Source organism: Lepisma saccharinum, chromosome 28 (assembly GCF_977018435.1).
Source record: "Lepisma saccharinum chromosome 28, izLepSacc3.1, whole genome shotgun sequence".
Classification (NCBI taxonomy): Eukaryota; Metazoa; Arthropoda; class Insecta; order Zygentoma; family Lepismatidae; genus Lepisma; species Lepisma saccharinum.
Genome location: NC_139256.1, coordinates 17,310,852 through 17,363,618, shown reverse-complemented (window position 1 = coordinate 17,363,618; position 52,767 = coordinate 17,310,852). Strand labels below are relative to the sequence as shown.

Below are 52,767 nucleotides of genomic sequence, written 5' to 3'. Positions count from 1 at the left end.
CACCGCCAGTTGGACAATAGACGTGGATAGACAAGGGTCGTGATGTATGGAGGATGCTTTGTTTTGGACTCGTTAGCAACGGCAGTGGGTGGATGCAGTTTAATGCACTGTTATTGTAACCTATAGCTGCAAAATTAGTTATTTCGCTCATGCTTTCATTGAAGAGAAGATGATATTAACAGTAGGATATTTAAAAGGTAAAAAGGAGAAACAGAAAAATATTTAAAATATATTTGTTGGTACAACCCCCTCCCCTCCCTCTCCTCTACATAGCCTGCCATCTAGCGTGCCCACAGAGAAGCAAATCGGCAACGTAGTTGGGTGCACTGCCAATAGGTGTCGCTAGTTTCGCCCGTGACGTATTAAGGCCACAGATTTTAACATTGAGTTAACAAGTCTCTCCTAGTAGTTTGTCTATGGATACTACACACTTCTCTATCACCTTCATAGACAAACTAATCACCTTTCCACCCAAGCGGCCAAATTGAGAAATGTATCACCTACTTACAATTTCCACCACCAGAGGGCAGTTTAACGTTTCGAGTGTTGCTTTCCTTCCGATAATGTTCAGTACTTGATTTAATCAATCGTTAGACAAAACACAAGGCAATATTTTAACTGTATTTGTATCGTTCTTGCCGTAGGTGTAACTCGGAGTTCAACTTGGGGGTGCCCAATTGAAATATCAGTGTGAATGCATTGCATGGGTGTGCGCGCACTTGCCTGTCTGAAGTTGTAGCATATCTATGGTTGTAGTAATAAATACAGATATAATATGACTTAAAATAAATTATGACACTGCCAGCGAAGCGAGCAAGAACATTTTTAGAACTATTACTTTGCAAACTGGTTATGCATATTATTAGTTAAACATAGCGACAGTATCCCATGATGCTTACTCTTTACAATCTTGCTTTGCTCGTTCGTTGAAGACTTCAATATGAAATTCCTTGACCGATTTCGTTCAAAACCAATATCAGGTATCTATCAAACGTGCATCCCAACTTCCCACTATATTTTAACGTATTCATGGCCATATTCTAAATATATCGAGTTTCATTACTTTATTTCAGTTTGTGAATCATCGTTTAAACAGAGATTTGAAAACACCAGCATAATTTGGAACTAGCTCGCTACATAGAACTATTAAAATTATACATGCATATTTTCTAACTGTTAGAACAGGGGGGCAGGAGGCATGTGGTGAGGTAAAGAGGACGCCGAACGAGCAAAGCAAGATTGTAAAGAGTAAACATCATGGGATACTGTCCTTATGTTTAATTAATAATATGCATATGCATTATACCCTTACAAAACTTTGGAAAATACGCTTGGTGCTTTTCAGAGTTTATCTAATCTGTGGTTTATCTTTCAAATACTAAATGAGAGACTCTAGGGAATTAGGAGTCACGTGTCTCTTTCCCTTAAAAGAAAACGAAATAACATGTGCAAATAAACGCATGGCATGTTAACTGCGAGAGGAAGGCAAGGAATTTTCATTTCTAAATTGAGGCAATGCTTTATTTTCAATTATTTGAAAATTGATTAGCATTTATTTCACTATCTAACACAAAGAGCACAATGAACCAAACTAATTTTCTCCCTCTACGTTTTCCAGCAGGCAGTGGCAAGCGCCGTCGTGCCCTCACTGGTGCGCCTATGGTCAGATATAAATTTGGGACTGAATGTAAATTAAATTTCTTTTATGTTTAATTCCTTACACAGTCAGGCCCGTAGCCAGGAATTCTTTGTAGGGGGGGGGGGGCAAAGTCAATCCTAGAGGGGCAAATTTTTAATACGAGGCGCATCCAGAAAGTAAGTTTCCATATTTTTTTCCCGTGAAAGTAAACATAATGAGCCGTGTAAATTGCGCACGCGCAGCAGAGCTAAGACGTATCAATCATATGCCAGGCGGACAGATCCCGCCCGGTGCCAGTAGCGAGGCAGCAGTGGTCCGAAGTGGAAGCTCGTATTCCTTCTCCCGCCGCATGCGAGGTTCGGTCGGTGATAAAGTTCCTGAATGCACAAAGCATTGCGCCAATTGACATTCATCGTCAGCTCTGTGAGGTCTATGGGCCGAACATTATGAGTAAGCAGATTGTGCGTCGCTGGTGTCGGCAGTTTTCGGAAGGTCGTCAAAGTGTCCATGGTGAAGAGCGCAGTGGGTGTCCGTCCCTCATCACTATTGATCTGGTTGAGCTGGTGCGGCAGCGCATCGTAGAGAACCGTCGCTTCACGATTACGGAGTTGAGTAGCCTTTTTCCGCAGAATTCGCGATCCGTGTTGCATGAGATTGTCACGCAGCGCCTGCTGTTCAAAAAATTGTGTGCCATGTGGGTGCCGAAAAGCCTGACACCCGAACACAAAATGAAACGTTCAGGAGCAGCACTGACATTCCTGCAACGCGGTACCATGATGACGGCGATGATATCCTCGACAGGATAGTCACGGGCGATGAGACGTGAATTTCGCACTTCACCCCGGAAACCAAGCAGCAGTCAATGCATTGGCGGCATAGTGGATCTCCGGTCAAGAAGAAATTCAGACGCTGTCGGTACAGAAAGTGATGTGCACCCTGTTTTGGGACAGGAAGGACATTTTGCTCACTGACTTCCTCCCCAGAGGTGAAACGGTGAACGCTGACCATTACTGTGAAACACTAAGGAAATTGCGACGTGCCATTCAAAACAAGAGGCGTGGAATGCTTACTGCAGATGTTGTGCTCCTCCATGACAATGCTCGTCCACATACGGCTCGGCGCACAGCAGCTGTTTTGACGGAATTTGGCTGGGAGTTGTTTGATCATCCACCTTACAGTCCTGATCTGGCTCCCAGCGATTTTCACGTTTTCTTGCACCTCAAGAAATTCCTGTCCTCCGGTGAGCGTTTTGGCAACGACGAAGAGCTGAAGACGTCTGTCACACGCTGGTTCCATTCACAGGCGGCAGAGTTCTACGACAGTGGGATCCAAAAGTTGATACCACGATGCGACAAGTGTCTCAATTCTGGTGGTTGCTATGTTGAAAAATAGCTGAACCTTTGCTGTACCTGTTGCCAATAAATGGTCTCCTGAAACTGTGTTGTTGTTTTTTTTAAAAAAATAGGGAAACTTACTTTCTGGATGCGCCTCGTATATTGTGTCCCATTGGCAGATATAGCAGGGTACACAGAGGCACTTGACGCCTCCCCCAAAAGAGATAAGTAACAGAAAAGGGATGATATCTTGAAACTGCAAGGGACAAAAAAACTTCGAGCAACATCATATGGCAATTTTTCGATAATGACCTTTCCAGATTGCCAAAGAATATAAAGTTTAACATAAATAGGCTAATAGGGGCTGTATCTACTTTATATTTGCAGGTTGATAATGTTAATAGACGATTAATGGGCCTCTCTGCAGAACTAATTAAGGGAGCCCTTTGTAAATCATGCTTCATGATGATTCCCTCTAGTTTCCCGTATGCAAGATTTTTCCGCAGAAAGGAATCTAACGAGAATCCAATAACACCATTGTGTTGTGTTATGCAAGAAAAATCGAATTAATTAAATAATAATGGTTACATATTATCTACACTTTGATGAATTGTGTAAAAATTTGTAATACATTTTTTTTGTACTTGCACTAAACCTGGGTCCCTTAGTCCACCATATTTCCTTCAAAGGGGAGACTCTTGCATCACTGCAGATAATGTTTGCCTACTGGTTACGTTAACCATCTTGCAAAATATTGTGTGAATTGTATTATATTATAGTTGAAATACATGTTTTGACACTTGACAAACAAATAGGAATACCTTGATTGATCAATGACTTCTTGGATTACAGTGTCATCAGTATAATATTTCATATTAAGTTTCATAGAAAGAAATTGTTTTAATAGGGTACAAATATTTTTACGGGGCACCATGGCATTCTCTTTAACATTTTTTTTTTCATATAGATTGTTTGGCTCCCACCGCTTCTCTCTGAACTTGGACTATAAGAATAGAAAACACTGTGAGCGAAGCGAGCAAGAAAATTTTATGAAATGTATTTTTATTTGTATAAAATTTGAAATCGAGAGGGGGAAAATTGCCCCTTGCTAGTGCCCTTGGCCGTCTCGAAGAAAAATGCAAGGTACACATAAAAACTAATTCCATCATGAGTATCCAATTGTCCTGCTATTCTTAGATTCTCCTAGTCTTGTTTTTTTTTTACTTCAATGTTTGCTTCCCCTAGAATGGACTTCCGTCCAAGGTCGGGAGGGTGGGGGGAGGACGATGCCCCCTGCCGCCCTGTGGTTGAGGCACGGGCACTGTTTATGAGTGTCTCTTCATCAATTCACGTCATCATTCATTGTTGCGATTAGCTGTAAGTGGCAGAAAAGCAATGCTAAGTAACAAAAATCAAATATCTACTCCCTTTCTCCACCACATGAATCACTATTACCAAAAAGGAAATTCCCCCCCCCCCCCCATTCTGATATGACATTATACTGAATCCCACACACCTTCATAAATCACAAAATCAATAAGTGTCTTTGTAATCTTTTGCTAGAGTAATTCTAAAGATTAGTGACAATTCCAAGTGTTCTGTATTTTTCACTGGGGGGAAAAAAGCAGGCTCTCAGGGGGGCAGTTGCCCCCTGGCCCCCTCTAGCTACGGGCCTGCTTACACTTCTTGAATAAAATGAAACATGTCATTATGTCAGGGAACCGACTAGATACAAAGAGAAAGACAATTTTTACTAAAGCTATATCTTTGCAAACTTACAATAACTTTAATTTAATAGGGTGCCAGTAATTTCACAGGGCACCACGACGTTAACGCTTTTTAATTTTTATCTGTTTTGCTTGTTAGGCACCCCATTTGTACTTAGCGCCCAGGCAAGCACCACACGTGGACCCTCCCCCTTTTACAACTCTGTTTCTAATAGTATATAACTCTTGGAGCCACAAAAATGGTCATCAACTATAGACGTGAATGAATCACTTAGGTTCGTCATGAAATACTTGCCATTTTATATCGAATACTCGGTCAGTAAATTTTATATTGGTACTTTATGAATATCGGTTGGAAGAAATTATACCTACATATAGTGTCACTGATTTTCTACTCACCACTTTCGGTTTCTTTCTGTCTGGTTTTTCACTTTCTCTATCTTCTTCAGACAGTTTTGCAGTAAAGTTTCAGACATTGTTATACACTAAACAGAACAACAACACACGAACGGAGATGCTACACTGAGACTGACCTAAGGCCAAGGGCATTTGACTGTTCTTTTCTCTACCACTCAAAAATCACTCATCTCGCCAAGTTACAGAAAATAGTGTTGCTAACCATAGTAACAGAATTCACTACAAGGAGTCAAACCTGTATCTTTGAATTTCTTCCCTTACTTTTATCGTACATTTTTCACATGAAAGAATCGAAAGGAAAATGCAACAAAATGTAAAATTCATTGACTCAGGGGTTGAATAATTGAATTTATGAATCTGTAACATATTTAAGAAATATATAAGGTATTCAAAAGCTGAACTGTCAACACTGTGCGCGGAATGTGCTCCCTGGAAGGAGGGCAAGAGGACAGTTTGACATTTTCCAGATGGCAGTGTCCCTTCCCTACCCTTTAGAGCTGACCGAAGCCTTGTCAAGGGAGCTACTGTTTGCAGGAATTGACCATGCTGCACATTCCACCCTCCTTCCTTGATACTTTGGTTTCAGTTGATCGAAAGGTCCATTGGACTACGCTTCTTCAGCTACAAATGATTCTTTTCTGTTAATGTAGGGGGGTGTTCCAATTTTCTGCTTGGGGGAGTGTTCACCAAAATTTGGGGGGTGTTAGGGGTGTGTGGATAAATCACTGAATTACAGAATACCAGGAGTATCTCCGATTGCTTTCAAATTCGGCATACTAATTTTGGCATCCTAATCACGAATCTGCAGTTAAAAATTGGCGGTCACATCTAGAAAATGCGAAATAAGTAGAAATAAGGGGGTCCGTGAACGAAGTAAACATCGGTGATTTATGAAGGAAACGACAATTTTTTGCAATGATTAGCGTTCAAAAACTATGTTTATGAATACCCTGAAATTTAACTATGCTTGCCTTCCCTAACCTAACCTTACGTGAATGGTTCATGCGCCAAGTATGTTTTCCACATTAACTGAAGATGCCATATTGTCACGTAAAGTAACGCTCCATGGAAAGCATAGCGAACTTTACTTGTTCATGTCATCAAACATGGCGACCATTAGTATCGACAATCATAGCGGTAATGTATGCACGGTATTTTGCATTTTCTAGACATGACCGCCAATTTTTAACTGCAGATTCGTGATTTTGAGGTCAAAATTAGTGAGTATACCAAATTTGAAAGCAACCGGAGATACTCCCGCTATTCTGTAATTATACCGTGCAGGCTATCACTTGTCATGTTTCTAGTACCAATTGACTCACAAATATTAATTTTATTTCGGTGTATTGTGATTCTTGGGTAACAGTTCGTTATATCGGAGACACATTTCTTCATTTTTACAGAAGAAACTACTTACTGAAATGAGTTTCTCCAAGCTTTCCAACGTTCGTGGAGGTATTTTCTTTTATCGTGGAATCTATTTGACCGGCAAATCATATATTTTTCAAGAGAAATATCCCACCGATGCAAAATTGACATGCTTCCCATACGTGAACTGCATGCTCCGCACTTTCGATGACGTAACCCACTGTCAGTGTTTCAAACTCCTTTTATTTTATTACTATGCTTCCCTAACCTAACCCAACCTTATGGAAATGGTTCGTGGGGCTATTCGTGATTGGTCTGTGGGGCTATCCGTGAATGGTTTGTGGGGTTATCTGTCAATGGTTCGTGGGACTGTCCGTCAGCTACCCATGCATAATGTATAATTTCTACCGGTGACGAACACGATAGTAGGTATTTTTCGGTGAAGAAGGTTGAAACACTGCATACCCACAACGTGAGTCAAGATGTACCTACTATGGTGTTCGTCACGTGTGTAAATTGTAAATTATGCACAGGTAGCTGATGGATAGTGCCACGAACCGTTATGCACTGCAGCTGACGGATAGTCCCACGAACCATTTCCGATAAGGTCAGGTTTAGTTTGGTTAGGCAAACATAGTGAAAAGGGGGGGGGGGGGGGTTGGAAACACTGACAGGGGATTACATCATCAAACGTATGCAGCATGCAGTTCACGTAGGCGAAGCAAATGAAAGCAATCGCAATTGTGCGTCAGTGAGATATTTCTCTTGAAAAATACATGATTTTCCGGTCAAATATATTCCATGATGAAAGAAAACACCTCGACAAACATTGGAAACCTTGTAGAAACTCATTTCCGTAAGTAGTTTCTTCTGTAAAATTGAAGAAACGTGTCTCTGATATACCAAACCTTTACCAATTATTTTCTTTCAATGTCATATTTACTTTGCAAGAAAATTAAACTCTTGAAAAAACATTTTATGTCATTTATGTAATTATTTTATAACTTGAATATTTAAATCACTAGCTTCATCTGAACAAAGATGATAAATTATAAATAATTAATGAAAAAACCTTTTTAACCATTTACTCAATAGTGGAAAAAGCAGCTAGAAACAATGCAACATAGGACAGATGTCACGAATTAAAAGAGCTAAATGTGAATAAATGTTATATCTTGTTTCTGTTTTCAGGCATTTAAAACAGTGTAAGGCTGCGTTAATACACTTTGCAGGCTGCAGCATACATGTATGGTGTTCAAGTAATGTACACTAACTAACTCTCTAGCCTTCTTAAACCCGAAGATTCATGGCTGCAGCAACACAGGCCTTCCATCTGTACCCTACTTCTGCCAATTGTGGGACACTCATAGATCCGTGACAGGACTTTACACTAGATAACAAAAAATTGTTTATGTTCCTTTGAAAGTGAAATGAAATCAACATACTGAACACGAATATACCATTAGTTTTTCCTAAATGTCGATACTCTTTATATTTTATGGATTTTTGAAAATTTTGGAATTTACAGCTATTTCTGGGTATCATAGTAGTTCATGGCAATTAGCAGTACTGGCAGTCATGTACAGTTTCAATTTCGTTAATAACAACACTAGAAGGCCTCAATACATCGAAATATATAAGAAGCCATGAATATATATTGATATTTCCTCACAAAATGGCTTCCTGTTGTTTGTGAATGTACCTGGAGTTCTGTGATTTTAAATACAGTTGATTTTTGTATTTTCAGTGAAAATGGCAATATTCAGAGGTTGTAAATTGCCAGCAGACACATTTTGTTATGTTTGTGGACTTCAGAGTACCGGTTGGAGATCAAAGTGTTGCATGGGCTCCTCATCTGTCTTGTGGTAGCTGTCGGTCTACTTTAGAGGGTTGGCTACGTGGAACAAGAAATTGTATGCCATTTGCAATTCCCCGAATATGGAGAGAGCCTACAAACCATCATGATAATTGCTACTTTTGTATGGTGGACATTACACATTATAAAAGTACAAACAGAAAAAATATTCCATATCCTAGCATACCATCATCCATTGCTCCAGTAACTCATACCGAGGACCTGCCAATTCCATCGCCACCTAAATGTGCTACTTCTGTAGAGGAAGGAAAAAAATCAAGTAACGACAGTGATTTCAGCATTAATGATGAGAGCATTTCAAAGGAACCACATTTATTCAATGAACAGGAATTGGATGACCTTATAAGGGATTTACAACTAACCAAATCAAAGGCTGAACTACTGGCTTCCAGTCTTAAGGAATATAATTTGCTTGATAAATCCTGCAAAATAACAGAATACAGGGGAAGGCATACGGATTTTGCATGCTTCTACCAAATGGAAGAAAACCGTTGTTATTGTAGTGATATTAATGGTCTCTTTGAGCACATAAAGATTCCTCATGAACCAGATCAGTGGGGTCTATTTATAGATAGCTCAAGTAAAAGTCTCAAAGCTGTCCTGTACAATGGGAACAAGTTTCCTTCCATTCCAGTAGCTCATTCTGTTCATCTCAAAGAAACTTATGAAAATGTCAAGTTGCTCTTGGAAAAACTCAATTACGAGTGCTACAAACGGGATGTTTATGGCAATTTTAAAATGTTTGGATTTCTTCTGGGGCTTCAAGGTGGCTACACGAAGTATTCGTGCTTCCTCTGTCTATGGGACAGCAGGTCACATGACCAGCATTACACCAGGAAAGAATGGCCAACAAGGAATGAATTGGTTCCAGGTGCACGCAATGTAATGCACGCCTTGTTTCCAGAGAAGATTCTTTTACCCCAACTCCATATCAAACTTGGACTTGTTAAACAGTTCATCAAAGGTTTGGATAGTACCTCTGAAGCTTTAAATTTCATGTCAAATGTTTCCCAAGTTATCTGAAGCAAAATAAAAAGGTGGATTTTTTACCGGGCCTCAAATTAGAGTGATGCTACAATTTAAAGAACTTGTAAATGTAATGCCACTTGATGAACGTAATGCATGGGAAGCCTTAGAATGCTGGTGCAATGGTTTTTGTGCAACAAAAGAAGTGATAACTATATAGAACTGGTTGAGAATTTGATACGGAGTTACCATGTGCTTTGGTGTAGAATGTCAGTCAAAATGCACTACTTATTCTCTCATATTGATTTCTTCAGACAAAATTTAGTGAGGAACGTGGTGAACGCTTCCATCAGGATATTCAGCTTATGGAAGGAACGTATCAGGGACGTTGGGATTGTGCTATGATGGGGGATTATCTATGGGGTATAGTGCGTGAAGAGGGGGGTGAAGCTCATAAAAGGTAAAGCCGTTCTCATGTACATCCTTGAAAAATGACATTGTTGTATTGAACATGTATGTTTGTAATTGAACATTCAATATTATTCAGTATTTTTGTAATTATTTAAACCATTAAAGAGTGTATTGTATTTTAGGTTTCTCTGTATGTCTCTAGTTACATTCAATTAAATGTGTTATTTGGCTTATTCTTAAGATAAAATTGATAATTCATTATTATATCTGAAGAAAGACCACTTTTGTAATCATAATCAGGATCATGTAATTAATAAACACTAAAAAAATAAGATAAACAGAAACCTTGGTGAAATTTTGTTGCCTAGTGTTATTTTATCACCTCCCTTCTGCCTCGGTCACTTTCCTCTAGCACTGTCGCTGATATTACACACTACACAGGACAGGAGAGAGAGAGAGAGAGAGGCAAAAGCGGCTGCATTAATAGCAGTTGCTTTAACAACTATAGCAGAAAGCATCAACAGAATGGCTGGCATTGGTGTAATTTCATCGATGAAGCAATATTGCAACTTCCGAATCAATGAAGAAGCTTCACCTGCCGATACAATAAGTTTGTTTTTACACGAAATGCACTGTATAGAAATGTAAAAGCCAGCATTTATTCACTAACACAGAAGAGTTACATATGCTAGGACACATTATATTATTAACAACCCTCAAAGAGCAAACAATTGCTATAACTTGTTAAACATGTTTGTCATGTATCTTTTCAACCAACAGCATGTTAAGCATTCTAAAGGAGCTTCAATAGGGTATTAAATTTAACAGAGATGACCATAACTAAACTGACAACTCTCACAACTAATTTGCAAAGTAGCTGAACTCTTACATTCTTTGCTTGTGCTCAAAGAATAGGGACAGCAGCACCTGACAAAGGGGATAAAAAATATCTCAGGAGACAACCATGACGTCTTGTGCGCGGGTACACACAGATCAGCACATCCTGTATTTTTTCACTTCAGGAAGTTGAAACATTATATGTTGTTTGACTTCATGTCATTTGTAAAATACATGCAGATACATTAAGTGAATATATATATTGAATGAAGAATGGTTGGCAGCAATAAATTCAAACAAGACAAAAAAACATTTAAATCATTTTTATTTAATTCTTGCAGATTTATGTATTTCCATTTTATCTTTCACACTTGTGGATTAGAATGAACAAAGCAAACTTTCATTTCAACTGTAAACAAATCAATTTTAAAAAGTCCATGCAGTACAAGTAAAATGTAACGAAAATAAAAGGAACTTTTCAGGACATGAACATTTAAAAATAAATCCACTTTAAGAAAACTGTAAGCACTATGATTGCCAAGAAAATTATAATTGTCAAAAAGTAAATGTCACTAAAAGATCAGTTCCTAAAGAATGTGGAATGTGTGTGTTCTGTTTATTGAGCAACAATGGAGTTAAATTTGTTCTCGGAGGCAAAATAATAAGTAAAATATTTACTCTGTTTTAAGGACGACCTTTCTAAATTGTTGATTACATTTTAATTTGCCTTGTTACATGTATGTACTATGAACTTGATGTAATTTCTGAGTGGAAATTATGTTCATGTGACGTATGGGCATTTCTATCCAATTACAAGTTACTGTTTTCTTAATGTATTTGAATAAGAAAAATATTCTTAGTAACTTCATAGAAGTACAAAAGTTCCTTGTTATTATCTGACAACATGCGCTAATCCTGTTGTCATCATTTAGTGTCACAGATAAAATTTCGAGTTTAATTAATAACATCTGTACTTTTATTCCTTCAAGGTATAAGACAAAAAAAATACAGACTGCAAAAAAAGAAAAAGAAAATACTGTACAACGAGTCAAAAGATAAAAACAGTCAACAATCTTTGCATTTAAAGAAATGCACTGGAACCCAAACAATAAGGATTGTTTACATTCAGCATATTATCTTGAATTTCCCTTTCACTCTCTACACTTCTCATGGTATCCAATAAAACTGACACCTGTCATTTCACTCCATATTCCCACAGCCAGTTATCACGATGCTGCAGTTCCTAGCAATGCTGCTTTCTGTACAATTCACATCACTGTTTCAAACAGCTGAAGTCCACCATTTGGTCACACATTTTATTTAAATGCCTCCACCGGGACAGAACTTTGTTTATAAAGGTCTCTAAATGTTACCAAGGCATCTTTCAAGTTCCAATTAGTTTCAACCAAACATCTGCAAAAATGCAAAGGGAGAAATTAAGTTGACAATATGTTCACACTAAAGGTAAAGGTAAAAAAGGCAAAGTTTCCCGTGCCATATAGGCACATTTACGGGATGTAGGAGTCCACACTATATGAATATTTGTAAGAGATGAAACAAGGGAGCGGGGTCAGAGTCTGCTACAGATTGGAAGAAGACAGTGGCCTAAGGTACTAAAGCCATGTCTTTTGTTCTTTAGACTACATCAGACTATAGCCTAATGTAAGTCATCATCATCATCCTTCGCCATTTTCTGCCTCTGGCTTCTAATGTGTAAGTATTACATTGCAACTACTATATACAAGAATTTTGCTTTTGGACACAGGTATTTGCAGTGAAATTGAAAATACTTCACAGACACACAATAAACAATTAACGGCCAGATTGGATATATTAGAAATAATGAAACATTTTCAGGGTTCTCACAACATTTAATTCAATGCTTGTTGGCACCAGAGGTCAGCCAGAATGAAATGAAACACAAATGAGAATGACCACGTAACACTTGTACCACCTGAGAGTTTGTTACTTAACTATATCGATATTATAAAAACTGAATACATTCTATATATTTGTCTGGATATTGAATTAAGTTTTATAGCATTCCAGTCGTAAACTTTAATAACTGAAAAATTCTCTCTGGGGATCACAAGAGTAACATGGACATGGCAAGCATGACCAAAGAAACAAAAACCTGTGACATCAGCCCTTTTTTTCTGGACAGAAGGTTCTGGTACTTTTCAGGTTGGTTTGTGTGTTCACCATAATAACATACACACAGACTTTTCATTAAAATAAAATGTTGTTAGTTTTATTCTCACATATAAAAAGCTGCTGGTATTGCTTACCGACAGAAAAAAGCACTGCCTTTTCCTTTTATCTGATATTATTCACATTGTGTTTCCATCCTTGACAAAATGGGTGGAAAGAATCTATTTTTTAATGTGTTATTGTGTGGCACGTTTTACATTTTTCCCTCATGTTTAACATGTACAAGGGGTAGTCATAAAGTTTTAATTATCACCTCGAAAAAATAAAGTTATGTAATTATTTTTTTTGTGTGTTTGCAGGTACATGTCTGCAGTCCTGGTACACATTGAAATCCCCACACCACAGTACGGTAGCATGCCGCTAGAGGAGCCAAAACAAAATGACGCAGCTCATTGATAAAGTGGAGTACCGTGCGGTAATTCATTTTCTGCATTTGAAGGGAAACAACGCTGCAACAATCCATGCTGAGTTGGTGGAAGTGTACGGCTGCAATGCACCATCATATGACACAGTGGTTACGTGGCGCAGACGCTCCAGTGTGGTCAAACAAGTCTGAATGATGAACGAAGTGGCAGACCATCTCTCTGTGAAGAATCGGGAATCGCAAGAGAAGTGGAGGCCCTGGTGCTTGAAGACCGGCGTATCACAATCGAGGCGATAGTGGAGATAGTGTAAGTCATGGATCAGTTTTCAACATTTTGCATGACATTTTGAACATGACAAAATCGCCGCACGCTGGGTCCCGCGACTGCTCACACCCATTCACAAAGCCCGTTGAACCGAGGCAGCAGCGGAAATGTTGCAGCTGTGTCAGGCCAATCCAGATGACTTCTTCAGCTGCCTAATCACCATAGACGAGTGCTGGGTGTATCACTATGACCCCGAGACAAAGGAGCAAAGCAAGCAATGGAAACATGTGGATTCACCACTGCCGAAAAAGGCAAAGACCCAACCATGTGGATTCACCACTGCCGAAAAAGGTGAAGACCCAACCATCATCGGGCAAGGTGATGCTGAGTGTTTTTTTGGGACTGCCATGGTGTGGTGCTAACAGATTATGCTCGTAAAGGGCAAACCATCACAGGAGCATACTACCGAAATCTCCTGACGAGGTTATGGGAGGCTGTCAAGACGAAGCATCGCGGGAAGCTGTCCAAGGGGGTCTTTTTGCTCCACGACACCACCCCAGCTCATTCTGCACAGGACACAGTCACACATGCTGCTTCTTTGGGCTATCAAATTTTGCCTCACCCCCCATATTCTCCTGAGATGGCACCCAGTGACTTCTTCCTCTTTCCTCGGATGAAGAAACCATTGCGTGGCAGGCATTTCCAGAATGACGACATGGTGATTTTCAAGGTGGAACGTTTCCTGAACAGCCAAAATGCAGACTTCTACAACCAAGGTCTCTGCCAAATCATCCATCATTGGGAAAAATGCGTCGCATTAAAGGGTGAATATGTAGAGAAGGACTAACACCATCACCAAGTTTCATGGTTGCAGCTTGATTTTTTCGAGGTGATAATTAAAACTTTATGACTACCCCTCGTAAGAGCATGAACTATCCTGAACATGGTGTGAGAAGATATTCAAATTAATTCTTTTGTACATCTTATTACTACTTAGTAAGTGAAACTTACTTTTTGGCCCATTCTGGTTTCATAGTTGTTATTTCAGATAACACAGCCACCATCTTGTCCTCACTATCTATTGACTCCAGTGATTCTTCATCCGTCATATCCAGAGGTGGGAATGACATCTTAAAAGATATCATATTTCATAGGACTACATTTGAAAAATTACACATAAGTTACATACTTTCTATCTTCAATGCAATACATGTTAACTATAAGATAGTAAAAAATACTTGGAATAATCAAACCTTGTCCACAAATTATAAAAATTTTCTCATATGTCAAATGGAGAATATGTAAAACAAAATTTTACAAATTTTACAAATAAGTAAATTATGCCTTAACTAATACACTAACCTACCCCTTACCTGTATTTGTTGTTTACTAGCATTGGTCACGTGCAGTTCTTCATTAACAATGCAAAATTTTTTGCGAAATGGAACCACAGCAAACAGTCGGCTGAATGACCTAAGGGGACCATCCTTCTTCTCGTCATTGGAATCTCTCTCTCTGAACACGCCGCATGTAGACAGAACCATAACTTTGGGCTGCAAAAATAATTAGAAAGCACTCATTTAAACATTTACAATCAATCAACTGCTGGCAGTACCATATACATTAAGTATAGGACAGTACTATGTTACTATTGAGTGATATACGCAATTTCATGTTCTTGTGAAAAAAAGACAGATACAAATCATTATACTGAATTGAAGTACTCACTTATCTGTGAAACTGGTAATTATTATATTAATTTCAGTGACCATTGCCACCATCCTCTTGGGAACTTATTGTAGTGTTGCTTCGCAAGTTTGTGCTTACAATTATAACTCACAATTTCTACTTTCTCTTGGTAACTCATGTAATAACTTAATCTAGAATAATTTATCCATCTTCATACTCCCCTTTCAAGACAAAAACAAAGCAGTCATTGTCTGGTATAACAGATAAATGAAAATTTGCATACTTACTGTGAAGTGTATTAAATCAACAGAAAATGACGATGCATCATGTTCAGTCTTTGGCAGTGTTGCTAAAAAAGACACTATTTCACTTTTTCCTTGGCGAAGCAGTTTGTGGCATTTGGAATAATCTGAGGTCCTCAGGATGTTCCGGCTCTCCAACATGTAAGGTGTTAATTTGACGCTGAATGAAAAAATTAACAATTCAGTGTTCATCTAAATATGGTGAAACACAAATATTCTTATAAACGATTTTCAGACTAGGGCTATATTTTAAATTTGAGAGAAGATCATGTCTATTATTTATGAGCATGCACAGTATGTAAACAAAACTGTCATACTCTGTATCATCAGACCTAATGAAGTGGTGAGAAGGAACCAACATTCAAATTACTCACTTCATTCAATCACATCCACAATACTGCAATTAAACTAAAAAGTTGTTATATGCGGTAACTTTCTATTACAGTGGAACCTTGATAACTCGAACTTGAGGGGAAAAAGAAAAAATTGAGGTATCAAGGATTTCGACTTACCAAGGTTCGAGTTATTGAGGGCCAAAATCACTGACTTAGAGTTATATAGGTCTAAAGTTTACTGATCCTTCTGAACGTCAGCACTATTTTACCTGGCAAAATATCAGCATCATTTCAGAGTGGGAAAGTTCAAGTCCCGTCACAATTGTTGATCACCTGTCATTGCACATATGCACCCTACATTTCGAGGTCCGTGTGAGTAAAACTTCAAGTTATAGAAGTGATTAGAAGTTATTGAGCTCGAACGGCATCCCATAAACTACAAAAATTCATCTCATCAAGGTTTTATTCGAGTTGTTGAGGTAATATTAGTATTGAGTGTTATGGACAATTCAAGGGGATTACAAAAAATCGACTTATCTAGGAATTCGAGATGTTGAGGTTCAAGTTATCAAAGTTCCACTGTATTACCACAATTTCTCTCTATATTAATAATTTTTACACTAATGTGCGCCCCCAATAAGAAAAAGAGGATGCCTCTTTTTGAATATATTTTTATCTTTTTAAATCTGTGTTACATAGCATTGTCAAACCTTTCTGAAGAAACGGTAAGATGTGAAAGCTTCAGGAACAACAGTAAACATGTTCAACATTATTAGTTTTTATGCTGAAATATTGCATGTGACATTAGATACTAGAGTACTGCATTGGACCACTTTTACTCGCTCAAACTCAATCTAATCTCCCATGCTCGAGCGTGATTCGATCGAATATATAGAATATCAAATATAATAATCGTACAAATATGTGTAAAATTCGTGCTGGTAGTTTCAGCCCATAATCATCTATTCATTTTCATATATTGCTATGTTTTGGTAAGATAGGATAAATTACATTTTAACTTGAATGTGATGACTGTGTTCACTTTAGTTTCAATTTCACTGCTTCTTCACTTCATGAAGCATATTTGAAGGCCCAGTACCACAGACAAATTACGGTTATACGTGTACTAATGGGCTTCGAGCATACACCGATCATTTGCCTGTTCAAGCATTATTCGCTCAAGCGAAGAAACAGTTGATTCCCTAAGCCATCTAGCGTCATCCGTGCGAACTATTAGATGATCGAGCAAAAAAGCCTTGATGCAGCACACTATTAGACACGCTTTATTTATTTATTTATTTGTAATGATGATAATTTGAAAGACAAGAGCAAAGGCAAATGAATTGCCAAACCTGGAGCTAGCCAAATCCTGTCCTGCCAAGTATGTGGACGTTAACGAAAACATCGCTTCATCGTGATATGTGTCCAGCAAGTTTTTCCTATCGTCAGAGTCATATCTGTTGTAATAACCTTCCAGGAACTGTTCAACAATCTTCTTCCCCTTGTTTGACAACAGGAAGTGACTTTTGGATGGAGGAATTCCATTAGCTTCCACTGGAGGCAGACTGATCCCATCCTGGGCAAACAAAAACAGTGTATTCTACAAATGCATACATTTTTATGTACCAAATTAACAACATCTGGATTACACTCAAATAAGGAATGTTTCAGCATTATTTTCTGACAAAGTCTATAGTCGTTTTCACGTTCAGAAGACACAATGGCCTCTTATGGACAATGCTTTTCTTATGGGAAATACGAGCGCGCTGTTGTGAAATTTCTTGATTTACAAATTTAGCTTACGTAAAATCAGTACCTGCAGTTTTGCAGGAAATTTTGTAGAGAATACGATGGTGAGCACAAAAAAGTGGTAACTTGTTTACATATTTTTAGATAAATTAAAAATGCAAATTTTCTGTGAAAACAAAATTTTTACATTGTTTTCATTCCTAACGTTGAAAAATGCCGTAAAATTGAAGCATTCATTATGAAAAAAATTGACACGGTTTTCTTGTCATAGGTGATGGTGGTGCTCAGAATTTATCAATAATTTAAAGCATATTCACATTAAAAAATATTCAAATAAAGTATGTGGAGATTTTTTATATTTGTGCAGTAGAAAATGTCGTCGCTGGCAATTTTTTGTTCTGTAATTCCAAGTAAAAACTTCCAGCGACAAAGTTGTGAAGAAAATAATGAAATTATTTTTTATAACCACTCAAAGGTTCCCAGAAATATTACTTCCATGCATTTGGAGTTTCTTTTTAACCTGAACCGTGCACGAAGTAAGGGGACGTTGTCTGGCCATCTTGAGCCGACTCACCGCAGCATTCCGGCTAATCACCACTAAGTTTTCGAGTTGTTATTTTATTTCCATTCAGTAAAAATATTAACTTCATTCAGTTTGTTATAATAGAATTGCAATTACTTTAATTTAATAATTGACAATTATTTCCAATACTGATGTTGTGAACAACATTAGTGCTGTCGCAAATACACGTTGTTTTTGTTTACATTACTGTCGACATTAATACTGAAATGAAGATCACCTTTCAGTTTCCAACGTACACATAAATTCATAGACAATAATGAATTTATATATATATATATGTAACACATTACCATATCTCAATGTTATTCTATGAAATAATTACAGAGAAAGGCGAATGAATATTAAATGTGCCTGTGTATTAAATTAAATCTAATGGGAAAATGACATGCTAATGAACTGTAATGTTCACAGTATAATATTAATATTAATAATTACATATAATTATCATTTTATATAAAATACGTAACACCTACATTGTGAAGGAAGCTCATCATTTCCCAGCGACATGAGCTAGCGCTGTATTGGCAACACTGTACGGTTTCTCCATAAGCGCCGTTGTGTCTTCTGAACGTGAAAACGACACTAGTATTTTGTATCAACTAAAAGCTGCTCAGAATATGCTTTTACCTGTTAAAGCTTGGCTGGACCTTTGGCACTCGAAAGGGCGAATTTTTTCAAAATATCGTCTTCATTCGAAAAACCTCTTGGATATTTCAAAATATGAAAATTCTAAGGAATTCTAAGCATATGTAATTTTTCATATTTTGAAATATCCAAGAGGTTTTTCGAATGGAGAGGAAATTTGTAAAAATTGCCCATTCAGCTGTCAAAGGTCCATTCAAGCCTTAAAGTTCAGTAACAGACTAACAAACACAGTATGCAATAAAATATTAATTATTATTATTAAAGATAAAATACAAGATTCTATTGGTAAGATTTGAAATCTTAGTCTGCCCCCTCCCCTCTCGCTGATAAAATACTGTGGGCACCTTGATTCTATCCATACAAAATGTTACATCATACTAGCATGTGATGAACCTTTTACACATCAAAAGTTGTACCATATATAGTGGTGATCAACACTGACAGTGCATTACTATCCAACATAGCAGACTGCTTACCACCACTTAAAGTTTCAAACGATACTACTAATTACTTACCAATGACTTTATCCTAGGGAACCGCTGCCTCACTTCTCTGAAAAATAAATTAAGAGATCACACTTCAACAATTTCAAGTTGATTAATCATAGAACACTACCGTACGTAAAATTTATGAGTGGTGTGCCCTTCATTCCCTTTCCTACCTTCCACCTCTCACCTACACACCCCTCCACCTAGCAGTGCCTCAAGCAGTCTGTCGGAGTAAGGCAGCACTGTGGTAAGGAGGGTGCAAGCACTGATCGTCTTCACTTGGTTTGTTATGTAGTGCACTGTATGTCAATTTACGTAGCTCTAGTAAAACGATAAAAATCTTTCACGTAATTTTGACATTTGTAAATTCGATTTAGATAGATAGATTTTGAAAACAAAAGTTTAGAAGCATGCACTACTTTCTTGTAAGACTTTAAAATTACATTTGTTCCTTACAGCATTATGAATATTATTATTATTGTTTGAATTTTTGCCTTCATTCTTAATGTACGTATGGGCTCGTCAATCAAGACATTCTCTTAAAATATTCTATGTTTCATAAAACCATGTTTATACATTTTAAAATGAAGGATAAAACTCCAATATAAGGAAAATAAACAAAATAATGTTCACAAAGAATCATCATTTTTATTTCATGATGTAGAGGTTGTTTTGAAAATAGATTCCTTAATGTGCGTAAAATTTGCGTAGTGCTAGTTACACTGTAATATTGGAACACGGTAGTGTTCTAGGGTTAACTAACAAGTTATTCATGGTTTGCACAGTAAACACAGTTTAAGTATTGCATAGGTAAAGTTCCATATTTCCACGTTGCAGTGTTTATTCGTTGTTGTTCTGATTTCTGTTGTCTAGTGGGTGATGACTAGCTGTCTGCTGTGTTGACTGCTCTGTGCGGTATAGTTTGCATTCCATGGGTCAGTGATTGGAAGGGGGGAGGGGTTTGGTCAGGTCTGCAGTTATTCTTCCTATCTGGGATCTTGAGAAGAACAGAAGAGGGGCAGGTGGGGTGTGCATGTCTGTCTAAAAGTACTGTTGTTTTCTCCTGGAAAAAAGGTAAAGTCCCCACAGCGTAATCTTTCTTGAGAGATCATATCGATAGGAGGGGTTGCGACCTCTATAGCATGATACCATGAAGGCATATTTAGGGTATGTGGGGGTAAGGATTTCAACCACAGAGCACCCACCCTCGGAATCGAACCTGGGTCTCCCACATGGCAGTCAGATGCTCTACCGTCTACACCACCATGGAAAATAATGTAATGATCAAAGAAACACACTTAATCATCCAGTAGAAATCAACATTAAACTTAGCCAATGGAAAAGCACACCTCACCTGGAACTATGTACTTTGAAAGATGAAATGGGAAATGAAAAATAACCAAGGAACGCAAACCATACTGCAGGGAGCAGCACAACACTGCAGACACACCCTACTAATCATCACCCACCAGTGTTGCCAGATGACAGCAATCAGATCAACTGCCTGCCAAAAGTACAGCAGATGACTCAATCCGAGTGCTACCACCTCAAGTAGTAACCTTTATTAATGAAGGCAATGCACTCGAAATTCATCAGAAAACCCAGAAAAACTTCAACATGGAAATACAGAACTTAAACTATGGAATAAAACAAGTTAAGTTGTTCACTGTTCCACAAGTTCATTGTATTACCACAACTGACTTCTCCTATCTCATGGCTTCGTCGAGCATTTTCTGTCTTAACACAGTGGAATGATACAAAAATTATAACAATTGTTGTAAAAATATCCTCTAGCAGATTCATGAACCCAAAGTGATTACAATATTATTTTCTACAGACCCAATAATATAAAAATTAGAAACAAACAGAATATAAAAAATATAAATAAACAGAACAAAAACCATTGTATAAAAACAAGGAAATACTCCCTCTGTCCCATAATTATAGTCCGGTATGCCAAAATGGTAACTTTTTATTTATGTTCTTTTAAATACTTGATTGGCCAATTTGTACTGATCCTTGAGTAATAACGTTGTATGACTCATTCCCGTGTTTCGTTTTCTTCTTCTGTATACACAAATGTCACAGTTTGAATATCGGACAAGTATTTTGTGACAACAAACAAAAGTGTACAGGACAATAATTATGGGACAGAGGGAGTATTTCAACTATGGCAAATATGTTTTCTTGGAACCCTGAATGTATCATATATTTTCCCACATTATAATTAAAGGAAACAGACACAGACACTCTACATTAACATGCGCACAGATGGTATAATACAAATACCATGGAAATATATTTTACATAAATTTTCTACCTCTCTAAATAAATCACAAAATCAGAATGAAAGATGGAAGAACAATGCATTACACAGAATTCAAAATGCCATGAAGACTAAAAAACAAAGCTATAGATATAAAAGAGTGCAGAATCAATATGAATACTTATCCAGATATTGTTACAGAATTCATGAACTTTGCAGTATTAAAATTTGTCACAATAATTAGTATATACTTCAGAATACAAAGATCATTATGACTGTCACATCAATCTACCAAATTTTTAGTAAAAAATATTCCGATATGGGCATATTGGTGTATCTCTAAAATTATCAATATTTTAATTTAATATATCTATAAATAGCCTGCAATTATTTTGTTTTGTTATTATTTATATGAAAATATATTCTGGTTTTGTAAAGAAAAATCTGCATATGTATTGCAGTTACCATGTACAGTCAAGGGCACTTCTGGGTTGTAGCTAACCCAATGAAAGCAAATGGATTTGCTACAACCGAGAAGTGTCAGTGACTGTACAAACAGATTATAGGAGGTTAATGAACCTATTTCTAATTTAGTTATTTTACACTACTTTTCTATCACTTGGGTACATCACCACAACGAGGATGACTGATGAAACGGTGATGAACAAATACTCAGCCTGACAAGGGTTCAAGGATGGGACCTCAGAGTTCACAGCACATTATGCTGACCACTCCACCATACATGACACAACATTTACAACTTTATATCAGACTGGTAGAAAACCAGTACCGGCAAAGAATTCATATCCATAGGCAACAATAATAAGAAACAGTCTTTTAAAAGTCCAATTTAATAAACTATTTATAAAAATTTTGAATTTTCCACGATGTTATTGTATTATAGATAGTCAAGTCTTATATAAAACTATAAGTATTACCTTAATAGCATAATCCATTCATGGCTAGCTGAGATACTAGTGAATTGGATTTCTTTCCTAGAAATAAAGGCAGAATTCTCACCATCCTGGTAGATTCTGACCAGTCCCTTTAGGTAAATGCTGAGAGTAATTTTCTAACAAACGCACAGATACCACCATCTTTTCCCTCTACAGTTGCAGTTACCTCATGGTCAGGGCCCAGTAGTTGAGGAAATGTCTTCTTTTCTTTGTGAGGTAATAGACATATCCAAGGAAGGTATTTATCCATTTCACACGAAAGGGAGTCAGAATCCGTAACTTTTATTTTGCCTTTCTTGTCCAACTGTAAGAGTTTTACATTGCATCTAAAGATATCAGTTTGGCGGTTATGCGGAGATAGGTAATTAACTCTGATACACTTACTATTCGTCTGACTAGTGGCAAAATCGATCACTGAAAAAAACTTTCACGGAAAAATGAATAGTAAGTGTATCAGAGTTAATGTAAGAGTTTTATTCCTTGCTCTTTTGCAGCAATGTTAGTGAGAGAGTTAGCAGGGAGACAGTTCTACGAGGCCACTTGTTTCAATGCTCATCAAGATGCCTAAGGTTAAACCATCGAAGTCATGTTTCTTACGACAACTTGTATCCAATTTCGGGGACGATGTGTTTTCAACTGATGGAACAATCCTATTCTGTAAACTGTGTGAAACAAAAGTTTCTGCAGAAAAACAATTCCATGTGCAGCAGAACATAGGGTGTGAGAAACATTTGAGAGCCATGGGTGAAGGAGAGGAAAACAGCATCCCAGTTTCTTTTTCAACAAAGCTTGTCGGGTTCCTCAAAATGTTCTCCTTTCAACCAAGATCTCTGCAAAGCCTTTGTAAGTGTCAATATTCCATTATAGAAAGTGAATAATACTTCAATTTGATAGTTTCTACAAAAATACACTAACCAAAGTATTCCCGACGAATCTACACTCCGCAAGGGATATTTGGAACGCTGCTACACAGACATGGTAGAAAGAATTCGAACCTACGTAAAAAATAAAAAAAACTTTTCTTCTCTATAGACGAAACAACTGACGAGGAGGGCCGGTGTGTTGGAAATGTCATTGTGGGCACATTGGAAGAAGATATTCTGGGTAAAGTTTTTCTCCTTACATGTGAAATGTTGGAGAAAGTGAATCACCAAGCAATATGCAAACTCTTTGACAAGGCAATGTTTATGTTGTGGCTGCAAGGGATTAAACACGACAACGTGCTACTATTTGTCACTGATTGCGCACCATACATGGTGAAGGCAGGGAAGGCAATTAAATCATTTTACACTAAGATGATTCATGTCACATGTCTTACCCATGCCCTCCACCAAGTGAGTGCGGAAGTGCGCAAAAATTTTCCAACGGTAGACAAACTTGTTGCCAATGTGAAGAAAGTGTTCGTTAAATCTCACACTAGAGTTCAGTGCTTCCGGGAGCATGCCCCTGGTGTACCTTTGCCCACAGAACCCAATCTCACGCGATGGGGAACTTGGATAAGTGCCTGTACTTATAACTCTGATCACTTTGAAGTAGTGAAAGAAGTGATTGATGGCTTCGACAGGGAAAGCGTTGCTGCCATTGATATTTCACAGGACTTGCTGGCAGACCCTGAGGTGCGAGGCAGCCTTGCCTTCATCAAGAGCAATTATTCTACAAATGTCCTACAATCAGAAAATGAAAACTTTAACTTACTTTATATAGGCATTTCCATCTGAGTATTTGCTGCATAAGGGATTCCCATCAAGAATTAGTTCTTGAAGCAAAGTCAGTCCCTGGAGGATATCTAAAGAATTCATATCCTTCAGCTGAAAACAAAAAAAAATAATTAATATTATATCTCTGTAAATACACACTGTATGATTGGTTTAGTTTGATTTTGTGTTTTAAGTTTACTTTGTGCACAGTAAGGCTAATCGAGACTACACCTACAGTTTATAGTGGGATCCGAACCACTATGTGCCTCCACCGGGGCACCTTGGTTACAAGGCAACAACGCTACCACTGTATGAAAAATGTGCATTATCATGTTACATGAAAATTCTCACATTCAAATATGTTCAGGAAAATTTCTCATATATGTTATAGTCTGTCGATTGCCTTATTATTTGTTCTTGTTTTTCCAACTTCAGAAATACAACATGTAGTTTTCAGTTCAGTTAGGAGTGTTGTTTTCTCCACAAAGTGCTCAGGTTTCAATAATACCTTAACATTTAACACCAAAGATTGGGAGAAAAATGTCAGTGTCACATGTGTGATCCATCTAAAATAGGTTTATACATATACAGAAGTGAATAAAATAAAATTAATGTTAAGTACAACAAATTAATTCACTTGATTAACATGAAAAAGTAAAACACATTCAGTGGTTTTTTTTAATGTATTTTGTTGTTAATAATGATTAGAAAATTTACAGATACCAATCTAATACCAAATGGCAAACATTTCCTTCAAAATTTCTTTAATTAATATATGAACCATATTTCTGGGTGTGAGAAATTGCATTTAAAAAACCTGCATTCAGTTACAGACTAAGTATACAAATGTTATATATAAAAATAAGCCAATACAAAACCAATAGTCAATGCTGATACATAATCAATCAATCACTCTTACCCATATTTTTTTTAAAAATGACGCAATGAAAGAAGAATACACTTAATGACAAATGTTACTTATTTATTTGTAATTACAGTTTTCTATGGATTGTATTCCACGTACTTAAGTTTTTAAGAGATCGATGCATTTATAAAACATTATGAGCCAATAGAATTTTCGCAAATATCCAAACTTTATATTTAATAATTTCAGCTTACAATCAGGTGAATTTCTAAAAAAAAATTAAAGTAACACATAAGCAGTTACAGTTAATATTAACTTGATGAAATTATTACAGTTAGTATTCTGTAGGAAAGCACAGTTACAGTTAATATTAACTTACTGAAATTACTGCAGTTAATTTTCTGTAGGAAAGCAGAAATCTGTATTCTATAACCAAATAATAATAATAATCCGTTGCGCAACAGCCCATGAAGGGCCTAGGCATACCTACCGACTGCCGATCTCCCTCCCACGCTTTCCTTCGTCACCTCTAGATCTCCCTCCCACGCTTTCCTTCGTCACCTCTAAGCGTGGAGATCTTCAACCAGTATTGGAATAGTCGGGGGGTCAGCCCGACGTATCCCCAGCCGTTATAGTAGGTCTTCTCAACCGGATTACGCTCACTCACTCGGAGCTCCCCAATTTCCTCACGATGGTGGGTTGCCACCGGCCCTATACGCAGGTCGAATAAATTCCGACCAGAGCCGGAGTCGAACCTACGCCGTCCCGCAGCGAACGATCTCAAGACGAGTGAACGCCTTAACCCACTCGACTACGGAGGAGGACCTATAACCAAATACAATGTAAAATTTTACACTAAATATGAAATTGCAAAAACAATATCACGCAATAACACGAAGAAGCACTGATGAGTGCAAACTTCCAGTTTAATTAAAGCCTTACCAGGTTATTTTTCAAATTCAAATATTTGACACTGACGATTTTCTTCGTGAAAGAGCCAAAATGGTCTAATGTGTGTAGCTTGTTATCTGAGAGATCAAGGGCAACCAGTGTCAAAAATTTATAGAACACATCCTGCACAACTTTCTGTATGGTCAGAGATGGATATGCAATGTCTGTGAATGCTGCAAGAAGAAAAAGAGTAACATTGATGTTAATGTACATTGAATAATTATTATTATTTTTTTTTGGTGTGTGTGTGTGTGTGTGTGTAGGTTGTAGAATCAGAACAGCACTACATTTTAGAATTTTCTTATTCACTTTGGTGTATTGCAGGGGTCACAGGGGATCTCCAAATGGGATATTTTTGGGAAAATTTTTCTTCTTATGGTGTTTTTAGGGAAACGAATACATAAATTCCCTTCCCACAGAAGCACAACTATTTTAGGAATCCCATCCATCCCCACTATCTATGGTAAATAGATTTACTTCTATGAGGTTTTTTGTTGTTGTTGTTCTAGCACTGCACATCTGAGAAGTGCATACTTGAAACCCTTCTGTCCTGAGAAGCTTTCACATGAAAAGAAGTGTTGTTCGCTAAAGTTTAAATAATTACTAGACATGTATTTATTTTATTAAAATAAAACAATGAGAGCTCAGTACAAGAGGTGCATAAAAATGCCATTTTGGTGTTAAAGTGGTGAAAAAATAATATTGAAAAACTACACCCTACTCGTACGAATCACACATTTTGCAAAGAATTAATCAACATTCTGGGATTTTGCATACCTCACAGGATAATCCAGACTGTGGGAAGTGTAGTGTCAGTAAAGAACTTGCAAAAATGTCATGTTTCAGTGTTTATTTAACATTTTGCACTTGATTTTACATAATTTCAGGACAAAATATTGTAGGAAATGTACATCACATCTTTAAGAAACATTCAAAATGAACACTGTATTCTGTTCATGTCAAAAATGACTATGTACGTCCCTATTCATCAATTAAGACAGTAATTAGTAAAATTAAGGGCTCCTGAATTATTTCCATTTTACATTGGATCTAAGTAGCGAAAATTTGGATGAAGTTTTAACATTGAAGGCCAAAGACCCAAGTTTGATCACTCACTCAGCCTCAAATCTTCACTGACTTTTCAAGAGTTAAAATTTTGAATGACTGTTACATTTCAAATTGCTTTCCTGGCTAATCACAACAATTATGATGAATGGTGGTTAGTTGAAATGAATGACAGGACATTGGGACATGGCACAAATCACAAAGCACAGAAATATCGTGACAAAACAAACCACCTACCTTCATCCATGGCGAAATGTGACAAGTCCAGTAATTTCTTCTCTTGGTTGAACCTCAACTGAACGACTTTGCTAAGAACATCTTTCAAAAAGTAATATGTATACCTTGGAGGTCCGCATGGTTCCAATTTCACTATCCACTGAAAAAAAAAAGCACATCATTACGGCTACAAATCATTCTAGCACCATATATCAATAAGTTACATGAAATGGCCAAATAACAAGTTGCTTTTGACTGAGTAATCTTAACCTGCTGTTACTCGCAGGCAAGCGCTGTGCTCACTTCTAATTCGAGTTTCGTGGAAGCTTTGTTTCAGTTGTGTCAGAGGTGAGAGAAGAAGGGAGAAGGGAGCTACTGTATTTTCACCTGGTAATGAGTTACAATAAATTTTATTTGCTTCTTAAATAAAGGAAGTGAAGCATTAAAATGTGTAATATTCATGAACAATATGTATATATTGCACAAACTTCCTGATCAGAGTCAAATTTAGCAAACATAATCATTACAAATAAGAAGAGATGTGGGGTGAGCACCATGATCACCCGTGAGTAACAGCATGACAGATCCGACTGCGAGTAGCACCGGGTTAATATGGATAGAAGAGTAAGGTTCCATTTGTGTGTTTTTCAAGATAAGAATTGTATTTTTCTACATTGGATGGTGTGATATGAATATTTTTACGGATATCTAGAACTATTAAGTGTATCAATCTGAAACAGGTATACTTGGATGTGACTCAAACAATAATAATTGCATGACCTGACAAATGTTTGATTCAAGAAGCAATTTTTTAATACAAAAATACAAGAAAAATTGAGAAATTTCCTTCCAGACACATGTAAATCAATATTCAATCAGCTTCAAATTCTTGCAAAGAATGAAACTGTGTCCTTGTAAGTGATGGGTCTCAGGTTCGATCCCCAATGGAGGTACATTGCACAGTAATTTGGATCCAACTTTAAACTATAGGTCCAATCCCTATTAGCCTATCTATGCATAAAGTGGACTTCAAACGTTTCTCTCTCAGCATACATCACAGAGAAACATAATGTTTATATTTACGCAATATTACAAATTTCAAATGTATTAATTTTATCCACTACAGAAGTCATGCTTAGCATGATTTTATTCCAAAAAACATAGGAGAGAGAGAGAGAGACAAGGTAGAAGAGAGAGAAAGAAAGGAGAGAGAGAGAGAGAGGGGGGAATAGAAGGGGAGGAAGAAGAAGAAGAAGAAGTAGCTCTCTCTCTCTCTTTTTCCCCTTTCTCTCACTCTTTCTTTCTTTCACCCCTCCCACCCTCTTCTTCTTCTTTAAACAAGAAAGATGGAAGAAGAGAGAGAAGGGGAAAGAGAAAAAGAGGCGGTAAAGAAGAGCAAGAAGGAGAAGAAAGGCGAGCGAGCGAGCGAGAGAGAGAGAGAGAGAGAGAGAGAGAGAGAGAGAGAGAGAGAGAGAGAGAGAGAGAGAGAGAGAGGGGAGAGGGAGAGGGAGAGAGAGAGAGAGAGAGAGAGAGAGAGAAAATCATCCTTCCCCCTCTCTCTCTCAAGAAGAAAGGGGGAGGGGGGTGATGCAACTTACAGCAATGCCTTCAAGTGTTGTAATTTTATATCCTCTGTCTATGATAGCTCCAACAGCTGACACACAGTATATGTGGAAATATGAATCCGTTCCATGAACTCCATACTGAAAATAGAATTCAAAAACAAAATTAAAATTTCAAATTTATGAAATATTACAATTAATAGATTTTTTAATGTAAGATTTCACAAATAAAAATAGCAAAAATTTTAAAGTACATTTAAGTAAATCATAACAGAAAAAATTATGTTCTTAAGAGTAAATACAAAGTAGATGGGAATTCGACTTCCATTTACTCATTCCTTTGTGGATGATTTATTGTTAGGAAGAGGGACAAGCTCCCACTCTCTCGAAATGAAAGTCATTATTATTCATCTTCTTACTGACCCTATTGACTGTGAGCCGATTTTGGTCACCTAATCTGAAGCGTAGTTCTTACGGTATGAAATCACTATGCACTTGTTACCCACAGGAAAAAAAAGAAATAAGAAATACTGTGCACTACATCGTTAAGTTACATCTTCTGGCATATCCGTAGAGGAGCCATATTATGGGAGGGGTGGGATCCGTGAGGAGGGTAATTGGGGATACAGAGAACGGAACACCATGACAGCGCAAACCATTATTTAGCTTGTCTCGTTCTCTACCAAATTCTGAACATTGGAAAAAGAAATGTCATTTTAAAGTCATCATACAATTATCTATTTCACACAACTTACGACAACTGGGTAGAGATAGGGACATTTAGCTTCCTTATTGGTAACACTGGTAAATGTTCCTTGAATGGCATGCCTGTTCTATATGTCACATGTTGAATTCGTGTCTTGAAAATATTGTACAAAAGTAGGTAGATCACTTTTATAAACACTGAGGAGTGATCACTAGAGGCATGCATATTTCGTTTTTGACGAAAACACGAAATGTGAAATAACACATTGTGATGTTAATTTTTCATGTTTCTGAAAGTTGTGAGGTGCATTTTCCTACTCTGTTTTGTTACGAAATGATGCGAAATGAACTGCAAAATGCAAAATAGACTCTTAAACACGAATTTCACCGTTTATATACCGACGGGACACTTTTTGAAGTCTGAAGTATCCTGTGAGTTATGCAATTCACGGAAAATTGATTGATTTTTCTGTAAATATTTGAGAAGCAAAAATGGACCCCTTTATACAGGATTAAACTCAATATTCTGGTAATGATTTAATGTGCTATTAGAAGGGATATGTTTATTTTGTGTAGTAAGTGCAGTTTTTAAATCAAATTTGGGATTATATTAACATTTTTAAAACCAAAATGACATTTTATATACCACTCTTTCACTGTTATAACAGCAAAATTTCATTTTATTTACCGCTTTTGAACCCGAAATTGACTCTGTTTTTGTACCAAAATTTTGCTTTTTTATTTACCAAAAATATGTGCCTCTAGTGATCACCAATAATTCACAGTGCCTTCCCAATGGTAAAATGGTAAAATGCCTTGTAATTAAGGATTGCTGGGTTTGATACCCAGTAGAGGCACATAGTGGTTTGTATCCCATTTTAAACTGTAGGTCCAGTCCCGATTAGCTCAACTCGACGTAATCAATAACTCACATGCTAATTGAAGATTTGAAGTATTGTGGGTAAAGGGGATTGCCTTCCAACCTTCCTATTATCTGCTTATGCACGTATCACTCTCATGACAGAGCAGAACTGAACAAAACTGAATAGTTGTTAGCCTATGTGACATTTCACCCCACTGTGCATCCCTACTTGTCTGCCTTCCTCTGTTCTTCACTAAGATACAAAAGTTAAAATGTACACATACCGCAAATGGGATGAATTGAGATGGCTCCAGTGCTCTCAGAACTGATGATAGAACATATTCCTTCTCGTACTGGCCTCCACTGACTATCTGGAAAAATAAGTTTTGTCTTAAACTTATTTTTTAAAACAAGCATATCCATAGTTAATTAAATTAATCGATTTTACAGAAATTTCACAAAATATCATAATACCATTAACCCTTGTTTCCATGATAACCAAAAACTCAATATGCTGACCAAGGCAGAATTTATTTTACTTTAAAACATAAAACTAAACGTTACGTTTCAACCTTCTAGCAAGGTCTTCTTTATGGCTTGATAAACGATTACTCGCCAGATCCGATGCAGGGAACTCTGTTGTGGCTCAGTTTTAAACGGAATGGCGTTCGTACAATGAGAAAATGAAAGTCGCTGCTTCAGAACTACAGTTTACATGGAGGAAAATGAGTGATATGAAGGTCCCACAGGATTTGAGTTCGTTTTATCTGGTTGTGGTGAAGTGTGACAATGGATAGGAGTTCGGAAAGTGTTTTAATTTCTTCAAAGTGTCCTTGGTTGTTATCTTTCGTCAGTTTTGTTGAAGGAACACCAACCAAAAAGGTTTACGCCTGTCCTACTCCTGTTGAGTCACAGGAGTAGAAATATGTGTAGCTAATAATAGTGCCTCTAGTGTTATTACGCCAAGCTTCTATTAACGAGAGAAATGAATAAGAAGGAAAAGGTCAATAATAACAATGTGCAAAATGAACAAAATTATAAGGTAAGTTTGAATAAGTAACAAGTGCATATGTGTAGTGACTACAAATTATGAGGGTTCGTGGAACTCAAATCCAATTGGCCTATGTTATAATTAAGGCTCGGAAGTTGATGACAAAAAAATCTGAAAAAAATGGTAGTCGGTCAGCATCTGAAAATACAGTTGTTTCGCGTACATCAGATTATAATGTTTTTATATTGTGACTAAAACCTAAGATTAAAGCGATTATATTAGCCAACAAGGGATGCTGAAAGTAGGCTTGACACAAAGTATTTTAAGTGCTGGAGGAAAACAATTAATTATTTAATCCTGTGGTGTCTAGTGTGTTTGTGTTTATCTTGTGTAGTAGTTGTGATGTGCTTGTATGTGGGTTTGTCTTGTGTAGTAGCTGTGCTGTCTAGTGTGGTTGTGTTTATCTTGTGTAGTAGTTATGCTGTCTAATGTGTTTCTATTTGTCTTGTGTAGTATTGGTGGTGTGTATGTATGTGTCTTGTGTTGTAGTTGTGCTGTCTAGTATGTTTGTGTAGTAGTTGTGCTGTCTAGTATGTTTGTTTTGCGTAGTAGTTGTGCTGTCTAATTTGATTGTGTTTGTTTTGTGTAGTAGTTGTGGTGTGTTTGTGTTTATATTGTGTTATAGTTATGATGTGTTTGTGTGTGTCTTGTGTAGTAGTTGTGCTGTCTAATGTGTTTGTGTTTGTCTTCTGTAGTAGTTCCTCCATTCATATTGGGGGTTAGGTGTAGAGCTGACAACTCTGCACTGTAAAAAGCCATGTCAAGAATCAGCAATATAAGGCCATGGATGTTCCCAAGGTAAAATATTCCGGAGGTAAAATAGTCCCCCGTTCGGATCTCCGGGTGGGGACTACTTTGGGAGGTCCCTGGACTAAGGATAAGATCTATGTTAGGAATAAGGATATTAAATTAGGCACATGGAATGTTCTGAGCCTTTACGGCCTGGGGCATTTCAGTGTACAGTTAATGAGATAGTTAAGTATAAATTAGATGTAGTAGCTGTCCAGGAAGTTAGGTGGCCAGGAGAAGGGAATTGTAAAACTAAAAATTATACTTTTTTCTATGGTGGTACTGAAAATCATAATTTTGGAACAGGCTTTTTCATAAATAATAGAATTATCTCAGCTCTTAAAACAATAGAATTTATTAATGATAGGATATCATATGCAGTTTTACAGGGTAGGTGGTGTAAAATTATTTTAATAAACATACATGCACCAACGGAAGAAAAAGATGATAATACTAAAGATGATTTTTATACAGAGTTAGAACAGGTCTTTGATAAATTTTCTCAGTATGATATGAAAATTCTGTTAGGTGACTGTAATGCACAGATTGGCAAAGAAGAGACATTTAAACCCACGATTGGTAAAGAAAGTCTTCATGAATTAAGTAATGATAATGGTATAAGATTGATTACTTTTGCAACCTCAAAGAATTTAATTGTGAAAAGTACCACTTTTAAACATAAAGATATCCATAAATATACCTGGTCTTCTCCAGATGGTAAAACTCATAATCAGATAGATCATATTCTCATTGATAAGAGAAGGCATACTAGTATAATTGACGTTCGTACACATAGAGGTGCTGACTGTGCCAGTGACCATTATTTAGTAATTGCTAAATTAAGAGAAAGACTCTCAGTGATAAATCATAAGCAACAAAATCTAAAAGTTCTAAAATTTGATACAGGAAAGTTTACTGATGAAAGAATTAAGAAAGATTACCAAATTAAACTGTCAAATAGATTTGATGTTTTGCAGGATTTAAATAATGATGAAAATATAAATGAAACAGACGTAAATAAGAATTGGGAGCACATACGTAATGCAATAGAATCAGCAGCTAAAGAAAGTATAGGATACCATAAACCGAGAAAAAGTAAGCCATGGTTTGATAATGAATGTCATAATCTAATAGAAATAAGAAATCAGGCTAGACTTAGGTGGTTAAATAACTCTGATGATACAAATCTAAACAATTATAATAGAATAAAGCGAGAAGTTAACCACACGTTTAGAAGTAAAAAAAGAGATTACTTGAAAAGCAAAATTAACGAAATTGAAACAAACAGCAAAAATAAAAATATCAGAGATTTATATAAAGGTGTAAATGAGTTTAGAAAGGGGTGGCAACCTAAAGTAAACTTGATAAAAGATAAAGACGGCGATATTCTAAATAGATGGAAGAACTACTTTAATGACCTTTAAATGTCCATGTAGGAGATAAATCAGAAGTGAATGAAGTCCACACAGCAGAACCTTTAGTTCCAGAACCTAACTTGACTGAAGTTAAAGATGCTATTAAAAGGCTAAAGAATAACAAAGCACCTGGCATTGATTTAATACCAGCTGAGTTAATTAAATATGGTGGGAATTCATTAATATGTCAAATTCATACATTAATTTGTTTAATATGGAATAAAGAAGAAATCCCTCAACAGTGGAAAGAATCCATAATTGTTCCTGTGTTTAAAAAAGGTGATAAAATGAACTGCAATAATTACCGTGGAATTTCTCTACTCTCAACAACATATCAAATATTATCTAACATTCTTTTAACAAGACTAACCCCATATGCTAATGAAATTATAGGTGATTATCAATGTGGATTTAAACGTAACAGATCAACTACAGATCAAATTTTTCACATCAGACAGACACTTGAAAAAAAATGGGAATATAATCAAAATGTCCATCAGCTATTCATTGATTTCAAAAAAGAATATGATTCGGTCAAAAGAGATAAATTATATAATATATTAGTACAGTTTGGAATACCTAAGAAGCTTGTTAGTATGATAAAAATATGCACCAGTGAAACAGAAAGTAAAATTCGTGTGGGTATTAATATGTCTGACAAATTTACAATTCATGATGGGTTAAAAAAAGGAGATGCATTATCTCCATTGCTCTTTAATTTTGCCTTAGAATATGCTGTTAGGAAGGTAAACGAAACTAAAGAAGGACTAAAATTAAATGGTGTGACTCAGTTGTTAGCATATGCAGATGATGTAGACTTACTGGGGGATGATGTGAATACAATTAAGAATAATGCTAAAATATTTTTCAAAACTGCTAGAGAGATAGGTTTGGAAGTTAACAAAGAGAAAACTAAATATATGCTTACAGGCCGAAACCAAGTGTTAGGTAATAATCAAAATCTAATTATTGATAACAACTCGTTTGAAACAGTTTCCAAATTCAAATACTTAGGAGTAATATTAACAAATGAAAATTATATTAAAGAGGAAATAAAAAGTAGGCTTAATTCAGGAAATGCATGCTACTTCTCTCTTCATAAACTTTTGTCTTCTCGTTTAATATCTAAGAAACTAAAAGTTAAAATATACAAAACCGTAATTTTGCCTGTAGTATTATATGGGTGTGAAACTTGGTCCCTTACATTGAAAGAGGAACATAAATTGAGAGTATTTGAAAATAGGATCCTTAGGAAAATATTTGGACCTAAAAGGGATGAGGAGACAGGTGAGTGGAGAAGGTTACATAATTTAGAACTACATAATTTGTATTCATGTCCAGATATTATTAGAATAATTAAATCAAGAAGACTTAGGTGGGCAGGCCATGTGGCACGAATGGGAGAGGAAAGAAGAGTTTACAGGATTCTTGTTGGGAAACCTGATGGTAAGAGACCAGTAGGAAGGCCAAGACGAAGATGGAGGGACAACGTCGAGATGGACCTAAGGGAAATCGGTAGGGATGGAAAAGAGTACATAGATCTTGCTCAAGATAGGGACAGATGGGAGGCCTGTGTTGCTGCAGCCATGAACCTTCGGGTTTAAGAAGGCTAGAGAGTTAGTTAGTTAGTTAGCAAGGTCTTCTTGAGACTCTGTACAAAAAATTCAATTCAAAATAAAATAAATTCTGCCTTGGTCAGCATATTGAGTTTTTGACAAAATATCAAAATTTCTCATAAACTATCATTAATATTGTTGATGGTCTGAAAGTTCAGATTGTCTAATGATTTTACAAGTTGTACAATATGATGAGCAATGTGTTTAGAATATTAGAAATGAACGCGGAAGTAGTTTGAGGAAGCCATACAACTTCTTAACTTGAAAAAAGTGTGAAAATTTATGTCATGGAAAGTAGATTGCAATCATGTCAGGCAAGATGGGTTGGGTGTTTTTAACATTATAATTGTGCCCCTACATGCTTATGGTGTTACCATTTACACTTGTGAGTAGATTAGGATTGTTAGATTGGATTTCCTTGTGTCCAGTTTATTCAAACTCTGTTAAACCATGCTTAATAGTAGAATAGTTAACAAATCAATGAAAATTATACGTAAAGTTAAAAGTTTCTTCTTTGCATAATGTTTACAATTTGATTTTAACATGGTCCTGCCAGAGGCATTGTGCTGTGCATTCGTAATATTCTCATACCCCAACTCAACTCCTGATTGGTTGAGATCGGAGGTTGCTTTGAAATTCACATTATGGCTGTCAGAAGCCATTAGCAAAATATTCATGTGCATCAAAGAAATGATCTAAATTTACATCAGATATAGTATGCCATTGGATATTAATAATGGTAAATTTTGAATTGGTACAACCTGATATCATTATCTACTGGTGTTAACCCTAATATTGAGTTATAAAGCTGTGGAATGCAAATTTGCAAGTTGACACGCTACACATTGATATAATGTTATAAACTGTTAAGATAAAGAAAGAAGAGATGTGTGAGCACATACTGTCACTTTATTCCATCCAGAGTGTGCCTGACGTTGGTTGAAGGCACCACCCGAGACTGGCTTCCATTTTGGATCTGTGGTTGCAAGCTGGGTGCTTGAAAAGATAATTTCATACATAATACATTATTAAGGTAAACATTTATGCAAAACTTTATGTCAGAACCATATCAAAATAATCTGAACTACAGTGTAAATCACCAACCCTGAGACCTTCTGTAAACAAACCGTCTCACCGATTCGATGTATGACTGAACATGGAGACCTTCCCGCACGAATAGAACTCACCATGTTGAAAGTGGCACTACTTCCTTGCTGTTCACATGTTTTTTTTTAGAAATTAACCAATGTTATAAAATATCATTATGTACAAGGGTTGGATAAAAAGTAATGGCAACACTGCTGTCCCGTGAAAGGGGTGAGTCACAGCGCCACAACCGTTTCGTGGTTGATAAAGGAATGTCAGACGAGGAAGTATAGTGAGTGGGGTGCGATTGTATGTTATTCAGTCAAAAACAGCAGTGCTCTGAAGCAGAGGACGAGAGTGCAAGCGCCCTAACAATATGTTTAGGCAAGAACAACAACGTCTCTCAGGCAGACGGTCAATGCAGCCTACTACAGCACCTTCTTGCAACACCACCTTCGTCTCGCATTAAGAAGGAAGCGACGGCATGTTCTGGCACGGTGTCCCATCATCCTGCTTGACAATGCAAAGTGTCACACTGCGAACACTGTGACGGCGCTCCTGCATAACTGGTAGTGGGAGGTACTGGAACATCCGCCGTATTCACCGGTATGAGACCGTGTGATTACGACCTTTTTGCCAAAATGAAGAAACCACTGGGCGGGAAGCACTATGACACACATGAAGCCATCATACATGCTATAGGGCGGTCACTGCGGGACATCGACAGAGATGGACGCGCTGACGGTGTACGACGCCTTCCATACGTGTGGCAGAAGGTCGTAGAGATGGGGGGGGGGGGGGGCGATTACATTGAAGGAATGTAACACGTGCTCCTCTGCCAATACAGTCAAGTAGCAATTATACCAGTGTTGCCATTACTTTTTATCCAACCCTTGTACACAAATCTCTAAGCTCATTGAAAGTTACAATGCATATTCCTACAAAATGTTCACACTTATCTTGCCTTGCCATGTCACCAATTTTACGAAGTCCTCTATATTTGGCGAAACAAAAATCGTTATTAGGATGCTTGTCAAAGTTTCCAACCACAATAAATTTACGAACGTTCTTTGTCTTGTTTTGATCATAATCATAAATATATTTATTGGACTTACAGCATTGCATATGGCTGCTTATGCCCATTATATATTTTATTTACATGAGATACAATTTACATAAAATCTACAAACAAATTTCAAATACACTCCTAAATATATGAAACCTTACATTAGCATGTTATGTCATTTTGTCTAAAAAAAATGCAAGTAAAATATATTCAATTCGCATGCAACAAAGAAGCCAAATTTATGGGAAATGATTACTGGTGCAAAGAGTTAACCATGAAGGTGAAGCAATAAGTACAAAAGAAAGAGCATTGAGTTTAAAGTGAGACGTCATTTGCGGCAGCGTATCCCATACTACAAATTAGCCGTTGTTTTACCTTACATAATGAATCCTGTAACAACGTTGGATGTTCGTGTGGAATATTTTACTTCTATGAGTTTGCAATGCTTTCTGCATGCACATGGTTTTGTTTACAGGTCTCAGGGTTGGTGATTTGAACTTTAGATGATACATGCAGAGAAGTCAGGAAAATCAGAAATGAAATAAAAGCAATGAAATCATTAGAGGCCAGATTTTAGTCCTTTTTTTTATTTTTCAAAATGGATCATGGAATAAATAACAACAGTGTTGATAATTATCTTCCACCAACAAGATTACATGGTTTTGACTTCCCTTTTTTTCCCTTTTCCAGCCCACATTCCCTTTCTTTAATGTTTCTTTAAAACATTATCCTTTCTGGTTCTTTTATTGACTAAATTATCAGCTTACATTCCATTTTCCCCCCCTTTTAAAAAAAAATCTTCCTTGGTTCCTTTACTGACAAGATATCAAATATTTTGTATGACTGTTTCTTTCCATGAACAAAACATTGAACAATTGTCAATTTAGTGCAGCTTAGCGTACAGAAAGAACAAGAACCTTACCTTCCCTCTACAAGTGTTGCTAGTATGTTACAGCAATTGTTGCAACAATGTAATCTGGGCTTAGGCAGTAATAACGCACTGTACGTGGCACACCTGTTGGGTTGAAAGTGTACTTATCTGCTACATTTAGACTTTTATTGTGAAGTTTGTTCGAATAGTTTTAACTTTACTGTGTGACAGTGATGACAGTATTGAGTGCCAGTGAAATAGCGAAGCCAGGTACAAGCGGCAGCAAGCCATGGTTGTTTCAAGGAAGATTTCAATGAAATGGTTGGAAAGATTATTCGCTGTACTTTGCCTTCAATAAAAGGAAATGAAAAAAACAACTATAGTTTATTTTCACACTCCACTAAAAATATTATTTTAAATGAAACCACAATATATACCATTTATATATATAAAAAAAAGGGATACATTAATACGAAATTTAATATACCGCTTTTTATATATGAATGGTATATATATATATTTCACTTTCATTTAAAATAGTATTTTTAGCGGAGTGCAAAAATACTATAGTCCTTTTTTTCCCATTTCTTTGGCAATAATTTTCCCTTTCTTTGTCTTTTCTAGAGGAAAATTTTTCCCTTTAAAATCAGGTATATAATAACCATGTAATAAAAATAGTGCAGAGAAGTGTAGAGTGACTAGTCATGTAAGGTTGTGTGTTTATCATGGTTTGGGAAAGTAATGGGAAACAAGGATGAAACGTTCCACTTAAAAATAACCATATTATATTATATTGCATCTACAAAAAGTGGTTATGTGCACCTTTAAGAAGAACATAAGATATAATTGAATGGGTGTATTCCAGAGGTGGCCAACCTCTTCTGGTTTGAGGGCTAATTTACATTTCAAGGATCACTGGCGGTCTACTTATCTTATTCGACCTAACAACGAGAGCCTAAAAAAGAAAGCAAAGGGCCAATACCATAAAACTGACATTGTTTACTTTTATATTATGTATGTATTATTTATTTAATATAATATAAATTTATTAAATAAGTTTTGGCTTCAGTAATGTGGGTCTGGCACCTGTTTTAGGCCGTATCTTCCCAGTTCATCATTAGCATCTTTTCGCCCTTTTAATGAGACGGTAGAAAAAAAAATAATTTTTTTACATAAACATAATTACTACAATTTTATTCTTTCATAAACACTCATTTTAATAAAAAGTATTTCACTTGTTGCTGGGAATCAGTAAAAAAATTACACAACTATTTTGTACTTTTCAGCAGTCAGTTCACTTGTTTCCAGTCACTTTTGACACTGCATTCCAACAATGAGTTTATCATGTTGCAAATCCACAGAATATTTACATTTTGTATGTTTAATTATTATGTGATTCAACTGTTAAAACAAAGCTCTTTTCCTGATACAACAGTTGAAAATACAGAGATATAAGTAATAAAATGTTTTGTGACTATGCAAAATAAAATCAGTATAATATGACAGAGCACCGCAGGCTACCTCTCGCGGCTTGCTGGTCGACGCGTTGGCCACCCCTGGTGTATACAGTGGCACCCACATGGGTTCTTACATGGAGCAATTAAATCACATGATTTTAAGCAAGTGAATGGTGAGAACACATGACTGGAGTAAAGGAGGATTGACCTCATGTTGCTGAGATTACACTAAAATTTTGAAGCTTTTTACACAAATGAAAAAGGGTTATTAGGATATACAGAAGGGGTTGATCAATTTCGTTTATTCCATGCTTCATTTTTTGTAAATAACATTATGAAGTAACTAGAGTTGGAAGAGGTTGGAAAAAACAACTTTTTTTGAAAAAAGTGTTCTTTTTCCGCAGATTTTGTGGTTGGGCCTTTTTCCCAAAAGTGTTTCAAATCAATGAAAATACATTACTTGGCTGTATTTTTGTTGTTCCACAACTTATATTTATCTCTCTACTGTAACGAACACTCATATCTGAATTGAAAATAGAACTTTCGACATGGAACTCATAACTAGACACAAGCAGTAGTTGCAAAAATGTTGGGTTCTTTGAATGGATGGTTTCTCCCCAAGTGGTAACTTCATATTTTAGTAGGCTTATTAAATATATCGACGTAGTATATAAACATTCATGTATGTAGAGTAGTTTTGTACATATTTTGTAAATAGAATCTAATAGTATGACATAATTTTCATTGCTTGAATTTAAGATATGAACATGCACATGAAGCAAGAAAAGAAGAAAGAAAGAAACAAAATATTGCTACATCTTTTAACACAGTTATTAAATGTACCTTCAATGATTCACTTTGTTTCTTTAACTACATCTAAAATAGAAAAACTAATATCAATCCCCATTACATTTGTATTTAGCATAATATATTTGTTTTCTGGCTTTCAAGTGCATCATGTATAATTTGACTTAATGGCTGGTAAACCTGGTCATGGAGCAAGTCTTGTATTTTGGCCACCTAGTGTGGTTGTCAACGGTTGTGAGACCACAGCATAATAAATTCATTCTATAAAAGGCAATGCCCTGCCCAAAAATTTTACCCCTTTCTAATTTTTTAAAATTTTATACATTAATATCCACCCTTGAAACTAGTAAAGTACTCCCCTGTGTTTTGCACCATGCCATGAAGTCGTATAGGGGGTGTGGGGTTCGGGCCCCACACTTTCTTGATCTTGGCCGAGCTGGGGGTGATGTGATCAGCACAACGCCCCTGCCTTTACCCCCCCCCCCCCCAGAGTTTCCTCCAGGTACCCACTTAATACGATGCTGGGTGGGTGCCGAAGACACTTGAACAGGTTGAAAAATTCCTGGTTCTCCCCTGCCAGGATCGAACCCGGGTCTCTGTCATGGTAGTCAGATTGAGCTAACGCAGCTTCTTCTTGAAATTAGATATGGCATATGGTATGGTATAGTAAAGGCTTCTTGACAATATAAAATTGGGTTTAAAATAGTTGGCAACCACGAGATCTAATGAACTCTCGTGACTCGATACTGGGCCACAACCCGGTAGTTGAGAAACACTGTCCTAGTGCACGGTGGCCCTAAATGAGAGGCAGAAACTCAAATAGATTGGTCACAATGGCCAAACAAAGAGTTCATTAAAAACATCTGGTTTTCTCTCAGTAAAATTTTGATTAAGTCCACTTTATCCTCAGATATGCTTATTGGGATTGGACCTGAACCAGTGTGCCTCCATTGGTGATTGAACCTGGAACCCCTCTATTAGAAGGTGACATCATTATTTTATGCAATCAGGGAGGCTCATTCTTTTATGTACATCTGGCCATTTTCCAACAGCAGTACTCACAATTATAAGTAAGTTTGGGACCTAAATCTCCCTTGTAATAGCTTGATTGATTGATTTGGTTTATTTTATTTAGCTTTCCTGCACCTTAGGCTAATTGCGAAGATGAGGGTGAGTGACGATTAGATCTTAATGTAATATCAAAGTACAAAATATGTACATAAATATGTAACAATAATTGATAAAATATGTACCTAAATATGTATTACCAAAAGGATATGTAGCTATATATGTAGTGTTAAAAAAATATTTTAATAATAATAATCAAGTATCCAAGAAATTTCAAGAATTCTGCTAAGTATTTATTTTATTTGAACATATTCAACATAATTTTAAAGACATTAAGTTGTTCAAGTTATAATTTGTATCAAATATATAAACTCAAAGAAGCACTGCATGTATACCTATGTAAGAAACCAATTTTGTCAACTATTAATTACTTTTGACATTGCAAATTATTGTATAATATGTAAATACGTAAGAGAGCTCCTTGTAACTTTCTAAACAAATTGTGGCCGAGTGGTTAGCACATCGCGCTGCGATGCCAAGGGTCCCGGGTTCGAATCCCGGTCGGGCTTGGTTGTTTGTGAATGTCCATTCATCAATTTCATCCTTTCATCACTCATCCCCATCTTCGCAAAATAGCCAAGAGGCACAAAACGCAAAGTAAAATAAACTAAATCAATCAATCAATCAATCTAAACAAATTGTAAAAAAAGGCATCTTCAGAAAGAACAAAACAAATGAAAATACGTAGCTACTTTTGTACTTTATGTGCAACTTGCTACGTACAGGAAAATAGCTTTCTTGTCCACCGATGCCAAGTTGCTAGGTGCTTTGACTAAAGCTAAAACCGAAATGAAAATATATAACCAGAAATGTGGGGGGAGAGAAATACCAGCAACTTTCGATAAATAACAGTTCCTGTATTCTTTTGGTCTTCACTGAAGATAAAAAACAAATCAGCCTGTCTTTCCACTTGGAAGTCAATTTTAGGTGACTGTACGCAGTATGCATCTCATTGATTAGAAAATATGACATCACATGAGCTACATAGGAAAAAGGTTCAAGATATGGAAAAATTTACCGAAATATATTATTTTATGTAAAATATGTAATATGCTGGCAAATATGTAACATAAAACTTATGCAAAATCATGTAAGTTATGTAATTCATTAATATTTTTTTGTTCAAGCTATGTATCTAGAAAGGAATAGAATATGTAATTAATAGGGCTCGCAAAATTTTGCATATTGCATATGCAAATGCATATGTAAGGATTTTTAACTAAAATGCATATTTCATATGCAGGTGCATATTTTTGTATCCACAACCAACACCGAGCATATACTGTATTTATTTTTCCTCTCCTCTCCTCGCTTCTCTTCTCTTTTCTTTATCTTTTCTCTGTTTTTCTTCTTTCAACAACTTCAAACAAGCATCAAAATTATAGAAGACGTTATAGAGGCCCTGGCCCAGGTTGAAGATCCTGTGTATGTACAGAAATTGGACGTAGTATTGAAAAAGAACAGTGGGTATGGAACAATGGTAAAAGTTTGCAAAATTCTGCATACAAATGGACAACAAGGCAGTGAAATCTCAGCGGAAATCAACCCTGGATAACAGTGTGGTCCTTAGAAGGGCCGATTCTTCACCACCTGGGTCAGCCAAACATGGGGATGTGGTCCCTTCACCACACAGCCCCCCTGCGAGCAGCAACACAGGAGAACGTCCCACTACAACAGTTTTACCTTTTATTGGGCACACCTCTGGAAAATGGAAAATTAAGTAGAATTCTAGCAAGATGGAGTAAAGACCACCACTCGACCACCACTCAAGACCAAGGCTCTTCTCCACTAAGTCAAGGATAACCTGGAGCTACGGATTTCAGGAGTATACCGTATTCCTTGCAAATATGGGACACCATGCATAGGCCAAACAGGACGCACCATTGAACATCAGCGCAACATCAGATTATTCCAACCTGAAAAGTCAGGGCTTGCAGAACACAGCATCACATAGGGACACAGGTTTTTATTTTCTGACATAAAAATAATAGCCAAATGTGCCGGGTACGACGAGTAAAAGAAGCCATAGCCATATCACGGGAAAGTACTAATCTCAACAGTGCCGTGGGACTCCAGCTCAGTCACACCTGGAATTCGCTCCTCTGTAAAAAGAAAGCTGCAGCCAATAAGAACAACAGGATCTAGAACGAGCCAATAAGAAGACAGAATCCAAACTCCGCACCATAACTGTCATATATTTAACCCCACACTGGTCTCCATTTCTATATTCCCTGAAGATGAGAGCAACGTATGCGCTCGAAATGTTGGAAGCCAACATAGACTTAACCTGAGAACACTTGTTTGAATCCATGTTGAAAGATGTACTTCAAATTTAGACATGAGTGCCTTTTTACAGTAGAGAGATAAACTAAAGCTGTAGAACAAGAAAACTGCAGCCAAGTAATGTATTTCCATTGAGTTGAAACACTTTGCAGAAAAAATATGAAAAAACACCAAAAAATGCAAACGCAGGAAAAAAATCTGTTGTTTTTTTTCAACCACTTCCAACTCTAATAGCTATGCAGTAAGCAGAATGCACGATTCTACAAATTCTGCATAATAACTAAAAGTAAAAAGTCATGAAATATGTTTAAACTTACAATGTCATAGACTCAGGACTAGTCATTTTGGTATTTTTTTCAACGTTCTTTCAGTGAATGTCAAATATCTCGAGGACTGTAACCAGAGATCACCTGGAAAGCAACAATTAATATTAAAATTAATATCCATAGATCATGGAACACAAAGTATACAGGGATCATAGTTTAAAAATAATAAAACTTTCTATTTCTCCTTCCTCCCACTTATTTAAACAATGACTCATTTTTCATGAGTCTTCAAAATAATATTGTGAAGTTTAATTGTTTGGTTTTCAATAACAAATTTCTTCGCTTGCTGAATGAACACCTAAAGACAATGATAATAATAATAATAACAAAATCTCGTCATTCTGGGAGATAACGAAGTTTGTCTGTGAGACCAGGGGAGCAAGTTTAATTCTGGGAGACTCACAACAAATAAGGGTTGGAAAGCCTACTTACAGTAGCAGTTGATGTTCTGTAGACAATTATTTAAAAATGTGTGCATGTATATTTGTGTAAATTTATAACAACTGTGATTAGTACTTTAAAGAACTGTGACCCCTGCCCTCACCAAACACAAATATATAGATTGCAGCGTCATTTACTTAAGTACAGAAAAAGCAACTACAAATAAGCTGTGTAGTGCAACAGCACTTGAAGGCCTAAGGTGGATAATGTGTAGTAAGAGCAGTGTTCGGGGCCATTTACCCACTGAACCCCCTCGAGCAATACGACGACAAATTTAAATGTTTTACGTAATGTAAAAGTGGTTCCAGCATTAGGAATGCACAAACAATGGAGGGTAAGAATTTACATTACCGGACCCCTCCCCGATTTTTGTAATATTTCGCATACTCACTAATTGAGGCCTCCTAATCACGAATTTGAAGTTAAAATTTGGGGGTCACGTGTAGAAATTGCAAAATAAGTGAAATTGAGTGAGGAAATTTTGCCGTTACAGTGCTATGAAACTAAGATATTTTATCGATCCGTGATCGCAATTGGTCCACGAACTAATCACGGAGAGCCCCAAAAACCATTCTCAGTAAGGTTAGGTTAGGCAAACATAGTTAAAATTTGGGGTCGTAGAACGATGAACGGATAGCTCCACAAACCATTCACGAATAGCCCCAAACCATTCACGCTAAGGTTAGGTTAGGGAACCATAGTTAAAATTTGTGGCTGTAGTAATATCAGGAATATATAAATTTCGTTCTAAAACGTAAAATATTGCAATAACCATTGTTTTCGTGGAGAAATCTAGGGTTTCTGTTCCGATCGCAGACCACTCAATTTCGGGGAGGGATCCGGTATTGTAAATTCACTCCCAATGGGGATATTTGATCACAAGGAATGGCCCACATACGTTAAAACCTGCAATTTCGGAGTATTTTTGCCGCTTTTAGTTACTAAAAACTTTGTATGCACACTAAAATAGCGAAAGAATACCAAACCTAACAATCCTAAACTAACTACGTAAAATTATAGCTGCTGTTGTGGAAAGTCGTTTATGTACTATATTCACTTGCACAAAGCCTTCATGCTGTTCTGCTACACGGTAAAGTAATACGCTAAAACAACAGACATACTGTACTTCACAATAACACATTTCCTAGAGCTAAAATCAACTGAAAACATTCATAAACAACAAAATCTTCATAAACCATGCAAAATATTTTGGTAAAAATTTACAATTCCACAAACACATGTAAGTTCTTCGTTTCATCCCTTTTAACATTCGTACTTACCTATCTGCTTCGCGGAACATTCTTGAAGATGTATTCACGTTTTTTTGATGAAAGCAATTTCAATTTTTCACATTACGAGTACTTATTTATTTGCGTCGTTTCGCTTGCATAAGACACAGTATGGCGCGAACACCTTCGTAGATCATCGCGTGTCGTGCTTGTGTTTTGTCGATGCAGTGTTTCCAACCTTTGTAACCCAAAAAATAAATACTCGTGAAGTGGAATTTTCTTTTCTTAAGCTTCTTTGCATTGTTTTACGAACAAAATTTTAACTATGCTTGCCTAACCTAACCTAACCTTGCCGGAAATGATTTGTGGGGCTATGCGTGAATGGTTTTTGGGGCTATCCGTCAATGGTTTGTGGAGCTACCCGTTTTTCAAGTACCCAATTACAGAATCGGTAAGACTGCAGAATATGGGCTGCTCAGGAGGATCGTGGTTCATAATTTTTTGGTAATGTTTTTTTAGTTAGTAATCAGGAAAAATAAGTTTGAAGGTGCGGAATTTTTTCTTTCTTTTAAAAAAACGAGAAAAACTTATCCAGGTTGGGCACTCTTGGAAGAAAAAAGTGACATGGTGGCGCACATTCCTGCACAAATGTAGTGAAAGGAAAAAAATGCCTATGTTGTTAGGTAGCTAGGTTTAGTTCTCTTAGCCTGAATAATAATTTGTCATTGTATTTATGGTAATGAAACTTAACCTAACAGGCCTAACCTAACCTTGTAGGCATTCCTCGTCGAAATAATGAAAGTAACTGTGCGTAAACAATATGGACAAGAACGAATAGAGAAATGCATTACTTTCAGTAGTAGGAAAAACATTTTTCATTGTATTCATGCGATTGGAACCCAACCTAACAGGCCTAACCTAACCTTGTAAGCATTCCTAGTGTGAAATATTGAAAGAAACGGTGCGTGTGTAGGTGGAATCCAGAGCAACAAATCAACTCTAATTCAGCGAAATGAAGGGTCTCACTTATTGCACAAGACTTGAGCAACCTTGTGTTCTGACGTCACGGGAAAAAGCATTTTTATTTTAGGCTAGGTTGGTTTAGTTCTCTTAGCCCAAAGAATAATATTTCATTGTATTTATGCTAATGGAACCTAACCTAACCTCGTAGGCATTCTTCATCTGATGTCTAAACACAAGGTAGCAAAACTCTTGTGTGGAGAGGAAGACCCCAAAACAAATGACAGCAACTGTGGGTAAACAATATGGATGCAAACGATTGGAGAAATGCATTGCTGTTAGCAGCACGAAAAACATTTTTAACCCGCAATAATATAATAGAAATCGGAAAAGTAACACCGGAAAATGGAAGTAGAAGATACATACTTTCAGGGGGGATAAATTTTGTTAGTCTATTTAGAGGAAAAAAGCAGCCCATGTTCTGCAGTGAGACCACAAAATCCACTGGATCTGCCACACCCAGTATGAATTTCACCACACATCCACGACACGTCATCTTTTCGAAAAACAATGGCGTGGTTGGAAACCCTGTATCGACAAAACACAAGCACGACGCGCGATAATCTATGAAGGTGTACGCGCCGAAGGCTATTGTGCGTCGGAGAATTAATTTTCAACAAAAATAATGAATTTCCGCTATGATACATTCCCATATGACAGAAAACATCTTCCAGATGTTAGACAATGCTACAGAAACTTATTACCGTAAGTAGTTTCTTGTGTAAAAATGAAGAAATCTGTTTGTGGAATAGTAAATTAGTACCAATATTTCACTTTCTCCAGGGGGTACAGAGGGTCAAGGGTACCCTGTGTTGCTGCTTTCTTACTTTGGAGTGCAGAGTTCACTATTATTTCATGAACATGTTAGACCACATGACTTTACCATGTCATTATGCATAAATGTAATATTTAAAATTTATGAGTGTAACAGGTGTACACAGCACAGATATCTCCCTCCCTCAAAAACTCAGTTTAACTATGTATATCAAAATGTGCGCCAGCTGCTATGCTTTTTACAAGGATGACAGGACATTGCATGATTATTTCCAAGCATTATACAGCCTACATTACACTTCATACACATACTGGCAATCGAAGTTTTCGATCGTCTAATGCTTCATTGTTTTTTTGAAGAGATAACTGAACACTTGTTTTTATTAATTTTCACTGAACCTTCCACAATAATTGCAGAAATTAAAACTGCAATGATATTCTGTTACTTTACACACATAGAACCTTGTGAACACACACCCTAAAACCAGTTAACAACATTGGATTAACAGGATACATACAGGTTCATGATGGTATGATGGTATTAACTTTCAGTACTAGATTTAAGCAAAAGAAGCAGTCTTCAAGGTTATGATTATATCACACTAGTTATGATTATTACGTATTATTTAGTGTTAGGTACATTTGTACGACAAGGGCCGCGTCCGAATCGGCAGCAGATGTCACCTAGAGCACCGTTCCATCCGGGGACTCAGCCAACCTCCGTTGTCCGAATTCGCGGCAGACGTGGAGTTGGAGGGGAGAGCAGAGAGGCGCGACAGATGCACGCTTGAACTCGCTGTGACCCTGCGCTTGGCAGCCATATTCTAACTTTCACTTTGTACAGACAACATTTACTGATTAGACGATGTAAAACTCAGTGATAATTTAACATTTTATCGATAATACTGAATGTAGAAAAATTATAAATGATGAAATAGCATGTTACATTTTTAATATGAGTAGTAAATAGGTGGAAATCATTGTGATGTTTGTTTGGCGTCTGCCTTCTGCTTCCGTGCGGTGCGCCTGCGCCCCAGAGCGCGGTGGGTGAAGTTCGGGCTGACACCTGGCGGGAAAAGTGACAACGATACTACAAGGGGACATGCAGATTCGGACGACTTGGACGTGACTTCGACGGCACGCGAGAACAACGGGAGAGAACGGTACGGAGCGCTTGCCAATCCGGACACGGCCAAGAAATTGAAATAGAGCTCCAAAAAAATGTAAACAAATTAGAACAGTGATAGTGATAGTAGATATTATCAATCTCACTGTTCTTACTTCTCTGAGTTCTAGGACTCATGGGCGATTTGGGGTATGCAGATGGGTAGTGTTTTATAATTTACAAGTTTATGATAAAAATCAAAGTCTTGTTTGAAAATGAGAAACGTTATCATTTCATTTTCCATCCATATGGTATTAACGTTTCACGCGGGTATTCAAATTTCATAAAGGTTCATCACTACCACCTTCGGTTATCACTTTCACTTTCACCAGTAAGGCAGTAGGAATCTGTGTCTATGAATCTGTGGCAGCAGGTGAACGTAAAGTTCTATTCTCTTTGAGTTCTATGGTGAAGTAGAAGTGGGTGCAACCGGGTGCAACTAATGGCACAATTATTTGTGAGAAAAGCGTATAAATTATATCCTGCGATACTGTTTAAGAGTCTTAACATTTGTCAACGGTCTTGTAGTATGGCATCTTCAGATGCTGCGCTGGAGAAATTGAAAGCAAATCCTTATTATGTTAAATACTCGGAGAAGATTGCTGTCTTACAGCAGACTTCTCCAGAAGAATTTCTTGCAAAATTTCAAGAGAGCAAAAATCATTCTACCAATAAAGCAAAGTCGGGTGACCGGAATTTTTCGGGTGTTACTAATCCGAAACAACACTCCGAATCTAGTAAAGATTACTTGCTTACCAAACAAAAGACACTGAATGATGTAATGAAGCTCGAACTTATTAAGGACAAGACTGCAGAAGAGATTGAAGAAATATGGCGTAAGTACTACAAAGACAGGGATGGCATTGCTGCTGCTATTCCAGCAGAAGTTTACGATGAGCAATTCAAGAGATGCCAAACATTTCCAATTTTTCTTTTTCCTCTGCCACGCAGCCAAGGTTACGAGTTTATTTTGTGTCAGTTTTCTGGCCATGAAGCTCATTTTACATCATTGATTAATTATCAAGCCTATAAAGACAATGCTCCTGAGTGTCTGACAATTATACATTATCCAGATATCAAGGAGGAAAAAGGAATTGTGTTAATGCGAGGTGAATATGATGAAGACGTTTTGAATATTCAAGAAGCTCAGTGCCTCGCAAATCAATTGCAGTTGTATTATAGGAAGCCAAATCAGAAGAGAGAGAAACTTTTGGAAAGGTTTACAAACATCCCAAGTGAATTTAAATACATGGACCTAGTTGCAGAATTAGAATGTTTAACACTTTGAACTTTAGGATGGCCACGAGATATTCACACATAGTATGTGCAAAGGTAGTGCAGTGCCAGAAATATCACAATGGTTCAATTGTTTTATAACTGGCGACAGGAATTTTCATATACAAAAATTGTTTTTATGCTTGTAACAGCCGTAAACTACAAGAGACGTGTGTAATTAAATATTTGTGAAGAAATTGTTTGCGAGTACCCTGCTTGCATTCGTGCTGTTTCAAATATATATTATTCACAATAATGAAAAAAAGGTTTTTGTGAGCAAACTTGTTAGGGCCCGTTCCGAAAGTCGCACGAGTTTATCGCGTTAAACGAGTTATGGTAATGGTAAAATTTTTAGTATCCGCAAGACGTATTTCTTCAGTTTTACAGGAGAAAGGTTGTGGAAGTGTTTTTTCCCATCGCTTAATTAATTTAGCCGGTAAATCATGTATTTTTGAAGATTAATGTCTTTCCAATGCACGAAAACTGTTGCTTCTATGTCCTTCTACTACGTGAACCAAATGTTGCGTGCGTTCGATGATGTAACCCCTGGTCAGTGTTTCCAACCACGCCGTTGTTTTTCAAGAACATGACAATTTTCAAGATGACAATTTTAACTATGTTTGCCTAACCTAACCTAACCTTGCCGTGCATCGTTTGTGAGGCTATCTGTGAATGGTTCGAGGGGCTATAAATACAAAATCAGTAACACGAAGGTAGGTATTTTTCGGTGAAGAAGGTTGGAAACACTGCACACCACTGATCATAGACAACGCTAGTCAAGATTTGCCCGCCATATTGTGTGTAACACAACCGAAAAACCAACAAACAATAATTACTCGATATGTGGAAAATTAATCCTATTGTCGTGAAAAAAACCAAATCCCACCTTCAACAATCCTTACCAATGTGAAAAGCAAGAAAGTAAAGGAATTTCAGACGTTTGGCAGATACTAAAGTTTTAATGTGGTAACTGGCTGGCCCGTAAGTGCTTCCGTGCGTTTCGTGAAAGAACGAGATTCATCAAACACACGGGCCAGGAGGCTGGTTTGTTCGGTGAGAATAGTCTGCTGCTTCCAGACAACGCACGTCCTGATGGATTTAACTGCACTATTTCGGAAAATGTATTTTAATTTTAACAGAAAGCGATATGAAGCAACATGCACAAGATGAGTATGCCTATAACTGTTCTTAGAATGTGATTAAAATGAGGAACAGTGCCCACTGTAGAGTTTATTTTTGCCATAAGGACATTCCTTCCGCTGGACGCCATGTGGAAACTTTCTCTAAACAAAATGCTGCGCTTTCGCCTAGTGTGTGTCCAATGAGTCTGGTGAAACCAGTTATTTTAAACTGGTTTCACCAGATTCAGGAGCCCAGTTATTTTCGTTGAATGTGTTCGTTTCGTTAAGACTTTCGGAACGCACCCATAGTAATTCTTAGAAAATAGTGAGCAGAGTAGGGTAATGGTTTTGCCAGAGCTTTAATAATGTATACTATAAGTAATACAACATTGTTATTGAAAATTAATAAAATAGTGTATGTGTTCATTGTAGCTTACATACCTTTGTCCTCATCACTTAAAATTCTATTTAAATATTTAGTATCCAATCAGTGCTTTGCCGACACACACTCAGATACATAAGCATAAATTGACCACCATTAACTTTTTTTTTTTTTTTTACATAAGGTAGATTTAAAAAGAGTATCTTCACATAAAATACTGGTCACACTTTCAGACGACATGCCATTGTCCTTTGCACGCACATCAGTCAACACTTAAAGAGAATAGGGTCATTCTATGTCAATTTGCCCAATAAAGACCTAAAAGGTAAACTTTCCGTATCCGGAAAACGAATTTCTTAAAATTTACAGGAGAAATACTTACCGAATGTAGTTTCTTTAGACTTGTGAAAGTTCAGGGAAGTGTTTTCTTGCATCGTTCATTGAATTTTGCTGGTAAATCTTGTATTTTTCGATATAAATGTATGACCGATGCACGAAAGCTGTTGCATCCATTTCCTTCCAGCCGGATGTTGCTTGTGTGTGATGACGTAATCCCAGTCAGTGTTTCCAAACACGTGTTTTTGTAACTGAAGATGGTTTGTGGGGCTGTGTGTCAATGGTGTGTGGGACTATGCATTTTTTTTTTCGGAACCAGTTTTTTTAACTATTGTAACCTAAACATGACCCAACCTAACTTAACCTTACCGGAAATGGTTCGTGGGGTTATGTATGAATGGTTCATGGGGCTATGTGTCAATGGTTTGTGGGACTGCCTAGGTATTTTTTGGTGGAGTGGGGTGGAAACACTGCATGCCGACTACGGTAGTGAAACTGACTGCCATTTAGCATGTTACCGAAGGGGAAAAGAAACAAACAAAACTTACTTCATACATCGAAAATAAAGATTATTTAAGTGAAAAAAAAACAACGAAATGCCACGTTCAGCAATGTTTCTCAATGCAGAATACATAAGTAGGAATATGGAAAGTGACATAAATAGCGAGTTCCAGGCGTTTTCTGGATACGGAAAGTTGACTGAACTAAAATGTCACCCACAAACATGGATTTCTACGAAATTTTGTATACTTGTAGATTTGACCTAGGCAAGACAATA

At 36.8% G+C, this 52,767-nt stretch overlaps 2 protein-coding genes across 4 annotated transcripts; one reads left to right on the top strand and one right to left on the bottom strand.

The window, feature by feature from the left end:
- Window positions 1-10,533: 10,533 nt before the first annotated feature.
- LOC145980783 (nuclear RNA export factor 1-like) lies at window positions 10,534-48,358 on the bottom strand. 3 transcript variants are annotated; one of them, XM_083113864.1, is made up of 14 exons: window positions 48,188-48,358; window positions 44,238-44,330; window positions 36,125-36,218; window positions 30,636-30,722; window positions 28,821-28,925; window positions 27,244-27,382; window positions 25,933-26,114; window positions 24,124-24,236; window positions 19,234-19,270; window positions 17,094-17,317; window positions 15,392-15,566; window positions 14,789-14,968; window positions 14,427-14,545; window positions 10,534-11,988 (listed from the first exon to the last, which is right to left on the bottom strand). In XM_083113864.1, exons 2-14 carry the CDS (start codon window positions 44,261-44,263, stop codon window positions 11,892-11,894), a joined length of 1,578 nt encoding a protein of 525 aa, XP_082969990.1. In that variant the 5' UTR covers window positions 44,264-44,330; window positions 48,188-48,358; the 3' UTR covers window positions 10,534-11,891. The 3 variants fall into 3 exon arrangements, with proteins under 3 accessions (XP_082969990.1, XP_082969989.1, XP_082969991.1); XM_083113863.1 differs by having other exon boundaries at window positions 48,229-48,358; XM_083113865.1 differs by lacking the exon at window positions 48,188-48,358 and adding an exon at window positions 48,023-48,133.
- An 884-nt stretch (window positions 48,359-49,242) lies between these two features.
- LOC145980648 (ATP synthase mitochondrial F1 complex assembly factor 1) lies at window positions 49,243-51,070 on the top strand. Its single transcript, XM_083113696.1, has one exon. It carries the CDS (start codon window positions 49,318-49,320, stop codon window positions 50,161-50,163), a length of 846 nt encoding a protein of 281 aa, XP_082969822.1. The 5' UTR covers window positions 49,243-49,317; the 3' UTR covers window positions 50,164-51,070.
- Window positions 51,071-52,767: the final 1,697 nt, after the last annotated feature.

What these genes read in the sequence shown, in the direction of transcription:
- LOC145980783 (XM_083113864.1), bottom strand. Translation starts at nt 44,263, where the DNA reads ATGACTAGTCCTGAGTCTATGACATT. An exon ending in AGTCCTGAGTCTATGACATT is followed by an intron (nt 36,219 to 44,237) that starts GTAAGTTTAAAC and finishes TATCTTTTCAAG; the next exon opens with CACCCAGCTTGCAACCACAG. An exon ending in GATGGAAATGCCTATATAAA is followed by an intron (nt 19,271 to 24,123) that starts GTAAGTTAAAGT and finishes TTTATTTTTCAG; the next exon opens with AGAAGTGAGGCAGCGGTTCC.
- LOC145980648 (XM_083113696.1), top strand. Translation starts at nt 49,318, where the DNA reads ATGGCACAATTATTTGTGAGAAAAGCGTATAAATTATATCCTGCGATA.